This window comes from Leopardus geoffroyi, chromosome D4 (assembly GCF_018350155.1).
Source record: "Leopardus geoffroyi isolate Oge1 chromosome D4, O.geoffroyi_Oge1_pat1.0, whole genome shotgun sequence".
Lineage (NCBI taxonomy): Eukaryota > Metazoa > Chordata > Mammalia > Carnivora > Felidae > Leopardus > Leopardus geoffroyi.
In genome coordinates, this window is record NC_059342.1 from 22,269,648 (window position 1) to 22,341,736 (window position 72,089).

Consider the following 72,089-nt stretch of genomic DNA (forward strand, 5'->3'; position numbering starts at 1 on the left):
GGTGATAAACTAGATTTCCCTCTCAGATCAGGAACATGACAAGGATGTCCCTTCTCACTCCTCCTCTTCAACATATTCTTGAACTCTTAGACAAAGCACTAAGAAAAGAAAAGGAAAGCAAAGGTATACCATTTGGGAAGGACAAAATTAAACTGTCTTTATCTGCAGATGATGTGATTGTCTATACAGAAAATAACAAAGAATCAATGCAAGAGCTCCTGGAATTAATATGTGACTATAATAAGGTTTTAAGATACAAAGTTAACACACAAAATCGATTGTTTTTCTGTATACAAGCAATGAAATATTGGATTTTGCAATTAAAAACACTTTTGCATTAGCACCTCTGAAAATGAAATACTTAAATATAAATCTTACAAAATATGTACAAGCTTGATATGAGGAAAACTAGGAAACTCTGATGAAAGAAATCAAAAGAAGTAGAGAGATATTCCATGTGCATGGATATAAAGACTCAATACTGATTAAATGTCAGGTCTTCCCAACTTGGTCTATTGATTCAATGCAATCAATACTGGAATCATACTCTGTATAATTTCACTTTCTATAGATTGAGCTATTTTTATGGTTAAGAATATAGTCTGTCTTGCTTAATGTTCCATGTATACTTCAAATAAATGTGTATTTTGCTGGTCTTGTGTTCTGGAAATGTCAGTTTGGTCAGCTTGGTTGACAGTTTGTTAACGTTGATAGTTACATTATATGTTAAGGTCTTCCACAATCTCACTGCTTTTTTTTTCTACTTCATTGATTAGTAAAGAGAGGGATTTTAAAGTCTCTAACTAGAATTTACAATTATTTTTAAACAGTGGATTTATCTATTTTTCTTTTCAGTTTTATCAAGTTTTGCTTTGTGAAGAAGTCCTCTTCTTAGGTACAAACTCATTTACTATTGTCATGTTTTTAGTATCAATTATATGACTACTTTTCAGAATTTAATACCTTTCTTCATTCCTGGTAGTATTCCTTGTTATGAATTGTAGTTTGTACTATATTAATATAACCACTACATCTTTCTTTTGATTAATCTTTGCATAGTACATCTTTTATCACATACTTTTAACATATGTATATTTTTATATTTAAAGTAGCTTTCTTTTAGGCATCCCATAGCTGGATCTTACACTTTATCCAATTTGACAAGCTCAGTTTTTTTTAACTGTGTAAATTAAATCATTTATATTTATTGATACAGTTCGATGTACTCCTACCACTTTTTCATTGTTTTCTATTGGTTCTAGCTGCCCTTTGTTTCTTTTGTATCTCTTCTTCGATCTTCTTTTTAAATTAAGCACTTTTTATTATCCCACTTTATGTCTACTCTTGGCTCATTATTTATAGTTATTTAAATCAATAGTTGCTATATGGTTTACAATATACATCATCTGCAGTCTTTCTTCACATCTAGTAAAAAAAATACATCCTTAAAATTCCCAGTTGACCAACTACCATTTCTGATTTAATGTTTTCATATTTTTCTAGAGTGGAGTCATTTCCATTATATCTATTAAGTAGCAAAAACAATAATTAATTTACTAATATTTATTAAACATCTATTATGTGTCAGATAGTTTGCTAACTTACATGGAGCATGCCATTTTATATATATAACTCTACAAGGTAAATATTATTGTTATCTCCATTTGATAGCTCACAGAATTGAGGCATAAAGTGACTTACCCAAAATTATACATCCTTGTGATATTTGAAGTCAGTCAGTCTAACCCAGAGTTTGTGATCTCAATCAATACAATACAGTTGCTGACACACAGTCAATTTATTAATTGTAAAAACTAACAGTATTTTTGGTTTGTTTTCTAAAATTCCCTATGGGAAAAAAATTGTCACAAATGGCAACTTGTTCATTTCCTTCTTACTAACTAACTAATATTTTTGTCTCATATCTTACCACATTTGCCAGTACTCTCAGAAAAATAAAAACAGAGGGCATCTGGGTGGCTCAGTTGGTTAAGTGTCTGACTTCAGCTCAGGTCATGATTTCATGGTTAACGGGTTTGAGCCCCACATCAGGCTCTGTGCTGATAGCTCAGAGTCTGGAACCTGCTTCAGATTCTGTGTGTGTGTGTGTGTGTGTGTGTGTGTCTGCCCCTCCTCCACTCATACTTTGTCTCTCTCTGTCTCTCAAAAATGAATAAAAGTTTTTACCCAAGGGATACAAGAGTGCTGAAGCATAGGGGCCCTTGTACCCCAATGTTTATAGCAGCACTTTCAATAATAGCCAACTTATGGAAAGAGCCTAAATGTCCATCGACTAACAAATGGATAAAAAAGATGTGGTTTATATATACAGTGGAATACTATTTGGCATGAGAAAGAGTGAAATATGGCTTTTTGTAGCAACGTGGATGGAACTGGAGGATATTAAGCTAAGTGAAATAAGTCAGGCAGAGAAAGACAGATACCATATGATTTTACTCGTATGTGTGTGGATCCTGAGAAATTTAATGGAGGACCATGGGGTAGGGGAAGTGGGGGAAAAAGTTACAGAGAGGGAGGGAGGCAAACCATAAGAGACTCTTAAATACTAAGAACAAACTGAGGGTTGATGGGGGGGTGGGGGAGAGAGGAAAGTGGGAGGTGGGCATTGAGGAGGGCACCTGTTGGGATGAGCACTGGGTGTTGTATGGAAACCAATTTGACAATAAATTATATTTAATACAAAAAATGAATAAACTGTAAAAAAAAAAGGAAAATGGTATTAAAAAGAAATGTGTCTTTTATTCTTGGTATTAAAGTGAATGTTTTTATGTTCTTCAGTTTATTAAGATTTTTAATGGTGACAAATGAGTATAAGTTATTGAATGTTTGATAAACTTTTCTTATTTCTCCCTTTTTTCTGTTTTATAAATCTATTACAATCACATTATTAAGTATACTCACAAAAATTTCTAAAGAGAAGGAAAATTATTAGGAACAAGTAAAATAAACATTCTCTAACTGAATGCAAAAAAATATATTCACCTATCAATATAATGGCATGTAACTTGAGCATTCTTTCCAGTAGAGAATTCAATCAATAATAACATTCAATAAATTTTTACTAACTACCTAAATAGGCTAGAGAATTTGCACAGTTCATAATGACTAACATTATCTTCCATATGTCAAGTGCCGAAAAGACAGAATTTTACCCAATGTTCAAATGGTGGCATTATATTGCTGCAATCTGTTCTATAACCAAATCCAAAAGTTGATTTGATAATTTTAGTGAAGTAGAGCTGAGTCCAGAACATAATCTCATGAAACATATTTTAAATTCTTGTTTGTAATGCAGCCATTGTATGTGACGCCTAATACATCAGAAAGGTTAAATGGCAGATTCTTAGAATATTAGTATCTGCAGGTTGCCAGGAGCTCTATGGGTTAGGGATGCTTGGGTGGAACTTCTTACATAGTAAAGGAACTTTTTTGAGAGAGAGAGAGAGAGAGAGACAGAGACAGAGACAGAGACAGAGGGCAGGGGAGGAGCAGAGGGAGAGGGAGAGAGACAATCCCAAGCAAGCTCTATGCCCAGCTGGAGCCTGATGTGGGGCTCGATCTCACAACCCTGGGATTGTGAAATCAACAGTTGGACATTCAACCGACTGAACCAACCAGGTGCCTCTCCATGATCTTGTCTTCTAAATATTTATTCCCATGAGGAGGTCTTTTATATAGCACCAGTAAGAACGAGTGGATGTGAGAATACACTTAGATTAAAAACTAAGCAAATAATAACACTTCATTAATTTCTTCTTCCTCCAACTGACTCAGGGAAGATCAAAAGAATTGGGCATGTTGAACACATATGATTACACAAACATTCTATAACTGTATCATGTGTTCATCTCTCTATCAAGACTGATGGCTCCCTGAAGGTGACACAGATATCTATATCTGTATCTACACACACATACATGCATGCACACACACACACAGATATACTTCTAAGAACACATACGTGTATTTTTTATTTGAATAATTAGATGGTTGAAAATCAATGGTGGAACCCCAGATATACAACAGAGCTACACAGATAGATCCCAAAACAAATTTCTGAGCAAATTTTCCAGTTATCCTCTAACTGGATATCCTGTAACTGGGCTGCATTATCCTTATACTGTAGCTACCAGCCACAAGTGGCCATTTAAATTATACTTCAGTTAGTTAAAATTAAATAAAATGTAAGGGGCACCTGAATGGCTCAGTCAGTTGGGCATCTGACTCCCATTTAGGCTCAGGTCATGATCTCACGGTTCATGAATGCCAGCCCTGCATCAGGCTCTGGGCTGACAGTGCAGCACCTGCTTGGGATTCTCTCTCCTTCTCTCTCTGCCTCTGCCCTGCTTGTTCTGGCTCTCTCTCTCAAAATAAATAAACTTTAATAAATACATACATAAATAAATAAATAAGTAAAATTTAAAATTCATTTCCTTACCCACACTAGCCACATTTCAATTGCTCAACAGCAGACGTAACTAGTAGCCAACGTACTGGGCAGTACAGATACAGAATGCTTCTATCTTCACAGAAAGCTTTATCGGATGGCACTGCCCTAAGGATAACAGATAGTCCTCCTTCAGCACTCAGTGAGAAGAAATCCTACAAAAGTGTTACAACATTTCAAATTCTTCTTCACACAGATTTGACCATGAAGACTCAAGTCTTAACATAGAGGGCTTTCAGCCACAGAACAATTGATTTTTCACAATATTAGCTGGAGAGTGTTAAAGCAATAATGCCCCTGGGCCACTTCTGAATTATGACCATCAAAGGAATGTTTAATGATGCTAAAGTGGAAAATTCATGGTGCTGCAAAAATGGACGATCATTTTTTTTGCTTGCATCTCAAATAGGCAGCAACTCTTCATATGAAAAGGAGTTCAAAGCTCTATACAATTGCCAAAGCAAAGGTAACACATATTAGGCAGAAGTAATGCAGTTGTTGGGGCACCTGTGTGGCTTAGTCTGTTAGGCATCAGACTCTTGATTTCAGGGCAGGTTATGATCTCATGGTTCGTGAGTTCAAGCCCTGCATCGAGCTCTGTGCTGACAGCACAGAGCCTGCTTGGGACTCTCTCTCTCTCTCTCTCTCTCTCTTTCTCTCTGCCTCTCCCCTGCTTGAGTATTCTCTCTCTAAATAAATTAACTTGAAAGGAAGGAAGGAAGGAAGGAAGGAAGGAAGGAAGGAAGGAAGGAAGGAAGAAAAAACAGTTGTTAAAGACAACAAGAGTTGAAACATTACTCAACAATAGCCTGCACATAGAGCTTACTGGAGAAAAGCAAAACCATGCATAAACATAAACTGAGACTCCTTAGTTGAAAACAAGACTTTTAGCAAGTACATAAGCAATACACACATATATATGTACATACATATATACATACACACATGTGATTTAGTAATAGAGCCCTAAAGAAAGACATGACCACAAAAAAGCAGTTTGCATCTCTTGGAACAAACAGTACATAGGATACAATAAAAATATCCAACAGTATTTTTTAAGCTGTGTGGCTTCAGGTTATCATCTTTTCCTTAATGAGCAAAATCAGCAAGTTGATATTAAACACAAATATATATATATGATTTTGTGTACTGGGTTCTGTCATTTTCAAAATACCTCTTTTTTTTTAATCTTCAAACACTTCTTCATTGAAGAACATTTAGTTTTTATTCTAAAAAAAGACTGGATTGAATACAATCTATCTGTTGATAAGAATCAAAATTCTTCTTTCTAGAGGAGAAAAAGCCAACACCTTTCCTCCCTTTATAGAATTCCGGTGAGATTTATTTCTGTGTGTTTGTGTATGTACATGTGTGTATGCACTACAATCACATAGATTTCCCCACATATTGTGAAGACACTACCCATTTTCGCTTTGGTTGAAGTAGGAAGGAGGACAAACTTTCAGGAAGTGACTATAAATATACCGAGGGTTTTTTTTAGCAGCAATGAGAATTACCATTATATATAGGTTCTATCTCAAGATGTAAATCATTAAAAAGTATGTCAGACGATGTCATCCCTTATTATACTCATGAAAACGTTGAGATCCCCTTGCTTACTTCTTGCATGTGATCATGCCACAGTAGAATACAGGTGAGAGAGAACAAAAACATCAAAGAAGGCAAGCCAAATTCACCTCCATTAGCCGAAGAACCATTTGAAATAAGTTTTTTTTTGAATTATGTATGATGATAGAAACATCAATTCCAAAAGAATGGTAACTTCAAGATATAAGTAGAGTAAGAGTTAAATGTTAGGTTTATGAATTTGTAAAATATTTCACTCACACACAACTTTCCGACAGTATAGTGTCATTCAATGTCCTTTCAGATGGGTGAGATTTAATAGCAGTGCAAATTTTATTCCTTCTCGTTCACTACCCTCTGCAGCTGTATTCTTGGCACTGAAGTTCCTTCTTCTGAGGTTGGACAGTATGATTTAAAGCATGGCTCTCTCCTTATTCCCTATATTAATTAGTCTGCCTGGCTCAAGAAAGTTGCTTGCCAAGGAACATTTTAATTGGGCCTGAGTTTCTGTTAACTAACTAAGTCGATGTTGGTGGCCCTAAAGTTTGGTGCTGATATATACAGATGACCCAATATCACAGGACCTAGGTCTGGCTGGAAATTTTAGTTTCCTTCAATGGCTGTTGAATGAACATATTTCTCTATAATGAGAAGCATTATATATTATTGTACAGTTGTTAAAGTCTATACCCAGTGTCCACATAAACCTCCCAGTACTTATGAAAACCTACACAGTGATCCTAGATCCCAGACTCTTGGCTACATTAGGGTTTTACAGAGTATAGTTACCTGCTCGGACAGGGTGTTGGGTTTTTTTTAAACACTGAGCTATTGCACCAGAAGCTTACCAAAGTGAATGGGCCTTTATACGAAGGAATATAATTTATTAATAGTAGCAGCAACACTTTCAAAGCATCTATATACATATATTGTATTAGGTGTCATGAATGTAGGGTATTTGATGTGCAATAATTACAATTAAAAAATTGTAACAATTCACACCCTAAGAAAATATACTGTATGTACTGTTAAGGGAATGCAAATTTTTGTCTACACTCCGCTATACCTGATTCCCTTTTTGAGGTCCTTTTGCATTTAAAACGTCAAAAACAGACTGCAACCTGGAATGTTTGAAAATAGTGGAGAAAATGCATTGACTTTGACGCTAAATAGAAGTAGGTTTCAATTATGGCTCTGCCACTTAGTGACTATATGACACTGAGGAAGTGTTGCAACTTTGCTGAGCCCTTTACCTTATATATAAAATACTGTTATAAAATTCTACATCACATAGTTTGTAAAGACAAAGGAGGCCCTATGTACATCATAACTGAAACAGATTGTGGCTTTGAGTAAACATGCAGCATATGGTTGCCCTGTTATTCTTTTAAAGTTACAATGAACACATACATACAACATACACACATCCTTCTCCAAAAGGTCTGGACACACTACTGAAGTCTTCTGGACACAGCAGCTGGCCACGCTTGTACTGAGTGGTACACACAAAGTGTATTTAACAAATATTTGCAAAGATCTGCTTGCCAACCTAAATATGGATCTCCCTTTTGAAGTAAAAAAGGACTCTTCAGGTGAGCAAGATTAAAAATTACATATTTCGTGGTTATTTTCTACAAGCCTCCCATTTCTGTGCTTACGTTTCATGTAAACAACAGGATCCACAGTATGTGGTAATATATCCTTTTAATGTGGCCTTATCACAGTTACCTAAATCTAGCAGATTCATTATTTTGTAAAGGATACAAAATACACATGCAAGCATGCGCGCGCGCACACACACACACACACACACACACATATTCATGGATCAAACTTCCCAATGGTTTTATCGTTAATTTATGGTAGAGAATTTTGTCCTGCTTTTCTCATTTCTCATTATATACATAAGAGGGCTTGCAAAACAAGGCCTATCTCATTCTTTTAAATGCGTTGAAATTACTATTTGTATTCCTTTGCATTTTTTTTTACATTAGATAAATCCTCCCACATCAGAACTCAGTACAGAGGAATCCTCCTATAATGCATCTGGAATCATATCACATCACAGAATGAATTCAACCTAAGCACAAAGCTCATTTTTCTCTGAACCATCTCCTTTGCAAGCAGAATGGGACCATCGAATGAGATAAGGAATGTTAGTTCGTTATCACTCATGTAACAAATCTCTTAATAATACAGAATAGCACGTTGGTTATTTCTAGTGCCAATATTAGGACGGTAATGAGAAAAGAAAAGCATTATATATTCATTCTCCTGACAGGTATTACAATAAGATTGGGGACAGACAGAAAAATTAATCAATTCCACTTGGCCAAAAGGGAAATAGAAATGGTAAGAACGGGTTTGGAAAGAGGAACATAAAAAAAAAAAAATCCACTGTGCTGGAACAAGTTCAATTCCTGTCCACTTCTGAAGCCTCTTACCAGGCTCTTCTTGGAATCTATTTAAATTCCTGCTCCTTACTCTCAGGGTCTTCTATTGATTGGCACCTCGTTGAAAAGAACCTCTGCTAGTTACCCTTCCCGAGCCAGCCCTGTAGCAGGACCACAGGGCACAGATTCCCTCTACCTCCTGGACCAACTCTTGTACCAGCAGTCCCAGAATGGAAGCAGAGGAAACGGCGGCGTGTGGTGGTGGGAAGGGAAGGATTCTTAAGTGTGGATCCAAAGCCCTGGTGTCGAGAAGTTTACTAACCATCATCACAGGGACTTCATCACATGATGTTTCTAATTACAATGGGAGAAGATATCTTGGTGAATCTGATTACCTTTAGTGGAGACTAGATTTTATCCTTCAGTGTAATGGTGCAGTTATCAAAGAATTAAAAAGTAAAGCTATAGGCTTATGGTTATGTTTATGCTTCAAAAACTGAGCTAGTGGTTTATTTGGGTGGGTTTTAGGAATTCTGAGAGTATTACATTATCCAGACCAACAGAAAGTCTTTCTTTGTGTTTTGAAACTATTCTTTTGAATTTTACAATGTTTAATGTATGTTCCTCTATTTTTTTAAGTTTACTTATTTATTTTGATAGTGTGTGTGTGTGCACGGGGGGAGGGACAGAGAGAGGGAGACAGAGAATCTCAAGCAGTCTGCGTGGAGACAGCAGCAGGGCTTGAACTCCAAAACCATGAGATCACGACTGAGCTGAAAACAAGAGTCATAGGCTTAACTGATTGAGCCACCCAGGCACTCCTTTGTGCCTCTATGTTTAGCATAATTTTTGCTTTTTGTCCTTTTTAACTGGCCTTTGTAAATTCAGGGATAGTGGAAGAGTAACATAATTGAAAAATAATTCCGTGAACATAGCCCAGGACTGTCAGAACTGTTCAAAATTAAACTTATTAAAAAACATTAATGACATCACCAAAAAGAGAGAAAAAGAGAAGAAAGAAAGAAAGAAAGAAGAAAGAAAGAAAGAAAGAAAGAAAGAAAGAAAGAAAGAAAGAAAGAAAGATGTATGGCACATTTCAGCTTGAGAACGCAAGGTCTTTGGCCAGAAACAAAAACAGAAAAAGAATGGAGAGATTTTATTCAGAACCTGCATTTGTCTGGATTGTTTTTTTTTATTGCTATTGTCCACTAAGAGTAAGTTGCTTCTGTGATACCAACTGCCATCAAATCTCCCAGTGCGACTCCGGGTGGTGGTGGTATTTCCTTCTCTTTTGATGCAGACGGTACTGGGTTGAGAAGATACTGACAGGGAAGACCACAGGAACTGGAGGTTATGAAAGGGAGGCCCCAGGGAACTTGTCGGAAATGCTACTGAATCAGAGGCTCTGGGGTGGATCCCAGCAGCCAAGTTGGGCGAGCCCTCTGGCTGATTCTGATGCCTGCCACAGTTTGCGAACCACTGATCTAAACCACTCTCAAACATTCACGACGAGGATCGGGAAAGAGGGAAAATCACGAGTCCCTCACAGCCATGTCAGCTGCACTTCTGAATTCTTGTCTAAATACAGATTGTGACATCATAGAATGACTGCACCATGAGTACTGAGTTTTGTTATTTGTGAAAGAAACCTGAGCCTATCAAAGGAAACAAAAACACGTTAAGTTTGATTATTCAGTAATTGTAATTCACACAGTCTGATGTAAAAATACATAATATTGACAAATGGGTATTGCATGAAAAAAATCACTTAGCAGGTTATTTTTTTTTAATGCTTATAAATTGGGATTCTTCTACCTCGAAGCAAGATATAAAGCTATACAATTGAGTTAGAATTAGTTTTAAAATATGTCTGATGTGTTTAAAATAACATGTCACTATGAGGTCTCGTGACATGCCATCAAAATAGCACATACCACTTCTGTAGTAACCTTGCATACAATTGTCAAGGAGTGAATGAACCGGGCATCCTATCTTTGCACTTTATTCCATAGGAAGGACTCCCTGCTTTCTGGGATAACTGGAAGCATACTGCGGGGCTCAATAAAAGCAATTGTGGACCTGGAGCTTCTCATGGTTAAAGTGAGGATGCTTTCAGAAGTAAGTATCAAAGAGTTCACCTCAAAGTCCACTTCAAAGCCCAGTCATAGTACGTCCCCAAATGCTTAAATAAATAGGGGATGTTGTGGTCCATTGGAACACGGTAAATTCAAAGAGCCATTAGTCTGGGATCTGTACCAAAAAGGGCATAGATAGCATTGTGTCCATGAGTTTCCACTAGTGTTTACAGGAAAAGGTTACATATTTATAACTTTCAAGTATTTACTTTTCAATTGGATAAAACCCAAATGACAGTTATAATCAACACCTGAGTTATTCAGCACAAAATGTAGAGAGGTTTAGAGAAGATACATTTAGAATAACTGTCTCAGTCCCTTCAGGCTACTACAACACAATGTCATGCACAGTGGCTTATAAACAACAGAAGACTATTTATCATGGTTCTGGAAGCTGGGAAGTTCAAGATCATAGCACTGGCAGATTCAGTGCCTGCTGACAGCCTTCCTCCTCAGAGATGGCATGTTCTCCCACGGTGTCCTTACATGGTAGAGGGAGCGAGGGAGCCTCCATGGGACTCTTTCACAAAGGTACTAATTCCATTCGCTAGGGCTCTGTCCTCATGGCCTACTCACCCTCCAAAGGCCACGTTTCTAATACCATCATCTTCAAGGTTAGGATTTCATCACAGAAATTTTGGCGGGGTCGGGGGGGACACAACCATTCAGACCATAGCAATTATGCTTTAGGAAATCTATTGTTTGTGTCATTTTCAGGTGTAACAGTGTTAAAGAATTGATAAGAGTGATAGTATATTGCGTTAAAATAGAGAAGATAGGTTAGATAATACGTATATTACATATATCTTATGATTCATTACCTAAAAGATAAAATTATGTAGTTCTGTATGCCTGGGATTATTTTGTTTGTTATGTTTTACTGGGGAATGGAACACTATCAACTCGATATAACTAGACTAAACATGACAGGGGCAGGAGGAACATGTTTTAGGCTGAAAGGTACTGGGTCACACAGGTGTGACACAGAGGAAGAAAAAATATTGGCACACTTGTAACCATTAGAGAGAATGAGAGACTGCAGGGGAGTTTTAAAACATGTACAGAACACAAGACTGAAGCCATATGGGAAAGCATTTGTGGATAAAAGCATGCAAAATCAACAAGTTCTCAGTTATATTCCTCACCAGTTACATCTTCACCATAAACATATCGTCTGCCTTACAACTGCTCTCTTCATTGCACTCACGTTCCTTTTCAATAGCGGCAAGGTTTGACCCCAGGAGTATAAGATAAGGGGATGGGAGACTCAACCGAGTCATTAGTTTAGATACAGGTGGATATGAAGTCCTTTCTCTCAGGACATTTTCTGAGAAAGAATGCATTCATTAAAATTGAACAGCAAGTAATTTCAGAGCCCCATCTCCACTCAGAAGACTACTCATTTATGAATGGTTTACCAGAACTGCTTTAATTTGCATTACCCTGCTCAATTTCCAGTGGATTGAGAAAATGATGGACATAGTCCAGCAGAGTTTTCCCAAACAATTTTTTTTAAGAATTTTCTAGATGTGTTAAGATGATTGGGAAAAAAGAAAAGTGTAGACTCCTATCTTCTGGGGAAACTAGCAATCGAATGACCAGCAAGACTTGGCAGTCCAAACAGGATGCTGTTCTTTGAAGTTCTATTTGGCAAAGCTTCAAAACTGGTGAGTGGCTAATAGAGAGGTCTACTCTCCTTTACCGAAATCTTGGGGCCAGATGTACTTGAGAATTCAGATAATTTTTCAGATATAAGAAAGTTTATAGCACATTTGCTTTATAGCATATAACTATTCACAGATGGGTCTGAGGGAGCAGTCTGTAATCAAACACATTAACATTTCTGCAAGGATATGTGTGTGTGTGTGTGTGTGTGTGTATAAAGTCACACTAAGTTGTATAAATATAGACTCTTCATGTGGCCTCAAGGTAGGTGTTGCCTCCAAATGAGGTGTCTCAAACTTCTGAAAAAAGATTCAATTTTTAGAGATTTTTGGACTTTGGAAAACAGCTAAGGAATATTCAACCTGAAGAACAAAAAATGATTGTTATTTACTACAAGTACTATTACCACTGTTCATGTCACTACTACCACTGTTTATTATATGACAAATGCTTTCAAAATCCTCACCATAATCTTTTAGATGCATCATAAAACCTCATTTTAAGAAATTAAGAGTCAGATACCCGGTAAGAAGCTGAGTCGAGATGTTATTCTATGAATGTCCAATTCAAAAATCCGTGGGGGCACCTGAGTGGCTCAGTCGGTTAAGGCACCTGAATCTTGATTTCAGCTTAGGTCATGATCTCATGGTTTGTGGGATGGAGCAAGCCCTCGTTTGGCTCAGCCTGCACTCACAGAGCATGCTTGGGAATCTCTTCCTGCCGCTCTCTCTCTCTCTCTCAAAATAAATAAACTTAAATATATATCATATATATATGAGACATATATGATATATATATGTATACATATGATATATATATATATCACTCCCACTATCTATCTTCCCCTTTTTATTGAACACATATTTATTGAATGCCTACTATGTGTCAGGCATTTCTCCTGACACTGGAGAGACAATAGGGAACAAAACAAATGTTCTATCGTCAGGGAGGCTATATTGTAATGAGGGTGGCAGAATTAGACACATAAAAATAGATTTTAAACAACTGCAAAGTAGTGATAAAAATCATGTAGGATAAGGAAATAATTAGTAATGATGAGGAGACATGGACATATTTGCTATAGGGTCCCAAGTAAAGGCCTCCGAAAGCCTGTGAGCTAAGACACGAATGAGCAAAGAAGTGTGGTAACTGGGGAAGAGCATTCCAGGCAGAGGGAAGAGGAAATGCAAATGGTCCGAGGTGTAGAGCAGCCAGATAAAATACCAGTACGTTCCATGTGATGCCAGTGTGTTCCTGTGTGTTGTCAGTGTTCCCCATGTACTATGTAGAACATATTTCTACTGAAAAGTTATTTGCTATTTATCTGAAATGCAAACTTTATCTGTATTTCTAATTTTTCCATCTGGCAACGTCACTGAAGTGAAAATGTGTTTATCCTATTACAGGGATAGCAAAGAGGCTGAGCAAAGAGGTCAAAGCAGCTAGAACAGAGTGACCTGGAAGAAAGAAGTTGAGAAAGATACCGACTGGTATGGAAGTCACCAGCCACATGTGGTCAGTGAGCACTTCAAACGTGGTAGGTCAGCACTGAGATGGGCTTTGAGTCTAAAATGCACCTGAATGCCAAAGACTTGGTCTGAAGTTAAAGAAGAAATACCTCAGTAATAATTCACACTGATTACATGATGAATTGATAATATCTAGGATATACTGGGTTAAAGTACTTTATTGAAATTAACATCACTTTCTTCGGTTTATTATTTAATGTTTCTACTACAAACTTCAAAATGACATATCATTATTGGACAGTGCTAATGAGAAAGGGAATGGCTAGGCAAGGAAGGAGACCATGCTGAACCTTAAAGACCATGGTAAGGACTTTGGAATTTACTTGAGTGGGATGGAAAGGCATTGGGGGGTTTTAAGCAGAGAATGATATGATCTGACATATATTTTTTTAATGTTTATTATTTTTGAGAGAGAGAGAAAGAGAACGGGCAGGGGAGGGACAAAGAGAGAAGGAGACAGAGGATCTGAAGTGGGTTCTGCCCTGACAGCCTGATGTGGGGCTTGAACTCACGAAATGTAAGATCATAAGCCGAAGTTGGGACTCTCAACCGACTGAGCCACCGAGGTGCCCCAATCGGACGTATTTTAAAGGAATTACTGGAATTGCAGTCTTCAGTCCCCTCCAACAACCCCTTAACTAAGGTGTCTTAAATACAAATGCTTCTTCTTAGGCATTGCCTACTGTTACAATCTGCAGAAATCAAGTTTACTCTCACTTTGCCTCCCAGGTCCCAGCTAAGTCATCACATATTGGTTGCAGTCTACCAGCCCAGTGGACATTTGGCCTGGGTTCTAAATCCTGCTTTTCAGAGTCACTGATTCAAAAATATTCTTGGAGAACCTACTTGGGCCAGGCACTACTCTAGATGCTAGAGATAGAGTAGAAAAGGAAAAAAGCAATGAAAATTACGTCTCATGGGGTTTATATTTTAATGGAGACAGTCTGTAAACAAAATAAAAATGAAATAAAAAATGAACAAATATTTACAGTATGTTAGATTTAAAGTGGTATAGTAAAAAGTTAAAACAATGGTTAGGGAGTTCCAGAGTGAGTTATTTTCAGTTTAAATAGAGTAATGAGTTGGAAGGCGGCACATGAAGGAAAGGAGGGAGGCACCCACACGGATACGGGGAGAAAGAGAGTGTCAGGCCTAGAAAGCAACTAGCACCGAGGCTCTGAGACTGGATTGTGCTTGGTGTGTTGGAAAAACAGCAGGGGGGACAGGCTGTCTAGGTGGTGAGCAGGTGGGACAGTAAGAAACACAGTATGCTGTGACAAAACCACCTACTTCACGGTTCCCTCTTGGATGGCAAAGTCTGTTTAAGAAGGTTTGGTACAATTTGAATCAGGACAGGACTTTCGAGACACATATGTTCCCAATGAACGTAGCCTTCATGATTGATCTTTGCAGCTCCAGAATGCCCCTCGGATGCACCACCACAGGAGGTCAGATGTTTCTGTCATCACTGTCCATGTCAGAACTTTTATTTTATTATTTAAGTTTTATTGTATTTATTTTGAGAGGGGGAGAGAGAGATTGTGTGTGAGAGCAAGGCAGGGCAGAGAGAGAGGGAGAGAGAGAGAATCCCAAGCAGGCTCTGCACCATCAGAGCAGAGCCCCATGTGGGGCTTGAACTCACCAACCAAGAGATCATGACCTAAGCTGAAGTCAGATGCTAAATCGACTGAGCCACCCAGGTGCCCCCATATCAGAACTTTTAAAATGAGTGCGCGGTGAGCTTTCCTGACCCTCTGGGAAGATGGGCAAGAAGCAAGCAGGGGGCGTGACTTTTCAGAGAAAGTTCCATTTGAGAGGCAAAATGAGACTGTGATTTTTGTTGAGGGAAGCAGATGGGAAACACAAAGGGAATTTCAAAAAAAATTGCATTCATCAAACAAGAATAGGCTAATAGGAAAAAAGAACCAATTAGAGAATTGAGAAATTATACATGCCATTGTCAAAATAAGAAGTTTGTTAAATAGACTGATTAGGATAGGACATTGCATGGTATGTTTTAGATGCCAGTAAGTGGTAACCAAAAAAGAATAATAGAGCAGGATAAGTGGGATCAGGAGGGCCATGTGTGGGAGGGAAGGGGCAGGAGGGAACAGCTAGACAAAGGCCCTCATGCAGGAACAGGATAAGGAGGCCAATGTGGCTGCAATTTTTCCCTGTACCTAGTATTTCACAATCAAAAAGGTTATAGGGAAGCAGAGGACCTCTGTGGGACCCCTGGGTTATCAAGGACCCCTCAATGTGCATCTGTGTGCAACAGGAGGATGGAACAAGGAATAAGGAGACATTATGCAAAAGAAGAACCATTTAAAAGGGACAGAAGACTGTTTGGGGGAAGAAACATGAAAGCAAAGAAGGTATGTGAACTGTCCCAGTACACGCTGGCCCAATGACCCATCCGATACCCACTAAGTGTCACTGTGGCCTGCTCTCAGGAATTCCCAAGCTAACCCTGCAGAAGGATATGCATGCTGGTGGTGAAAGTGAGACTCCACTGGTGTAGAATCATGGAGATAACTGAAATCAGCAAGTTGCAGATGTGTTCTGGGGACATGTCCCTTTATATGTTTTGTGATAAAATGATCCATTTTATCAGTATTTTCCATTCGGAAAACACTGCCGACTATCCCCCTATCTTAGAAATTCCTAATTCAGGGGCACCTGGGTGGTTCAGTCGGGTAAGCAATTGACTCTTGATTTCAGCTTAGGTCATGCTCTCATGTTTTGTGAGATTGAGCCCCACATCAGGCTCCACGTTGTTAACCAGGGATTCTCTCTTACTCTCCCTCTCTCTCTCTGCCCCTCCTGTTCAAGCTCTCTCTCTCTCTCTCTTTCTTTCTCTGCCCCTCCCTTGCTCTTGTGCTCTCTCTCTCTCTCAAAAATAAATAAATAAACTTAAAAAAAAAATCCTAATTCACATTGGCACATTAAATGTTTTGAAATGTCCCCAAGTAAGAAACCTGTAGAACCTTGTTTAATCCACCATTTCCCAAATTTATTTGGAAAATAAACCCTTGTATTCATGTAACACATGTTCATATGTATCAGAATTAAGGATACGTAGTCTGTGTGAGAGAACAGCCTTTGGGTGGACTTGCCAGGCACAGGGACAGGAGAAGCACCCGTGCGCACTTTCCAGGTACCCCTTCACCCAGCACACTTGGGGTTTTCATAAAGTGTTAGCCCCACCGAAAATAATCTTGAACAAGAGCCCATCCAAACAGAGTGACCCTACCCCAGCCCCATGTATTCCCTTCACCCACTTCTTAACCCTCTTTGCCCTGATGGAGAGGAGAGTGATTAGTGATGTCTCCATCTCTCTCTCTCTCTCTCTCTCTCTCTCAATCCATCCTTGAAAATATTTTACTTTCTCTTTTTTTTCTCCTCTCACTGCCTAATTCTCCTCTATTAACCATTACCAAAAATTACCAAAAATGTAAATAAAATAAACCAGGCTATGACATCATCAGGGACTACCACCAAAGGAAAAATGTAAAATAAATTCTGTGGCAGGTGAGGTCACTGGCTTCACAAAACACAGAGGCCTCACAGAGAAGCTTGAAGAGCTGGTCAAACTAGAACAGACAGAGAACGGGAGTGGGGATTCAGGATGCCGCAGAGAAAACAGGCCATCAGTACCCAATCCTTTTGCTGTTTCCCTGTTAGTAATGATTTCCCCCCATGACTTTAGGTAACAGATTCTGTATTTAATATGCACACATATGTTTTCCACAAACATGTTCATATCTGTCTATTCCATTGCAGATACCTTTTCTACATTAAATGTTCCAACAACAGTAGCATTCTCAGGTTCAGACGTTTAGTTTAGCTGAAGAAATGTCAAAACAGAGAAGAGAGAGTTGTCTATTTCTTCTTAAGGCTTCTGAGTCAACAGGGGGATTGTTTTTTATGAGTAGAAAAAAAAAACACGTTAAAAAAAAATAAAAGAACCTAGCACGAGCTTTTGATGTGTTGTGTCCTGCCACTACCTGGCCTGTGATAGTGACAAATTCTTTTAACCTCTGGGGCTTTGGTTTCCTCTTATGGGAAAAGGAAGCGATGATCTAAACCAGAGGTCGGCAAACAGCAAACAATTTGCCAAATCCAGCCACCGCCTGTTTTTATAAATAACATTTTACTGGAACGGAGCCACGCCCACTCGTTTATGTATTGCCTATGGCTGGTTTCATTCCACAATGACAGAATTGACTAGAACTGAGTAGTTGTGACAGAGACAGCATGGTCTGTAAAGCCTAAAATATTTAGTCTCTGGCCCTGTGATACAGAAAAAAGTTTGCTCAGTAAGTTTCTGCCAGCTCTGACATCCTGTGATACAGCTTATTACCCCACAAGAGGCTTAATTGTTGTCATTGGAATACAGGTGTTAGGAGAGGAGTAAATGGCCTGAGCAAAGCCACCCCAATTTAAATATTTCATGCACCTTTAGCTGACTGCATTTGCCACCCACAGCATTTTGACAATGAACCACACACCAAATTGCTGTAGCCAGTGCCAAGGAAACACATTTGGAAAACAAAGCTTGCTTTCTGGTCCATGCCTTATGAAAATGTATGATGTGAATCGCTCTCAAATAAGGTGTGTGTTGTGCTGTGTCTCCAGCTTTGAATCCCAGAAACCACAACATTCTTCAACTCAGCCTCCTCCACAGAAGAGGGAGAGTTTGCCTTGCCAACCAGATGAACAAACTCTGACATTTTATTTATTTTGCTTTCTGGAAACACTCACTCAAAGGGAAAAGGGTCCCCAAATTTTCTGCAGCTGCTGTCTGGATCTTTACTTTTTATTTTTTATTTTTTAAATATACCCTAGGAAGCTGCCTGGGTGGCCGTGGAGAACAGTTGAATCAGCCTGAATTTCACATATTGGGTGCTTTGCACAGTTTACAGTGATCGGATTATCCACAGGGTCCTGGCCAGGTCTGGCAGCCCATTCACAGTTGCCTACTGCCTAGGATTTGCGACACCAACGGCATTTTCTGGGATGACGTTCTCCCCTTAACATTGAACTCAATACAATGAAAGACAAGCTACTATTCCAGGTTTGACATCAGAGAAGAATTCATTTAGAAAAATGTCAAAAACATAAAAACTCAATCACCAAACGATTACAGACCCTGAGCCTCAGAATCACAGAGAGATTCTAAATTGCCTAAGAGATCATTTTCCCATCATGTACATGTGCTTGAGGTGTGCATGTTCTGTTAAACAAGATACCAATTTCGCCGAAGTGCCAATTTTGGCTAATTAATAATTACACATAAAATGAAAAAAAAAAAAAAGAAAACAAGAATGACAAGAAAAGTCAGTTACACTGGGATTTCACGGCAGTTGAATAGAATATGTTACTGATGGATGCTGAAAGATGTTGATGAGTTCTTTGTGACCCAAAGTTGCCCCATTCATTCTCTTGTTTCATAGAGGGCACTGGACACTGGGACAGACCCTTGCAGGGATTGAAACAGGGTTATTCACATATATACCACATCCCTACCCATTTTCTATATCGGGGTAATAATCTTGGGAGGAAAAAGAAGCATTTTGATAAGAACATAGTTTGGAAGTTTAGGGCAACTTAGCTGACTGGATCATGCCTCTCACCCCAAGAGACTGAGCACTTTGTACATCTGTGACCAGGGAGCCAGTCCCTGCCATTCTGTCCCTAAGAGGAAAAGGAGAGAAGCAATGTGAGGGGGGAAGTCAAGAAAACAGATCCCACACCATCTCCAAACTCTACTTCCCCCAGCAACGTCCCCAGACTCTGAAGTGGCCCTTGCAGTGAGGAGGGGAGCAGGTCAGGGCAGGGCCCCACATTTTCTGCAAGCTGGTGCCTCACCTCCGATGCAGGTGATTGGAAACTGACATCCACTGAGTGCCAACTCCACACCAAGTACTCTGAATACTCTAAATACTGAATATTATTTCATGTAATTATTGTAATGCTGCAAAGTTGGCATTTCTATGTGATGATTATCCCTGTTTCGTGGGTGAGGGGATTTAGATTCAAATGAAGGAAACTGTCTAAAGTAATAGATTTAGTAGTGGCAAAGAAGAGATTTGGACCTAACTCAGTTTGGCTCCAAAATGTTTGCTAGTCCCACTACATTCCTCTGTGGGGAGAAGCCCTCTTCTTTCGGAGCCAGGCTTTCAAGAGAAAACCCTTCCCTTTCTCTGTTTTCCCAGAGGATGAGAGAACTCTCTAATGTGGAGTGGACAGGACCTGGTGTCATCTCCAGAAGTATCTTGGCTTTTGCCTCCAAACCCCCCCAACTCTGACTTAGAAGCTGCTGTGGCCTTGCTGGCCGTGCCCTGGAACCACTCAGTGGATCAAGACCAGAGACAGTTTTAGCAGTTTATGGCATGCCAGTCTATAGTGATTCCTTGGAAGTCTTGCCATGTAGTCTTGCCAACTGCTATGCAGATGTATATGTGTGGTTCTGTGATACAGGCGACGGCTCTGCGGGAGTGTCACTTTGCCCAGGGTGCAGCTACGAGGCCCTGGCCACCCTAAAGAATAAAGAGGGGGTCATCTCTTGATTTTCACTTTCCTGTCTCCCCATAAGGCTATGGTTAACACTCCACTGTTCCCAGGGACGAGCTGTCTCTCCTGCCTCTATCATCGCATGGAGATGATGCTACAGCGGTCAGAAATCTCAGCAAGGCGGACACACAGGAGACAAGGGGAGTCTGTGAGTGAAAAGTTCAAGTTCAGAGAATTATTATTTCAAAGAATATGACACATGCACACACATGTGTATATGTGTATACATGTAGGCAAAGAAAGCAAGAGGAAGGAATTTGCGATCCTTCAGGAGGCCATTTTGATAACAAACTAAGAATGATTAACATAACTTGGTTCTTCTAAAGTGCTTGAGTTGAAAGCAATTTCTTTGCAACAGCAGGTGAGAAATCTGCCCCCCCAACCCACCACCTTTGTTTACACTTGGGTTCTCTTTAGAAAATTTTATATAGAATGTACAAAGTACTTGATCTAAAGTGGTTCATCACGAATATCAAATGTGTGAGACTTGATTAATCAGATATGATAAAGACTAAGGCTTATCCGAGGAAGGGTTTGTCCACAGCCACTACTTCTCCATTCCAAAATTGGTGTCTTAAAGGACTCTCTGATCACCTCAAGCTAGAAAAAATAAATTTTGCAGACATAAATACAAGGATACCTGTGAAAATGGTGAAGCAGTTGTCTCTGTACATAGAAACTGAGGGGACAAGTAGGGTTGGAGGGGGATTTACCTACACACTTCTGTGTCTATTGGGTTTTGAATCAGGTGCCTTGCTTATTCAAGTTAATTGAAATGAAATTTTAAAATTAATATTCAGTGTCACTATTTTTATTTACTGTCTCTTTAAAAGGAAGCCATTTGTCTTATATTTATTCTCCTCATGTATTTGCTATGACCTTCAAGATCTTCAGAGCATCTCATTATTCGTTTCTTATCTCTGTCCACTTCCACTCACCAGCATGCTGCACCTGGAATGTTCTTCAGCACTTTTTACATGTTTATGCCATATGTCTGTATCTGGATCATGGGTCTCCAAGGGAGATTGCCAAGGAAGGTTGTCTGAGTGTTGGTCTGCCTCTTACCAATTGTATACCCTTGTCCAAGTTACTAAAACCCTGTATAGGCTCAGTGGCCTCCTTTGTGAAAAGAAGACAATATAGTAATAAAATACTTTGTTGCATTATCAAAATGTTAAATAATAATATCTTGTTGATCTGTCAAAACATCAAAAATTTCCAGTTCTCCATACATAGTATTGACTCGGTAAATAATAATTAATATGCCTTTGTGTTTAGAACAATATATAATTCTCACACTTTACATTCTTAAATTTTACTAAATCATGTTAGTGTAAAAAAAAAGTCTGTGAATGAAGCAAATAGGAAATATGGAGAAGCATATAGACGGTGATAAGAATTGGAATAGATGGGCAAATGGCAGGTGTCATCTAGAAATCACATTTCTTCTACTGCCTCTCTCAAATCCAGACAAAGTGGGAACCATGCATAAAAACTACAGACGACTGGAGTGCCTGGGTGGCTCAGTTGGTTGAGCACCTGACTTCAGCTCAGGTCACGATCTCACGGTTTGTGAGTTTGAGCCCTGCGTTGGGCTCACTGCTGTCAGCATGGAGCCTGCTTTAGATCTTCTGTCCCCCTCTCTCTCTGATCCTTCCCCACTCACATTCTGTCTTAAAAATAAGTAAACATAAAAAACAAAACAACAACAACAACAACAACAAAAACTACAGAAGACCATCTCCTTCCACCTTGTTTTTTCCTGGGTTGCTTTCTTGGTAAGTTGCCAAGCAGAATATGGAATCCACGTTCTGTCATTTAAGATGCACTTTTCACCCTGGGTTTTCCTCACAGTCCTTCGGTTTTGATCTTTGGATTCCAGTATTCCTAATTACTTGCAAGTGATTCCCAGCCCTAGCAGAGCCCAGCCTCCATCATTAGCCACTTGCCTGTCTGGCAAGACTTGATCCAGAGAGGAAGTGAGTGGAAAGGCGTTCATGGTTGGGGTCAGTAAACTTTATTGGCTATCCAACGCATGCTGAGTAGTGTCCTCAGGCGGTGTGGGGTACACGCCTATGTCCCAGACATAAAAGAAATAATATGTTTGGCTCCATTCCCCTGGAGTCTTGTGCAAAGTCAAAATGAAACACAGAAAGGCAGACTCTAGGTTATACATGGATGCACTCGGTCTTGTGCAAGGTTGGGTTGAAACATACAATCTGGGCTCTGCTTCCTTCTCTCTTTCTCCTGTCCTCAGCAAATGCTTGACCCATCATTTCTAATTAAAATGTATTTTCTGGCAGGAAGATCATCTGGCACACATATTTTAACCAATTTTAAACAAATAAATAAATGGGTCTGTCCCCAAACTCCTGTGTGGACCAGACTGTGGGTGGTCATTCCGAGGTTAGACTCCAGGGCAGGAAACACCCCGGTCACACTTTTCAAAGTACCAGGCAGCCACGTAACTAATTACACTCAGAAATTCTTTTAATCCCAGGTGGCAGGACCATTCAGCATCACCGCATATAGACTATATTCCACACAGATTGGGAAGAGTGTAAAATGGCCATATGTCAGGAACAAAAGAGAATTTAACCATATGCCAGCAACGCAGCATAATTTTGCCTTTTGTCACAGATCCTGACCCTTATATTATATCCAGTTTATAGTCTTAGTAGTAACATTAAATGCAATCAAGACAACGCAAATATGTCACATCCCCCTATAGGAAGCAAAGGGACACCTTCTCTTGTTCCTGACACTTGGCTGTTAAACCCAGCAGTAGAATGTTCACATGTAAACCGTGAAGGAAGAACACCTGGAATCTGGGAGAAAGGCATCATTCGTCACTTTTGTCTTTAAATATGCAGAAATATTTTTCCTATCATCTTATGCCTTTTTATAGGCTGTTAATGATGGGAGAACCTGATCAAATGCAGGCGGACTTTCACACTTAGAATGGATGAGAGGAAGGCAGCAAATGCTCAACACGTGTTGCCCACCACTAGCCAGGGAACAGCTTTGCATTACATTGTATAAACTTTCAGACTGACACAGACTTGGGAGCGCATTCACGTTCCCACAAGCACGCCTTAACTCTACACACCCCTGCTCCCGATCAAGAACAGTGAATGGCTCAACTAAATTCCACTCCTGCCGTTTGTTTCCTTTTTGCTGGAAACTGGGAATTCCTAAGGTCATCATATACAATTTGCAGATATTCAAAGTCCAGATTCCTATTTTTTTTTTTTAATTTTTTTTTTCTTCAACGTTTTTATTTATTTTTGGGACAGAGAGAGACAGAGCATGAACGGGGGAGGGGCAGAGAGAGAGGGAGACACAGAATCGGAAACAGGCTCCAGGCTCTGAGCCATCAGCCCAGAGCCCGACGCGGGGCTCGAACTCACGGACCGTGAGATCGTGACCTGGCTGAAGTCGGACGCTTAACCGACTGCGCCACCCAGGCGCCCCGTCCAGATTCCTATTAAGGAATGCAGGAGGCTTCTAGTTCTGACATGGTCTTCCATGAAGGATGCTTTGAGCGCGCTGGGTTTGACACCGTTTTAGCCAGTCAGGTGTCTGCGCAGTTCCCAACGGAGCACCCAGACATCAAACTCACATTGGTGCTGCAAAATATTTTAAATTTTAAAGGGCGAACCCATCCGTCCAACACTACACAGACCATTATTATTAAGCAGTTTAGACCTAACTAGTTAAAACACAGAATAGATAGGTATTTCTTATGGGTTAGGAGGGCCAAAAAAAAAAAATTACTTTGAAAGCAAAGGAGTCCAGAATCCAGAAAGTTTGGGAATCTCTAACATATTCCCATTTATATGAACCCCAAATTCAAGAACATGAACTTCTACACGGCATCTGACACATTCTATATCCGGGAAAGCATACTATGGAGAATAGAGGAACCCCCACTTATGTAATACTTACGGGGAAAAGCAAACTTGCAGAGCAGTGTCTCAACCGTCTTTTGGTTTCTACTCGATGCTAATGGCTGTTTCCAAAATCCTAAAGACTTCCCCTGGAGGGAATCAATAAACAATTCCCAGCAAGGATGAAACAGGGACCCGAGCTTTGTGCTGTATGCTGTGCAGCAGAGGGGGCTTTGAAAACAGAAGTGAGATGGCATCTGTTGCTTCTCATTCCATCTGTGTTCTCTAATGTAACTCTAGAGGACCTTGAGCAGTCCCTTTGAAACCACTTGGTCTTGTGCAAGAACACAGATGCCAACAGTTTAACAAGGATGATACTCAGTGCAGCCTTTCAGAAGAAATGAGAAGGCTGGTATGAGCTATTAAGCTCTGCAGGAAACTGTGATCTGCTTAAAGAAGCAAGAGATGGGGCGCCTGGGTGGCGCAGTCGGTTAAGCGTCCGACTTCAGCCAGGTCACGATCTCGCGGTCCCTGAGTTCGAGCCCCGCGTCAGGCTCTGGGCTGATGGCTCAGAGCCTGGAGCCTGTTTCCGATTCTGTGTCTCCCTCTCTCTCTGCCCCTCCCCCGTTCATGCTCTGTCTCTCTCTGTCCCCAAAATAAATAAATGTTGAAAAAAAAAAAATTAAAAAAAAAAAAAAAAAAAAAAAAAAGAAGCAAGAGATATTTAGGGTCCAGAAACTTATGGAAGTAAATTTGACCCAAGGTATTGCACGCAGTGACTGAAAGATAAAATACTCTGGCCATAATCCTATAAGGAATCGGAGACTGAATTAGGACGTTACGAAGTACAAAAACGTTGTCAGTTCGGCCATAAAGCCTTGGCAGGGGAAACAAACCTAAAGGCAGAGGCGAGCAAATCTCTTGATTCTACTATGCTGGAGCCATCTGGAGTCAGAAGATTAATCTCTTTTGTTTGACAATGACTACTTAATGATCCATTCATTTCTTTAAAGTCAGCTCTACAACATTTTTGGAAGAAAAAACAAATTGTAACTCACTTCAATCCCAATTGCACGCTTATAGCTCTCTCCTAAAGAAAATAACTGATTAATAACATTGCAACATCCAAACTAAAAGGGAGAGTAATGCCAGAAATTGCCCATGGATCATGAATCTCTTCCTTTGGGTTTTTCTCTACTGAACATCAAACTGTGCCTCAGGCTATGACTCTCTTTGCTCCTAGGACAATTTCTCTCTAGAAACCTCATTCAGTCTCATGGCTTTGAAGGCCACCCATCTGCTGCTAAATCACAAATGTATTTCTCCAACCCAGACCCCGTCCTGGAACTCCAGATTCATATATCCAATCACCTATTTACTGTTGCTACCTGGATACCTAATAGATGTTTCAAACTTAACACGTAAAAATAGACATCTTGGTTTTCAGACCCCAAACCTATCCTCTACCAGTCATTATAAACGGCACTGCCATCCACCCAAGTGCCTCGGCCAGAAACTACTGATTCCTCTCATTCTCCTACGCCCTATTGCCAATCAACCTGCTTTGATTCTACTGCCAAAGGCTGTAATAATTTCTCTGCATCTCTCCATTTCATTTGCCAGCCACTGTCTCTTGCCTTGAAACTCGTCTCTCTCTTCCATTCCTGTCCTTCTCCATCCAATTTTCCACACATAGTCTTTAAAATATAATTAAGATTACTTCATCTGTCTATGGAAACCCTCCACTGGTTTTCAAATGCACTAGATTACAGTTTGAACCCCTTAGTCACATCTGAGGTTCCTACATGATCTATCCTACCAAACTTAACAAAATTCGGGGGTTCCTAATCTCCCCTTCAATCTCTCTGTTCATGCCATACTTCTCTCTTTTCTTTGAAGATACCAAGCTCATTCCCACCTTAAGGTTTTGTAGGACCTGTATTATCTTCCTGGAATCTTCTGTTCTTCACATGCCTGCCTTTTTACCATGCAGGTCTCATTTAATTAATTTATTTATTTATTTATTTATTTATTTATTGCAGGGAAAGTATGAGGGGGGAAGAGAAAATCCTGAGCAGTCCAGTCCATGTCCAGGGTGGAGCCCGTTGCGGGGCTTGATTTCACGACTGCGAGATCATGATCTGAGCCAAAACCAAACACCAGGTGCTTAACCGAATGAGCCACCCAGGCACCCCAATTCAGGTCTCATTTTAAGTGACACCTGTTTGGAGATACATTTTGTGTCCGGTTCCACATGTCTTCCAGTTACTTCCTATTATCTGGCCAGAGCAATAAGCGATATGCAAAAAATTGCATATCTATCTGTTTCCTTACTTGTGTGCATTTCTTATCTCCTACCTCACTGAGATATAAGTTCCAGCAGTGTAGGGAGCTGTCTCCCCATTCAACACTGGATGACCAAGTGCGCACTCAGCACACGTCACGTGCTCGGTATGTGTTCACTAAAAGTCACTGAACTAAAAATGGGTACCTCAGGCTATCTCTTCTGTCCTGCTAGTTATATACATAGATATACATATACGTGTTCTGTGATGGTCATTTGTGGACATCGCTAAAGCTCACTTCTCTTCAGACTTAACAAAGAAGAAAAAAATAAATAATGGAGGATGAGAAAAGGAAATAGGAAATAGTGCTGCAATTCTCATCCTATAATTACATTGATGGCTAGATTATGATATGAAAGAATACCTCCTTTGTATATCTGGAAAATGAATGACAGACATACTCCATTAAAAATGTGTGTTCCTTGAGTTAGGGAACAGCTTCCACATCCTTACAGAAATTTCTCTAAACTAATTTCACAGGCCTTGATATAATATACAGAACTGGTTGTTTATTTTTATGTATATTTTAAAAGATCAGCATAATCACCTTAAATGAATTTAAATAGCTTCAATTATGTTCCCATCCTCAGCGGGGGGTAAATAGTAGCACAGGGTTGTGTTAAGTCAAATTAAACTCCTGCATTTCTCAGAGATTTTAAGGATGCCTATTGGCATGTTTATCCTTCTACTTAAATACAGTTTTATTTAATTTTTTCAGAAAAAAAATCTTAACATTTATTTACTTTTGAGACACAAAGAAAGGCAGAGCATGAGTTTGGAGGGCAGGGGAAGAGAGAGGGAGACACAGAATCTGAAGCAGGCTCCAGGCTCTGAGCTGTCAGCATAGAGCCTGACACGGGGCTCAACCCCACAAACTGTGAAATCATGACCTGAGCCAAAGTCAGACGCTTAACTGACTAAGCCATCCAGGCGTGCCTACTGGTATTTGATTTTTTACAAATTATAGCAGAGCTATTACTAGAGTATGTACCTAAGTTAATATACATACTACATCATAATTTGATGAAACTTTCTTTAGGATGAGCAAGACACTTCCTTCTTGTGAGAATCTCTCATCCTGTGAGAACACGCTGCTTACATGCCATGCTTTCTCTAGGTGTCTTTTCTGTCTGCAACGCAAGTTCTGTTCTGTAGGTGAAGAAGGAAGTGATGTTAAATTTCCCAAAAATAGATGTGAGAAAGTGAAAACCCAAGAATTGAAGGGAAGAGCATTTTTTACCACTAGAAAAATAAAATCAGTACCTCATGCAGACTTCTGAGTGTTGTAATCCACCTCTTTAACCATAGCAAGTTTTCCAACTTTTAAGTATCCTTTCAAACAAGGGGGAAATAAGAGGTTTAAGCATATTATGGAGAGCTTTCAACAGTAGCTGAGATGTAGACTTATTTAACTTTTACTAATTAAAGGAAAATTTGATATGATGAGGATAGTTAGGAGCCTTAAATATTGGAGGTTGTAGGGGGTGTCTGGGTGGTTCAGTCAGTTAAGCCTCTGACTTTGGCTCAGGCCATGATCTCACAGTTCGTGGGTTCAAGCCCCACATCGGGCTCTGGACTGACAGCATGGAGCCTGGAGCCTACTTTGGATTCTGTGTCTCCCTCACTCTCTGCCCCTCCCCCACTCCTCTCTCTCTCTCTCTCTCTCTCTCTCGCTCTCTCTCTTTCTTTAAGAAAGAAATAAACATTAAAAAAATTTTAAAAACATGTCGGAAGTCTAAAAATTAAATCAAGTTACATAAATTTAAGAGACCCATTTTTATTTTGTTATATCACTTAAGCTTAGCATTGTATGTATATCATGGTTCTTATTTTATACACACACACACCCCATACAGTTTTATATAAATAATTATCTATAGTTATAAATTTCCAGAAATTTTGAGAGATCCTTCCCTCAAAAGGTCATTTGAATGCCATGTAATTTGCCACCACATCCAGTCACTTTCCCCCCAGAACCTTCATCTCACACTTCAGCTTCCAGCAGCATTCACAAGCCCCAAATTTCATACAGCTGCAAACACTATTAGGACTAAGTATCATGGGTGACATCACCAAGATGGTGGCATAGGACACCCCAGCCTCTGTTTCCCTATAAGATCAACAATTTGACACTTATCCATGAATAAAAACAGCTCCGGGAGAGGTCAGAATTCCACATAGAAAACTACAGTAACACAGTTGAACAGCAACAATAAAACTTGAGAATAAACAACCTAACATTACACCTCAAGGAGAAAGAAGAACTATCCCAAAGTTAAAGGAGAAAGGAAATAACAAAAATCAGAGCAGAAATAAATGAAATGGGGACCAGAAAAACAACAGAAAAAAAATCAACAAAGAGATGCTTTTTAAAAAAACAAAATTGATATAGGGCACCTGGGTGGCTCAGTCAGTTAAGCATTTGACTTTAGCTCAGGTCGTGATCTCACACTTCGTGGGTTCGAGCCCCAGTTGGGCTCTCTGCTGTCAGCATGGAGCCTGCTTCGGATCCTCTGTCCCCCTCTCTCTCTGCCCCTTCTCTGCTTATGCTCCCTCTCTCTCAAAAATAAACATTTTTTTTAATTGACAAACTTTTACCTAGATTAACTTTAAAAAGGAGAGAGAAGACTTAATACATATAATCAAATCAAATATGACTGATATCAGAGAAATATCAGTTCTGAAGAAACTACTATGAGCAATTATACACTAGCAAATTGAATAACCTAGTAGATATGGATATATTCTTGGAAACGTACAAACTACCAAGACTAAAACATGAGTAAGTAGAAAATATAAAGAGACTAATAATGAGAAGGGAGATTGAATCAGTAATCAAAACTCACCAACAAAGTAGCCCCAGGACCAGATGGTTTCACTGGTGAAATCTACCAAACATTTAAAGTAGAATTAACTCTAATCCTTCTCAAACTTTTCCAAAAAAACTGAATAGGAGGGAATACTCCTATTCAAACTCATTTTACAAGAACAGCATTACCTTGATACAAATGCCAGATAAAGATACCAAAAGAAAATAAAACTATAGGCCAATACCACTGACAAACATATGTGCAAAAATTCCCAACAACATATTAGCAAACCAAGTTAAACAGCACATTTAAAAAAATTATACACCAAGTGGGATTTATTCCTGGAGTGCAAAGATGGTCCAACATATGCAAATCAATAAATGTGATATTCCACATGAATGAAATGAAACATAAAAATCATATGGTCATCTCAACAGATGCAGAATAAGCATTTGATAAAATCCAACATGCTTTCATGATAAACATACTCAACACAATAAAGGCCATATATGACAAGCCCATGGCTAACATCACGCTCAACAGTGAAAGATTGAAAAATTTTCCTCTAAGATCAGAACCTAACGAGGATGGAAAACAATACGGAGTTTCTTCAAAAAATTAAAAATAGAACTACCACATGATCCAGTAATACCACTTATGGATATATCCCGAGGAAATAAAAACAGGATTTCAATGCGATTTCTGCAATCCCATGCCCGCTGTGGCTTTATTCACAATAGTCAAGAAATGAAAACAAGGGATGAATAGATAAAGAAGATGTGGTGTATCTATACAATAGATCCTGCCATCCACAACAACATGGATGGAATTTCAGGTATTATGCTAAGTGAAATAAATCAGACAGAGAAAGACACAACTGAACTCACAGAAACAGAAAGCAGAATAGTGGTTACAGGGGTGATGGGCAAAAAGTACAAACTTCCACTTATAGGATGAATAAGTTCTGGGATGTAACGTACAGCACAGTGATTATCGTTAACAATACTGCATCACATACTTGAAAGTTGCTAAGCGAGCAGTTATTAAATGTTCCCCCCATGCCCCCACAACACACACAAGAAAATAAAATAGTAATGTGACATGATGAAGGTGTTAGCTAACACTATGATGGTAGGCATTTTTCAATATATAAGTATATGAAATCAACATGCTGTACATCTTAAACTTATTCAAAGTTACATATCAATTATATCCCAATAAAGCTGGGGAAAAAACTAATAATCAGTTCTACTTACCAATTCACTTAATATACCTCCAACAACTGTCGCTTTTACGAACTCATTGAGAAAGAGTTTTTCAGAAAATTCTCATGTACCTTTATATTAATTTACTTGGGCTGTCATAATAAAGTATCACAGACTGAATGGCTGAAACAACAGAAATCTATTTTCTCACATTTCAGAGGCTAGAAGTCTGAGATCAAGATCTTGGCAGGGCTGGTTTGTTCTGAGGCCTCTCTGCTTGGTACGCAGATGGCCATCTTCTCCTCATGTCTTCACATGGCCCTTCCTTCTGTGTAATTGTCTGTTATGTATTCCTCTTCTTATATGAAAGCCAATCATATTGGGTTTGGGCCTTTCCTAATAAACTTTACTGTAACTTAATTACCTATGTAAATATCCTATCTCTAAATGCAGTCCAAGGGGTTAGAACTTCATTATCTGAATGCTTGAGGAACACACAATTCAGCCCATAACAATGTTCAGTGAATTTTTTCAAAATATAACTAGAAACAGAAGTCAACAAAATAATCAAGTTTCAAATTAATAAAGAACAGATAATAAAAATATACTTTAAAATATCGGTGAAACACACTAAATTCAGAGTCGTTTTCAACCTTATTTTAAGTTTATTTATTTATTTTGAGAGAGAGAGAGAGAGAGAGAGAGAGCACACAAGTAGGGGAGGGGCAGAGAGAGAGAGAGAGGGAGAGACAAAACCCCAAGCAGGCTCCACATTGTCAGTGCAGGCCCTGATGTGGGGCTCAACCTCACAAACCGTGAGATCATGACCTGAGCCAAAATCGAGAGTCAGACACTTAACTGACTGAGACACCCAAGTGCCCCAAATTTAGAGTAGTTTTATTTGAAGAACATTAGAGCCTGGGTTCTCTACCACCTTGCTGCCTATCATACACATCTGAAGGGAATTATGTACTTCTAACATTCATTCATTAAATGATATGCCCAAATCACATGGCTAATTGATGAGGAAACCAAAATTAGATAAAGACTATATGATTTACTTTTACGAACAACAACATAAAAATATTTTGCCAATATTGAGTTGATCACATCCAGAATACTCTGGATTTGAAATGGTAATATATAAGAATAATTTTAAAGGATTTATTTCCTTAAATGCAATTTGGCACATAAAGGCAGTTAAATACAGAATATAATGAGCTAAAGAATATTGAGGTATACATGTTAATATGTAATTGAAGACTCATTTAAAAAATTAACGAGGTGCCTGGGTGGCTCAGTCGGGTAAGCGTCCGACTTCGGCTCAGGTCATGATCTCACAGTCTGTGAGTTTGAGCCCCGCATTGGGCTCTGTGCTGACAGCTCAGAGCCTGGAGCCTGCTTCAGATTCTGTGTCTCCTTCTCTCTCTGACCCTGCCCCGTTCATGCTCTGTTTCTCTCTGTCTCAAAAATAAATAAGCATTAAAAGAAAATTAAAAAATTAACATGTCTTGAACATAAGGGAAGGGAAACAAAAATAATATAAAAACAGGGAGGGGAACAAAACATAAGAGATTCTTTTTTATTTTTTTTTTTTTCAACGTTTATTTATTTTTGGGACAGAGAGAGAGAGCATTAACGGGGGAGGGGCAGAGAGAGAGGGAGACACAGAATCGGAAACAGGCTCCAGGCTCTGAGCCATCGCCCAGAGCCCGACGCGGGGCTCGAACTCACGGACCGCGAGATCGTGACCTGGCTGAAGTCGGACGCTCAACCGACTGCGCCACCCAGGCGCCCCAAGAGATTCTTAAATATGGAGAACAAACAAAAGGTTACTGGAGGGGTTGTGGGAGGGGGGAATGGGCTAAATGGGTAAGGGGCATTAAGGAATCTACTCCTGAAATCAATGTTGCACTATATGCTAACTAATTTGGATGTAAATTAAAAAATAAATAAATTAAATTAAAAAATAAATAAATAAACAAATAAAATTAACATGTCTTCAAAATTTTTACAAACAATGTATTTCAAGTGCATAACTAAAAGCTTATGAAGTTTTTAGTTTTGTTTATGATAAAGGAACAACATTTGATGATTCCTAGATTCCCAGAAAAAAAGAGCTTATACCAATTAGCTTCAAGGGTCTCAGGCAATCATAAATGCCTCCCTGCTTTCTTTTTACTAGGTATTTGGTGCCTAAATAAGTGATTTTCCAGCCAACTGAAGCCTATTCCTTTAAGTATTGCATTTTATAATTTCACTAATTGGGATATAAAAAATTACGAAATGCTCTAATACTTTCCTTCTGTCTTCACTCTTAAGGAAAGAACATAGATTCCCCATTTTTTGAGTTTTTACAGCTAGGCATTTCCTAGATACTTCCAGCATCTTGCCCAATCTCTTACTCTTCCCTGTGGGTTTGGAATGGGTTATCTGTTTATAGGTGTCAATGCTTTTCTATTGAATTGAGCTAATACTTGAAAAGTACTTAAGAATGAGAAATTTGGCTTTTTCTGTCCTCTCGACTACAAAATAAGGGAAAGTGGTGGTTCTGGGTAACTATATCTGCTACTTCCCATAGGTAGGCTGTAACCATGTATAAATCGAGTAGCAGTTCGAAAAATATCAACTCCACTTACCTATCAGACTTTCCCTGTCCTCCAATATAGCTATATCAGCCATATAAGTGATATTTACATTTCCACCTATTTAACTACTTTGCCAATCTCTCAATTGTTTCTAACTCCAGGCAAGGTAGAGGAGTATTAGTGGTTTGACCCTATCAAAACCCATCACCCAGTTCCTTGGCCAGGAATATTAAGAAACAAACAAGTATGAGAAGCCGGGGAGACAAAATAATGCTCACTGTTTGAGTCTTGTCATGTGATGAAGCTAGGATACATGGCTTTATATCTTGGGCTTTTGCAAGTAGAAACCATGACAGTTTTTGATCTTGGCATCTGGAGTAGTTCATACTGTGCCATGCAGCCAGTCGTTAAGAAGGTGTAGTTAACCATTTAACTGGCATGGTTTGAAAGGACAGCTTAGGATTGGTTTTGCAAGCACTGGTAATATAACTTTTACTTTCATGGAATGCTGTGGCTTATCATGACTTTGTCCACATCAATGGCTGTTTGTGGGCAGAATAAAGGCTACTCTGCTGTAGAACTAGGCTCTTGAGGAAGCATACACTGCTAATGGGCATATATCATTATAGGGGGGAAAAAGTGTAATCTAAAGACCTTAAACATTTTTTAAGTGTTAAAATTTTTTGTGCACCTTACGATGTTTCTCAGCCATTTCTGCAGGGTGGAAGACCAGGAGCTTTAATCTGGAGACAGTTGAGTGCTCTGGTCTTTAGAAGGCACCAGCGATATTGCAGTTTTAATGATCGGATTTCTGGTTTCATTTGCAAACACCTCTAGTTTCAATTCTGAAATACAAAGAGCTTTGAAGTTGTCACTTCCATCTTTACAACAAGAGAAAAAGCTCAACAAGCTGAAAAGTGATGACTTTTCTTGGACCCATTAGAAAATAGTAGATAGAAGTTGCAGGGCCAAGCGTCACAGTGAAATCTGGAGAGATGGGCAAGATGTACAGATAGTCCCAGCCAAGATCCGCTTACCCAGAGTAAAAGCTGCTAAAGCCATAAACTGGTGAGAACACTGAAGTGGTAGTTTTCACGAATTGCTGGGGGCTGAGTGTAGACTGGCACGAGAATGAGAACATTCTGGTGTGGTCTCAGGGGAGCTCTCATACTGTTGTGGGTTTTGCCTCCAGGAACCTCACCAGATTCTCACAGTGAAGGGCCATAAAAAGAATCCCCCTCCCGCCCAGGTCTTATAACAGAGGGGGAAGGTAACACCACAAGCATACTACAGAGGAAAAAAAAAGAAAAAGCCCACTGTATTAACTATGTCTTTATTTTCTATATTCTGATGCTTGGAACCTTGATGATCCTAGAGGGGCCTTCAATTCCTAGAGATAGTAAATAGCTCTCCCGAGAGAACACTTTGCAAATGGAAACCAACCAATCCAGAACCCACACTCAAACCACCTCCTTCATTGGGCTCTCATAATTCTTGGCCAGTACCCACCTGCCCTTATCACCCCAGAGCCAGGTACAAGACAAGGAGGGACAGTCCCATAGCCCATGAAAGCTATTAAAACCAGTCAATCCTGAGACTGTTTGTCATGCTTCAACCATTCCTTCCCAGAGGAACCACAATAAAGACTCTTGCCCACAGTTTCTCCTTCCCCCTCTGCATCATGACAGACCCTGGTGATTCCCCATGTGGCCCAACATGTTGTGGCAAGTCCCTTGCTTTGAAATCTGTGAGTAATAAACTGCCTCTTTGATGGCAATCTCCAGGTTTGTTAGTCTAACTATACCTTAATTTTTTTATTAATGTACTGTATTTCAGGACAGTAATTCTATACAGGAAAGACTTTATTAGAGCCTTATCTCACCCACCTGAAAAAGCAATCACCTGACTCCAGTTCTGTCTAGCCGTCCTGTCCCACATAATGGAGGGGTGAGAGGGGTGCAAAAACTAGGAAACATTTGTGAAGCACATGCCTTGGAAACATTTATTTTTTTTTTTTTTATTGTTTAGGTTTACTATTTATTTTGAGACAGAGACAGAGAGCGCAAGAGGGGGAGGGGCAAAGAGAGAGAATCCCAAGCATTGACGTGGAGCTCAAACTCACAAACCACAAGTTCATGACCTGAGCCAAAACCAAGAGTCAGACGCTTAACTGACTGGGCCACCCAGGCACCCCTATGGAAACATTTCTGAAAGTCACAGCCCTAGAACACAGACGAACTGAAAGACTGAGGTTTAGTCATAAGATAATAAAACATAGTCACATTGGGGGCTATGGCTTTAGTAAATGAATTTTAGGGGGAACACAATTCAGTCCACAGTAGAAGTATAATTTATATGCTAAGGAAAGAAATAAAATGAAATTATAAAGTCCTCGATTAAAACCACAGAAGACAGAAGAGGTAAGATTAAAAAACAAAACAAAGAAACAAAAACAAAAAACAAAACCACAAAGAACAAGTACAATTAATAGAAAAGAGTTGCAACCTTGGTTATATTAATCCAGCTATATCAATAACCACCTTAAATGTGAATGATATAAATACACAAAGACACATTTCATCAGGATGGATAGAAAAAACAAGACCCAATTGCATGTTGTCTACAAGAAAACCATTTAAATATAAAGACTCAGATAGTGTAAAAGTATAGGGATAGAGAAAGATAGTCCATGCTAATAATAATCAAAAGAAAGCTGGAGTAGCTTTATTAATTTTAAACAAAACAGAAGTCATAACAAAGAAGTGATAAAGTGGGACAGAGCAAAATGATTTTTAAAAAAAAGAAGTCAATTCTTGGGGCACCTGGGTGGCTCAGTTGGTTAATCTTGATCTCGGCTCAGGTCATGATCTCACAGTTCCAGGGATTGAGCCCCATGTGGGGCTCTGCCCCTGACAGCATGGAGCCTGCTTGGGCTTTTCTCTCTCCCTCTCTTTCTGATCCTCCTGCACTCATGTGCACGGCTCTTCCTCTCTCAAAATAAATAAATAAACTTAAAAAAAAAAATAAAAAAGAAGTCATTATTCAAGAACATAAACAAGGCTTAATGTGCATGGACCCGGCAACAGAGTATCAAGCTATAGAGGCAAAACTGATAGAACAGCAAGGAGAAACAGAGAAAGGCACTATTCCAATTGTTCCTTTAATACTCCTCTTTCAGTAATTGATACATCAAGCAGTTAGAAAAGTCAGTAAGAATGGAGTTGTAATTCTGTTCTGATTTTTTTTTAATTTTTTTAACGTTTATTCATTTTTTTGATAGAGACAGATCGTGAGTGGGGGAGGGGCAGAGAGAGAGGGAGACACAGAATCTGAAGCAGGCTCCAGGCTCTGAACTGACAGCACAGAGCCCGACGCGGGCTCGAACTCCCGGACCATGAGATCATGACCTGAGCCGAAGTCGGACGCCCAACCGACTGAGCCACCCAGGCACCCCAATTCTGTTCTGATTTGATCCACTTCAGGGCTTTCTTGGGATAAACTGGAAATGCCCACCACTGGACCCAAGAAAATCCCCATAAGGAAAAGCCGTTTGTATTAAGCATCATAAAGGCAAAAGTAGGCGAGACTGCCCTGAGAGACAGCAGCTCCTTGCTGACTGTGGAGTCTGGAAGTAAAACTAAACACTCATCCTCAGTCCGCTCCTCTCCTTCCTTTGGGGACTTCTTTTGTATCCTTGTGAAGAAGGCATATTCTGAACTCTCCCGCAGTGCAAGTGTTACACGTCGAGGCCAGATACTGCCCAACTACCTGGATTCAAGTAGGTAAATCTATGTAATTTGGCGGTACTTATTAGCAATAACATTTTCCTCCAGCCCAAAACCACACCCTCCAACAACAACAAAAAAATGTAATAATGTTAATATTTTGGTTTCTGTATGAATGCCGACTCTCAATTGGTTTCAAATTCAGGGAGTGGTGGTTGTTACTTATTAGCTTCTGAAAACTCCAATAATAGAGAACATAATTTACCATTTTCTGATGATTCCAGGGAAATGATTTTGTGATGCTGATGAGTAATATTTTTTTTGCCCATAAGTAGAGATATGTGACAAGTAGCAAGGATTCAGCAGCTCAAAGATGTGGGGGGTGACGTCTCAGGGATCCACTTGTACCTTCCCTGAAAAGTCTCAAGACGTTACACCAGCTCCAAACATCACAGTCACATTCGAGCATAAAAAATGAAAGAAGGAAGACACAGCATGTATTTCTCTTTATCGGGAATGCAAATTTCTTTCCAGAAATTCCCCCAACAGATCCTTATGTTTCATTAGCTGAACCATGCCACATGGTCACTTCTTGCCATAAGAAGCCTGGGAAAATGAGTAATTAGCTTTTTCAGCCTTTATAGTGGAAGGTGACAAATGTGACAGGGGCTGATAATGCCAGGGTGGACAGCCAACTAGTAGTGTCAACCACAATATGGACAGTGATGCTTTTAGGGGCTTTGGACGGTAAGGTTTTGTGCTTCGTTTGGTGAGGATTTATTGTGGAGGGTGGTTTCCTCCTGTGCTCTTTTTTTTTTTTTTGTTTTGTTTGTGTACTCCCTTGTGTTTTTTATGTACTGCTTTGCTTCCAACAACTATATAGCTCAGAAATAACACTTTCCTGGAGAACAAAAAGTCCATGAGCTTTGTGACAGCTTTCTCTCATTTTGAGGCTACTTTTTTTCTCCTCCCTCTGGTTTCGTATGTGTGTCTAGGGTCATTAATGTTACTAGTTTCTGACTTACAATAAACAGTAGTATTATTTTTAAAGTAAATAAATTCACATTACTTTTCTTACAGTTGCTCGGCTGTGTTTGGGTTTTACAAAAAGAAGATTCTTGGGATGTTCAAGAGTAGTCGATTCTTTAAGTTCTGCTAATACCGATGGAGGTTATCCAAATCAATCGCCTCCATTTTTCTTTGGTGTTAGCCTTGTTGCAACATTGTCTCTGCTTTCTTCTCATGTCTTGAAGCTTCGCCAGGGAGCAGTGGAAGGTACGACGTCTACAAATTTCATTCAAGTGTTTTCCCAAGTTTGAACTTCATTCAGACACCACAGATTCAGCTCCTGCTTTTCATGAGAACTTAAAAGCATATGGGTAAGATCCTTTTTCTCCTTTCAACTTTGAAACATTTTATTCATAGAACAGTATTACATTATGATGTAATGTTTGTTGACTTTGCAGAGATTTTTCTAAAACGTCTCGCTCTGGATGAGAATTGGCAAAACATGTTAAATCTGAGGGGATTTGTTTGTAGTATTAAACTGTTACAAATGTAACTCCACTTTTTGAAAGTTTCCTATTTTGTTTGGTTTAAAAGAAAAGTATAATCTGCCATGTGTGGCATTTAATTAAAAATCGCACACATAAAGACTTTGGGTCAATCTTTCCAGAAAAAGGGGGAATATTTAGAGGAATTGGCCTTTAAATTGAAAGTCAAATAAACCTAGGATAAATAAAGACGTTGCTTTCCAGGTAAGGCAATTTATCACTTCACCGTTCATTTTCGTATTTTCCACATGCTCTTTTCAAATCGGAGCAGGAGCATACCAATAACAAACAGACCTGGACAAAGATGCTCTCCCTCACTCTTGCACAAGCCTGCTGCCAGAGTAATTAGTGCAGAACCCGCCTCTCATTACGGGCATCAGACTGGCCTTTCGCCGTCCGTGTGCGTGTAGTGTCGCCTGCGTCTCAAGGCCAGGCTGGGCGAGCACACAGAACAGAGCCTGCAAATCACACGCAGGCGCGAGCTGTCTCAACTTGCTGCTTGGAACCGAGGCTGCCAGACCACTGCTAAAATTGATTGGCGTTCACACTTCATTTGAGTGGGTTTGCATTTGGACAAGGTCTTCATTTTCGCCTTTCTTGCTATTTCCTGAGGAAAATGAGCAATTCTGTGAAGCTGGTGTGCTTTTCAATTCCAGGATTGTTCAGTTACCTTCCCCCCACCAACCGCCCTTTATAAAAGAAAGGTCTGCATATTTAAGCTTGTAGGTAAAAGGGTGTTATATTCAACTGCACTTTTCAAGTAGATTTCTCTCATGATTTTTTCTTTCTTTACTTGGCCCGGATGCTTCGCTGACTGAGAACATTACATACATAAATTCATCATTTATCTACAGAACAAGGGCAAAATTAAACTGGAGGAAATGACCTTATATCACCTTTTGGGGAGTTTGAAGCAGACTTAAAAGGGTTAAGAGTTGTTGACCTACCTTTCCCCCCTGATACATTCTTTCCACTGCAAGGGAACAATCTGTTTCACAAGGATCTGGCATTGGTCAAGTGGATTTTAGAAATGTTACTCTGTACTCAACTCATTGAAAGCTGTGAAGCATCTTTCAAACATTAACATGAGAGTGCTATTCATTTGATTTTTTAAAAAAGCTAAAACCAATGTTCATAATGCCAGCCTGGATCAGAATTCAGATCCCTCTAAACTAACCTTAAGCAATATAAACAACGTGTGTGTGTGTGTGTGTGTGTGTGTGTGTGTGTGTATCTACACACATATATAATATTTACAGATAATATATTATAATATTTATATATTATAATATTTATATATGTTATGATATATAATATATATACACTTAAATTTATATTTTTCATGGAAAGGACCTGGGGAGAATGAAGCTGAAAAAAAACTTGACCTGAATTTTCCAGATCAATTAACTGTCGGGCACAAACTATCTTAATTCTATACTTTATTTCTGCAACATTTTCCTCTAATATTGTGTCTGATCAAAATATATGGGCAAGCTCAATGGATCATTTCAATTTTGAAATGAAACCAGATCTGTGATTACAGCAAAAGACATACTCTATTGAAATAAACCCCAGATCTCAGGGTTTTTTGCACCCTCTTCTTTCTGCCTGATGACATTTTTCTTTTTCCCATTTGTACCTCCTTTGCTCCCAGGTAGGCTCCAACAAGCCCCTCAAGACTTGACTTAAATGTCTCAGTGATTATTTTTATGACTCTGCCTCTGCTCTTTCATTTTCAAAAGAGTGAATGTATTAAAAGTATATCTGTATTGAGTACCTAAATGCTGTTATGGGCACTGGAATACAAGATATCATCCTTGTTCTAAGAATCATGTCACTAAACTTAACTTTGTCCTTCCCAGTGTACTTGGATCATAGACCTTCTCACTTTTCATATAGTTTCACCTTCGTTTCTATCTTTCTCCAGACCTGCTCAGTCCACTAGGGTAACCACATATGCTTATTCATCGTGTGTGGCTAGTCCGAATTGAGATGAACTATAACCGTAATATACACACCGAACTTTAAAGGCTTAAAACATAAAAACAACATATAAAATATCTAATGTTTTATATTATATTGATGTAGTACAGTGATAATATTTGGATATGTTGAGTAAACTAAATTATTAACATTTATTTTACCTGTTTCTTCCCATTTGTTTAATGTTGCTATTAGAAAATTTTAAAATGACAGGGGTGCCTGGGTGGCTCAGTCGGTTAGCAGCTGACTCTTGGTTTCAGCTCAGGTCATGAGCTCATGGTTTGTGTGAGTTTCAGCCCCACATTGGGCTCTGCTCTGTCAGTGCAGAGCCTGCTTGGGATTCTCTCTCTCCTTCTCTCTGCCCCTCCCCTGTTCATGCATTCTCTCTCTCTCTCTTTCTCTCTCTCTCTCTCTCTCTCTCTCAAAATAAATAAATAAATAAACATTTAAAAAAAACCGAAATTTAAAATGACAAATATGGCTAGTATTATACTTCTATTCAACGGCAGTACCCTACACTATGAGCATGATGAGAATAAGGATCATATTTCACTAATTTCTGTATTTAAATATCAATTACATACAGAATGAAGGTGTTTGATAAACATATGGTAACTGAATGCATATTTGAATAGCTACTGTTACCCTATAAGAATAAGATGCTAGTCTGAGGAGTCAAGAGTTTAGGTTTTGTTTCTTAAGGTATAACAATTTGGAAACAATTCCAATGTCTTCTCCTTACAGATGATTTTATTTAGTTACCCCTACGTCCTGTGTCTTTGTGTCCATTTATCCTTTCTCAGCTATTTGACCTGGCACATTATACAGACATGATTTTCCTCAAATGCTGCCTGACTGTTGAGCAGAGGAGCATATGTTATACCCTGATTCTTTGTTTGGCGGGATCACTAGCTAGAGTTGTAATGAAAAAGATGGCAGGTAATAGCACCACGCTCCAGCAAATCTGTTCATTTACTGCTGGTGTTCCAGTTAGATGTCTGGGAAGCCTCGGGAGATCCACAATCCATTTTTCATGAGTTGCATAAAGGAAAGCAAAATCTCTGGGAAATTCAGTGTTGCTTTGGGAAGTCCAAGATTTAGGTAAGACATTATTTCCTATTAGCTTCTAGAGTCTAAGTTTAGCCTCTTAAGACTTCAGTTGTTTGGGGAGTTTTTTTGTTTTTTGTTTTTTTTTTGGTAAGGGGGTGGGAGGCACAAGGGCTGTTAGAGTCTTATTTGCTATTGTCCCCAAATAAGTGACAGATAGAGTAAAACCTACTAAAGAGACATGTCAACTAAATGCAGCATGTAATCCTAGGTTTAGATCCTGGACCAAAAAAGGAGTATTTATGGAACAATTGACAAGATTTAAACAAAGTATATAAAATAATAATATCACATTAATGTTAATTTCCTAATTTTGATCATTGCATTGTGGTTATGTATGTTCACTAGGTTTCATATTACTCACTTCCTTTTTTTAAATGTTTTTTTATTTTTGAGAGAGAGAAAGCAAGTAGGGGAGGGGCAGAGCGAGTGGGAGACAGGTTCTAAAGCAGGCTCTGCTCTGACTGCAGAGAGCCCAATGTGTGGCTCCAACTCACAAACCATGAGACCATGACCTGAGCTGTAGTTAGATGCTTCCCTGACTGAGCCACTCAGGCACTCCATATTACTAAATTTTTTAAAGTGATTTTTCATATTTTATAAAATTCTGCAGACTGGACCACTTGAAGAAGTTTTCCCATTTTTTAAAGTCTGTAATTATAAATACAACTATACAGTATTTATAATATACTCATATTGAATTTTCTGAATAACATAGACTTCTTCTGGTGAGCAAATAATATTCTCTGTCAATTACTTCAGATAATTAAAATATATTTAATCTGTTGGATAAAGTTATTAGTATATAATCAGATGAAATTAAACCAAATATGTATGGATTTTTTCATTATGTTTGCTCTGCATATCGACTTAAAATATGCATGTTCAGCCTAAATTACCTCTTTAAATCTGCTTTAAAAAAATCCACCTTACTCTCAGAATTTTCAGGGGATCTCACATTGCATGTTGTATGAATTGACTTTTATTCCTGACTTGGGTACTGGAAGTTATTCACTGGTAAGGAACAAAAGTGAGATAATCCAACTGAAGTTTTAGAAAGATATCTGTGGTGACCCTTTAAAACAGAGATGGCAAAGAGGAGAGACTGGGAGTATTTCAAATGTATCTGCCATGACAGGGCCTGTAACTAGAGCAGGGGTAATAAGAATACAACAGAGGGTCCAGTTCTAAGAGGCATTTCAGAGGCACCATCACAGCACTGGAATGCCCATATGCAGGCAGGAAGAACTCATGCTTACACCAGAGTTACCAAGATGGGTGACCCAGCAGGGGATAAACCTGAAAGAGGGTGCCCCACAAAGAGTAGGTACAGAAGATATTTTTGCATTGCTTTGGCATTGCTCATCATTGGGAAAGTCCTTTTCTGTACTATATTCTGAAGATATGTTTTCCATAAAACTTCAGGTATGAGTCTATTATTGCCAAGGTCTGGGGAATCTGCTTGAAGAAATCTGTGAATCAATTAAGAGGGTCCTTCCCAATGTACTTGGATCATAGACCTTCGCACTTGTCATGTAGTTTCACCTTCATTTCTATTTTTCTCCAGACCTGAGCTGTCCACTAGGGTAGCCACACGTGCTTATTCATCGTGTATGGCTAGTCCAAACTGTAACGGCTAGACTCACCCATGTAGATCTGCAAGACTGAAAATGCTTTACAGAGACAGGACTCAGCATGGGCCACTGTGTTCTTTAAACTTTCAGATTTTCCACGGGAAGTATATACTCAGCGTTAGAACATTGGGCACCGGGCACCTGATATTTTCCCAACCGGTCATAATTTATTTTCCCCTAATTAAGGTATTACATGGTAGGAAAATCTCTTGAGAGAGAAAAGATTTTTTTAAAAAAGGAAGAAACAAAGAATCATCTATTCCAATATAGGCCACATGTAAAACAACCCAGAAAATAACTGATTGAGTCAAAGGCAGATGTGCGAGCTTAAAATGCTAGTCACAATCAAAAATCTTCTTTTCATCAAAAGCTGACGGCAACTGGCCAACACCTTCACTAAGTGATGTGCTAAAGAATCTCCAGCCAAGAGGCAGAAATGAATAAAGTGAAAATTACTGCTATTACCCTGAGCTGAAGATGACCAATCAGGCCAAGCCGACCTTGAGGATTGAAAGTCAGTAAAGCTGAAAGTCATGCCACAGACCTGGCCCGCTCTGATTCCCAGGGATCCTACCTCACCCATCAGCAATAATCATTGCTAACGGCCTGTCATCGCCCACTTTGCACCACTGCAAAGAGCAGCCCCGCGAGTGCCACAGCCACACAGTGTCATACCTTCCTTCGTCAGGACTTGAAATCTGCTATCATCCTTTCAAATCTGTTCCTTAAAGAGGTTGGTTTTCTTCAGTTTCCAAATTCCCTTCACTATGTGTTTCTTTTTACTTTGGTTCTATTTTATTTTATTTTTTAATAGGAAATTTATTGTCAAGTTGGTTTCCATACAATACCCAGCACTCATCCCAACAGGTGCCCTCCTCAGTGCCCATCACCCACTTTCCGCTCCCTCCCCCTGCCCCATCAACCCTCAGATTGTTCTCAGTTTTTAAGAGTGTTTTATGGTTTGGCTCACTCCCTCTCTAACTTCTTTTTCCTTCCCCTCCCCCATGGTCTTCTGTTAAGTTTCTCAGGATCCACAAAAGAGTGAAAACATATGGTATCTCTCTTTCTCTATATGACTTATTTCACTTAGCATAACACTCTCCAGTCCCATCCATGTTGCTACAAAAGGCCATATTTCATTCTTTCTCATTGCCAAGTAGTATTCCATATGTGTTTCTAATCTCCAACAACAACAACAACAACAAAAATCCTTGACTCTGAATTAGCTAATTTATCTAAGTATTGCTTAAATGTACCCTTAATCTAAATTATCTTTAAACACCATGTGATAATCTCTCAATAGCTTAATTTTGCCACACTCCTATTTGGTTTTTAACTGATGGTGGTACAGTGGTTTTGTTGTTTGTATCCACTAAGCAGTTTGCTATTTTCCCAAGAATCATCCACCCCTTCATCACCTCCCTCAACACACACACACACACACACACACACACACACGTAATCTAAATGGAAACATTTTGCCATATCTTCTACAATGAGTAAGTTTTCTTTGGCAAATACATGTTTAGCAAAAACCCTACTAGAGGGGGTTTGAAGTAGTTGGTGCTGAGGATAATGCCAAGGATTCAAGGACTAGTAATTAACAGGGTGGTTTAATTCTTTGAAAATGCATCCATTCTTGTTATGTGCTCTGCCACGATTCTGCCCCGCAAACGGTAACTGACTCAGGCACTGGCTGGCTCTCTTGTGCTACCACATCACATTCTCCATTAATCCTCCAGATAAAAAGAGTTGCCGAACAAGCTCTAGGTCCAAATATGCCTCTCCCTGCCAGCTCCTGTCCTGCCCAGATGCAAGTGCCAAAGTTCTGCCATTAAGAGGCCTATCCTGGTTAGGTCCTACACCCATGAGAATCCAGCTTGGCAGTGGGTGAGTGCATCTGACCCACAAACATTCTACACCTAGAAGCAATTTCCTGTCTCTAGGGTGCATTTAGTCCTCTGAGCCTCTCATGGCAGCTTACAGGCCTGCCACTATACCCACTACCCATGTGTGTGGCTGGTCTGTCTGATGAGCCCCATGCCTGGGGCTTTAAGTCCAGATTCCCAATATGGATCCCTCAAACTGAAGCCTAACTTTGATGAAACTTGATGACCTTGAGTGCTTCTGCCAACAGGATTAGATCCTGCTCTTCAAATCAATCCAAACTCTTGACACTGAGAATTTCCACCAAATCCTTTAGCGTTGGCCACCCTGGAGTAGTGGCTCTTAACCCTGGGTATACATCAGAGTCAGCTTGGAGTTCAATTTCATCCCCTGGGAATGACAGATATTGCCTTGGATATCAAGGCCAGCCTGGGCTGATATGGCAACAAACATATACATGATTCTAGTTGGAATCTGCTTCAAACTATTTTAGAAGTGGTCATGCTATAAATCATAAAGTAATTCTAAAAATCACAGTATGGAAATGATTGCTGTGATAATTATTGACATGTTAATCATGGCATGATAAAATCACTGCCTCAACAGTTTCTTCCCATTAGAGAATCTTCCTCCAACTCTCCTGTGAGTCATCCCCCCTTACTCTCATGCTATCTGGTACCTTCCAGTTCCCCTGACCCATCAGGTCTCTAGTCCTAGCAACCTGTTGCCACCATCCAAGGGCAAACATCCCAAACCACTTGTCCTACATCATTTCACAACATAGCCCCTGCTTTCTTTCTGCCCTCTCTGGCTTTTGACTTCAGGGTTCAAGAGGACTCATTACCACTTATGGTCAGCACTACTCTGCAGCTTAAGGCAGACACAGTTCTTTCCTTCATCATGGGTCCAACCTCCTCTCCAGGTCAAAGATTTTCAGCTGCCCTTATCAAACTGTCCACTTGGGTATGTACAAGTTTATTTCTGGTTGTAGAGTTCTTGGAATTATTTCTTGTTTTTACATTTCTGTATATAAAAATATGTTGATAATATCTCCTTAATGAAAGGGGGGGAAAAAAGAGTAACTTCCATTTTGATAAAAAGGAAGCTAAACAATATAATCCATCTAATCATCCTGCTCCCTGGAATAATATCACCAGTTTTTGACAAGCAGAACCCTCACCAAATTCCCCAGGACCTTCTCCACTAAATTCCCATTATTTCTCAAACCCTTCTGTGCACCGCCCACTGTTGCTAAATTTAGGATGCTCTCAATGTCAGATCCGTCTCATGGTACAACTTTTCTATGTGGATTGAATGTGTCACTCTCCTAATCCAAAAGATTCGCCGATCTCATATTTTCTAGAGAATTGACCTTTAATTGGTGGGGCATATCACACTAGAAGCGACTGATTATTGGGGGGATATATGCCCCCAAATCAGTTTCAATATTATAATTCCAAACCATATTTGGAAAACTTTAACAACCATGTTTTGTTTCCATAATGAAACCTGTAAAACGGGCAGTTCAGGCACCTGGGTGGCTCAGTCAGTTAAGCGTCCGACTTCAGCTCACGTCATGAACTCACAATTCGTGAGTTTAAGCCCCATGTCGGGCTCTGTGCTGACAGCTCAGAGCCTGGAGCCTGCTTGGGACTCTGTGTCTCCCTCTCTCTCTGTTCCTCCCCTACTTGCATTCTCTCTCTCGCTCTCTCTCTCTCTCTCTCTCAAAAAAATAAAGACAAAAAAATGGGCAGTTCGTTTGCTCATTCATTTAACAACCATTTGTCATATACACACAATGTAGCAGGCACTATTCTAGTCATTCTAGCTGCAGAACAAAATTTTACTGGCATGGTAAGAAGCTGCAGACAAGCTGGGAAGGAGTAGTACTGAAACGAAATGGCCAAATTAAAATCTCAGAAGGGCCCACGAAGTGGAAAACTGTAGCTGTACTTCATGAAGCTCCAACTTTGTTGTCTCTACCCAAGCCATCATAGAAGGTTGAATGATGTCTGCCCCCTAAAGATATGTCCATGCCCTAACTCCTGGAACTTACGAATGATATTCCATTTGGATAAAGGATCTTGGAGAATAATTAAGGATCTAAAGATGAGATCATTTCCAGGTTTATCCTGGTGGGACTTAAATACTTATGAGAGTCACAGAAGCGAGACAGCCAGGGAGAAGAGGAGTATGCCATGTGAAGACAGAGGCAGAGATTGGAAAGGTGCAGGCACAAGCCAAGGAGCACCAAGAGCCGCCGGAAGATGAGGAGGCAAAGAAGGATTCCCAGAGGGAGCATGGCCATGATGACACATGCTAATTTCTGACTCCTGCCTCCAGAACTGTGAGAGAATATACATTTCTGTGTTTTAAGCCGCCAAATTTGTGGTGATTTGTTACAGCAACCACAGGAAGCTAACAAAGCCATATACTCTAATTTGCAGTAAGGTTTCCTCACCCCAAAGCAACAGAGGGTGTGCATACTCGATATATAATAAATCCTAATGAACTCCAGACCACTTTATATGGTTTAAGGACTAGCTCTGGGGTAGGGGAGAGGTCAAGGGCAACCCAGGTTGATTTAAGATCATTATTCTCCGCGTACAATATTTGTAATCTTACTCTAGGAAAGTTACAGTACATTTTTTCCCTTGTCTACCATGAGCCATATCAACCAACCATCACAAAAAATTCCTGATGTTTTTTCAAACACAATATGCTTGAATTTCAAGGGAATTGTTCTCCAAATAATTCCAGAAACGTTTTAATTATATTTTACACAGGATGTACACTGATTGGACCCTTTTTTAAAAATTATTTTCAGGTCTGAGACATCAATTAATCTCTTCTCTTTAGCTACTGATAAACTAAGTAACTTATAATGAATTTTCACTTTGCAAGAGTGGATTTGGAAATCCAGCATTTATTCTGAAATCATTCAGAGTTCTAATGTTGTTACAGAGCAGCCATAAAGTAAACCACTGCCCAACACCGCACCACACTCAATGCTAAATGTAAAGAATTTTCACATTCACGTGAAAGACATTTTAAATAAGAACTAAGCCTAAGACAGCACAGAAAGTAGTATAACGTTTGTACAAAAATTAAAATGAAATGTGAAAAGAAGAGAAAAAGTTATCAGTGATTTTTCTGTGCACTTGATCTGAGCTACCTAAACATAGCTTGGGCCGTTAATTAAACATTAAGAAAAGATAAATGATGGGGGAAGGAAGGGAGAATAAATAAAACCCTGAGTGAGAAATTTCTGACAAATGTGCCTTACTGGTTAATTTTCACGTCCAGAGCTGAACAACATCTGCACGGCTTGCATTTCCTTTCATTACCGGGACACCAATCACTTGCTCATTTATCATTCCTGTACATTTGGTATTATTGAAATGTGATGATTCATCGCTTTCCATTGATCAAATAACATCCAGAATTACCTTCCAAATGCTTTGCATACAGAGGTGACCAAATAACTAAGAATCTGTGAGACTTCCCTTTAATAACACATTCGGGGAAAGATTTGGTAAGCCTGATTTCTTATAATTTCTCCCATTAGCATGGAGACCATGCTCTGTGCTGGCTCCATGGGCCTGTTCGCCACTCTCCCTCCATGCCTGTTCATTCCACTTGCTTTCATGTGTAAATGGACAAAAATTGCTGTCAATTGAGAACATTTGGGAGCCATTTGCTTGGCCTTCTCTTAAGTAAAAATACAAAAAGAACTAGGAGCAAAGAGATGTGACCCTTATATAAGGGGACGCTTCAGTCTATTCCTTGGGTAGCCAGTCTCAGGGAACACACCGTCTTACAAGTGAGCTGCTCGGACTTTGGAGACTGTGATCCTTCCAGAAAGTGGTTGCTTCCACAGGTGTGGGTGTGAGGACTGAGTGGGGAAAATACCATCTATATATGAGTCGTTTTGTAACCCTCTCTGAGCCTAGCAATGTGTCCATTGCAAATGTGTTCAGAAGGTGTTTACTGACTGTCATGGATATGTGGATTCTCCTTCTCCAGGCCACAGAGCCTCATTTAGAGATGTGGGTACACATCTAAATCTAGTTTTGAGCAAACAGCTGAAGGCAGCTAGCTATCCCTACGTTTCCCTCTACAGGTAAGTACAGCTTAAAGAAGTCGAATTCAGTGGGAGAATATGGACAGCTGTGAAAGAACATGATCTCTTCAAAACTGAATCTGAAATATCTCTTAGGACTCACATTAGACTCTCTCTTTCCTTCCATCTCCTTCTTTCTCTGGTAGGCAGAAAAGGGAAAATTGGTGTGTGTAGAAAACCTACCATGTGCTAGGTAACCTCTGTGCTAGGGGCTTTATCTCAGTTAATTCAATTACAAGAACGACATGGTCCTTGGAGAAACCTGAACCCAGCCCACTGCCGAGTGTGGTAGAAGGATGTACAGCCAGAGAGCCAACACCCATGTCAATCATCTCTCTCCTACACCCTGGCCCCCTCCAGCAAAAAGGCTCCAAAAAGTCAATTAGTCATTCGGAAAAGCTTAGAGCTGAGGCAACAGTTAAGCAGACTTCATGGGAAAGTATCCTTTAAATCAAAAATCAGTGGGTAAATATAAGGAAATAGTATATTTATCCTTCTAGGAAGGAGCACCCTTGAGTGCAGACGCACAGACACAGGCTGTGCTGGCTAAAGGGGTAAGACTACAGTCTGCGGTCTTGGCCACAGACAAGAATAAAATTGGGATGTCGGGTAGAAAGGAAGATAGGGCATGATCTGGAATCAAAGAAAGACAGAGACAAAGAGAAGCATACGTGATGCCCGACAGGCCAAGGCTCAGAGAGGGAGGGCCTCAGGCGCATTGCCAAGAGAGTTCTTGGCTTTTTGCAATACAGAATTCTAGAGCAAACCATTTAGAGAAAAGGATAAAGGTTTATGAAGTATAGAAGTAAGAAAGGAGCTACTTCACAAAGTAGCGGTCTCTCCTTCCAGATGAGGAAGAGGACCTCCCTTTGCCTCTAGTGAAGGGTTTTGCAATTTTTTTTTTTTTTTTTTTTAATTAGCTAACCCTATAGGGAGGGGCTTACTCTTTAACTTCGGGTTTATCACTTACCTTAATTAGGCAGTTAGTTTTTTCATTGTCTTAGCATTGTGATTAGGGTTGTAAAATTATCCACAGGGAGCAATTTTAAGAATGCGCAGCCTCTGTGTCTTTTACTGCTGGAGGGAGCCGGGTCTTGTGGTCTGCCATGAGTCGGATCTTGTGACTCTTTTATGACCTGCTGACTTTTAGGTTAAGGGTCAGCCTAAACCCAAAATGCCTTTACTTTGGTGAGCTTGTCTCCCTGGCCTCCCCTCCTCCTGCCTTATAGTCATCAAATCAGATGCAAGTGCAACTGATAACTCCATGGGAATTAATAGTTTCAGTCAGTATTTGAAGCAAGTAAAAGACTTTAGCCAGATGCACCCCAGTCTGACTTTGCTTCTATACCATCTCTATTCTTAAAGATCTAGGACAATTTAAAATAAGCCTAAATCCTAATTCTAGAACCTATGTCCCTCAGGAGGCAAGAAGGTGCTGTACCCTTTCCAGATACAAGTCACAATAGTAGAGTTTTTGAAAACCCCCTTGTGGCAAAAAAAAGCCAAGTCTTGGTTTGCCTTCATTGAATACTGATACTTTTTTAAAAATGTTTTATTTATTTTTGAGAGAGAGGGAGAGAGAGAGAGTGAGAGCGGGTGAGGGGCAGAGAGAGAGAGACAGACACAGAATCTGAAGCAGGCTCCAGGCTCTGAGCTGTCAGCACAGAGCCTGATGAGGGGCTCGAACTCGTGAACCGTGAGATCATGACCTGAGCCGAAGTTGGACACCCAACCGACTGGGCCACCCAGGCACCCCTCCTGATACTTTTATATTCCATGGATTTGAAAAATTAATTTTAAGAGACAGGGACTTATCAGAAATATTCCAATTTGTATAGAATGAATGTTTGCATCTTCAACCATATTTTCCATGAACAACTAATACAAATATGAAACTGTATCCTGAAATGAAAAAGAAAGGATGTTGCCACAACAAAAATGGCATTTAAGATTCTAAACATTCACTTGGTATATCGTTTGAGGCACTTCGGGTGTCTCTCAAATAACTCGAATGAAAATTAGCTAAATGAACAATAGTCACAATGCTGTAGTGATTTCAAAACACTTATGTTCTGTCATTTCTATTAATATATTTTAGCAAATATATAATGATTTATATACATTAATATAGATCATGAATCTATATAATTATATATATTTTTTTTATTTTTTTAACGTTCATTTATTTTTGAGAGAGAGAGAGAGACAGAGTGTGAGTGTGGAGGGTCAGACAGAGAGGGAGACACAGAATCCAAAGCAGACTCCAGGCTCTGAGCTGTCAGCACAGAGCCCAACTCGGGGCTTAAACCCACAAACCATGAGATCATGACCTGAGCCGAAGTCGAACACTTAACTGACTGAGCCACCCAGGCGCTGCTATATATATATATATATATAGCATATATATATATATATATATATATGCTATATATATATATATAGCATATATATATATATAGCATATATATATATATATATATAGCATATATATATATATATAGCATATATATATATATATACACACACACACACGCACACCTACATACAGTGTGTGTGTGCGTGCATGTATGATATACAAATCCAATATAGCCAAATAGTAAGTAACCATTGTTAAATCTAGAGGATGAGTTTCTAGTTGTTCATTTTACTCTTTTCTCTACTTTTGTGTATCTTTGAAATTTTTCATGATCAAACATCACACACATAGGTGTTCAAGCAAATAAGGGCAGTGGCTCCCATCTGGATGGGGATCCCCACCACCCATGGCAGCTGCATGTGAAATGCCTACCTCATTCATTTACTCACCGGGCTTTTCCATGACTTTGGGCATCTCACGCATCTCCTTATTAAGAAGAAACACTTAAAGATGCTAATCTAATTGTGTTCAGACCATGTAAATGACCTTCTTTATCCAAGTCTAACTTCCAGTCTCTGTAGTAACATTTCAGTAGCTATCAATCAATGTATGTTGATACCAGGCCCTGACTAATTGCTAATAAAAAGAATCTAACACCTCTGATCTGATAAATATTGAAGTAGTGCTGATGAAGGCAAAAAAGAATAAAAGAGTTTTCCACAGAAGCTTTTGGAGACAAAAGCTCCAGCGTTAGAGAAGTTTCAGATATGCAAAATAAAAGGCCTTGTCAAGTGCAAATGTAAGCCCACACTGAAAGGAACATCCAGAGGTTAAGGACAGGCCTGAACAGCACAGCACTGGCTGCCTTATTCTCCACCTGGCCTCTCTACCTCCATTTAACTTGGTAGATGATAAATCTTTTGGATTTGGACATCTTGGTGAAGGAAAAGGGCATTAAGGATGAGTCGGTATATTCTGTCTCCACAATCTTCGGAGCTATGCTTCTAAACATGTTTGTTACAGATAAATTTGCTGTTGGGAGTCATTTAAGAATTTATGGGGTAAACATGGGTTAGAGAGGCATGGAGTCACAAGCGCACCTATGAAAATTTTTAAAACATTGTTTATATAAACAATAATAACAACAAAACCAGGAAGAAAAGCCAATGACAGCACATAAGTAAAGAAAAATATCGATGACTTTTTACATATTTGGAATTTGTAGTAAGTGGTTATGAAACAATATCTTTCCTTGGTCTATCCCTAGCTCACTAAAAAAACTTGAGAATAGGCTGTCCCTGCAGTGAGGGTCATGAATTTGTTTTGCTTTGATGCAGTACTATCATAGACAAAGGCATGAAACCTGTTTCATTCTCCAATCTGTTAATTTTGTTTTGTTTTGTTTTGATTTTGTTTTTGTTTTACTGGTCAGAGTAAACTGCAACTTCTTTATGTTAGACCCCAAACTGTCATGAATGTAAGAAATGGTATCAGTTTGAGTTTGGGAGTGTTAAATTAATTAAACAAAGAGGTCCTTAGACTGAGATGGTTGTAATGGCTTAGTAGCCTGCAGGAGCAAACCAAAACCTAAGCCACTAATGCCTCAGGGTCAAGAAATCAAAACCTAAGGACAGTGAACCACAAACAGCCAACTAACTAGGTCTTCCCAAATAAGGCAACCACCTAAATTGTAGCCAATCAAATCATTTCTCTGCTTGGCTTCCACATCTTCTCTATAAAGTCTTTCCCCGAGCTCCTATCAGTGGAGTGCACCTCACCATTCATGAGTCTAATCAATTTTTGATCAAATGAATCTTGAACTGTTTTATATGCCTCAGTTTATCTTCTAACAGGAGAAGTAACTGAATTCTCATTAATAAAAGTATTGATTTCTGGTGGCAAACCTGACCAGTGGGAAATCGGGTATAAAACCTCCTAATTCTCATGATTATAATCAATCCATTAAACAGATTGTACCTGAATTGTAAAATTAAAATAACTTTGTTAGCAAAAAGCCTAGGAATATACAATTGCTTAAAGATAAAAGCTCATTTTAATTTCTTGTCTATTTTTTGTTTAAATTTATTTCCTGGCAATCTCAAGCCATAATTAATAATTTACTATGTAGGAGTCTTGTTTCTTAATCTCTACTGAATACTTTTTCCTCGTCCCACACTAGCTATCAAGGCCTTTGAGTCTCTGTCTCTGTCTCTCTCTCTCTGTCTCTGTCTCTGTCTCTCTCTCTAAATATATATAACTCACAGATTATTTCTGAAGAATGTCACTTTAGTTCCTAGATTTGATCGGTAAGTTTACCAAGGTACCTACAGTGAAAAATGGCACAAAAGACAGAGAATACAGTTTTCTGTCTTTGGTATTTCACATTAAGTGGGGAAGTAGGGTTTTTTCCTTCTGTTTTTCCCCAGATGGTTCACAGCTCAATCCCAAGCAACTCTCTCCACCACCACTTCTGATTCATAAGCAAATCATAAGAACTGGAAAGAAATATAAGCCCTGATGACTCGGCTTCTCTGGGCACTGCTGAAGCAACACTGTTATCTCCTCCAGGCTGGGAGACCAAGTGTTGCTGGGTATTTTTCTGCATTTGAGTGAACCTGTCTCGGGCACCCTGTTTGTCAGAGCATCTTCCCCACCGGTCAGCAGAAAAAGAAACTCACATGAAATTAAATCTCATTCTACAGGAAATATGATTTAGGTCTTGATTTTCAGGGACATAAGTCCCGTAAGCCATTAGCCTTGGGCCAGAGGCACTAATGATAAAGGCGCCATTTCATAAAGTAAACATCCACACAAAAAGAAACGATAGAAAATCAGTAGTGAAATTAGTCAGTGTTCTTGTATTGTCTTTCTGAGAAATGAGATGCATTTAAAATAGCACCTTACACTTTAGGATGGGAACCATGATTAATGACCACGCTTCACCTTATCCAGCAAGAAACAGAATTGTACATCAAAACAGACACAGATGCCTTAAAAATTGTAGGTGGGGTGCGAATTGTATTGTCTATTATTTTTTTTAAAAAAAGAAATAGGCAAGTAATTGCTGCCTCCTTTCAAAGGGTTAAACGTTTCTGATTAGGTTTGGGTCACGCATCACATTTTGAGCGCCTAAGCTTAAAGACACACTTCATTGAACCCCATCTAGCAAGCTTCATGCTTATGAAGGTGTTCCTCTTGATTGCTTCTCATCTGGGCTACAAAACGATTGGGTTGGAGACTGACATTGATTAAGTGCAAGAGAACCATGTTTTACTGTGACAGCTGCTAGGCCTCTGTCAACAAATCAATGTTGTTTTTTTTTTTTTTTTCCTTTTCGTCTTAACTCTCCCATTAGCATCCTGCTGTTACTAGAGATGAAAAACATCTCTATAACTGTCTGCTGATTGACCACTTTCTGATTTGCCAATCACATAAAATGTTTTTATGACGGAAAAGGCTAACCCTTCATTCCAAGCAGCTTTTTGCGCACAAGTAGTGCAATTTTCTGGAATCCTCCAGGGCGTGGCTGCTGTTCCTATAATTTAGAATCACGATAAAGAGTAAGTCGTGTTTTGCAGAAAAATGTCGCTTTAAATGGCACAATGCTCTGGATTTGATCAGTAAGTTTACAAATGCACCCTGTGCATCCAGTGAATTTAGCAACGGTCCCAGCCACTGATCCGCTGTCTTGATAAGATAGTCACCCTTAATAGCTTTTTGTGCACACAATACCCTTGGTTATTTATAATAGGGTGAGGCTGTTAAAAGCTGGCTCCTAGCTCCTAGCATCATGCCGTGCACCAACACAAGATGTGATTGGGAGACAGCAAATACAGAGATCCTTAATGCAACATTGGGTCAAAATAGAACTTTTACAGAGGTAGTGCTAAAACAGCAGACTAACCTTCCTGCTTTCTACCTCTGGCTGTGTGGTTTGGAATTGAGCCCTGACCCTGGCTGACTATAGGACAAGCCTATATGGAATGAGTAAATTACTGCCTAGTAATTAGAGTATTCTGGGACTTCTGAATGAAAAGTGTATTTTCACATGCTTTCTTATGTGATTTTATTTCATAACCAAATGAGTAGCCCTAAACCAAGATTTCCACTGTGCCAAGTTTGGACGACATGGTTTATTTAGCTCAGTCAGTTTCTCCCTGAGCCTTAGGGGATACACTCAAAAGACACAACGAATTTCACTGAAAACTTGTTACATCTTCAACAGGCCAAGATGGCAATAGGATTTGAGCACTGGAAGGAGCTCCTTGATGTCCGGAGATGAATAGAGCCATGACTTGCCCTTAACTTTCTGCCAGCTTGATCAGCAAGCCACTGGAAATGAGGAAAGAAAACTCGTATCTTCTGTGTAATGTAGAAAAATAACCACTAGCTCAGATCAAGGAAAGTATCACTAACTATTTCAACGGACACAAAGAAATAGAGCAGTTAATAGGCCAGTTTCCCAAGCAATCCAGCACTGAACATGAATTCTGGTTGTAGACTGATGATTCTCTAAACTTGTTCCTCCCAGATGCCCTCAAGCCCCATGCTAAACAAAACACTGCACAAAAAAAACGTAGCTATGGTAACAGCTTCTCCTTTTTTCACCTGGAAAAGAAGAAATAGAGTTAATATGGAGAAGTAATAGGGCCAAAGGAGAAAAGAGGAAGGGGTAAAATGAGCTAATTTAGTCGTAAGGAAAATAGGTGTTGGGAGAGGATACCAGAAGACTTCCTGCTCTGTGTCCTCTGGCCCCAGGCTCCAGGGTTTTTTTGTTGTTGTTGCTGTTTATTTGGTGTGTGTGTGTGTTTGTGTGTGTGTGTGTGTGTTTATATCACTAAGGAGTTAGCCACTCCTACATAGAATAGCTTTATGATCCATGTAGAGGGGTAACTGCAATTTTCAAAAGTTCTGAAGCTCACAGTAAAATTGAGAAATAGAGTTAAGAATAGTAAGTAGGTCTGCTTTTGCTCTAAATGACCAAAATTAAAAAAAAAATTAATTGGAGTGAGGATAATGACCAAAATTGAAAGACCCCGTTTTTGCATTTGATGTCTTGGACAACCTAAGAGGCTCTAACAATGCAATTTGTCATGCATCCCAGAATATTTACTCATATTCAAACATATGAGTTGAAATTCTACTCTAATTTCCTATGACTTAAAAACCTAAAAGCTTGAATAACAGATACTGTTGCATCTGTCATGAAATATCCACATAGAAAAATGTTATATCAAAGCATTTTAAAACTTATTTGTATGTGTTATATACATACTCCCCTTTTTAGGGACAGAATTTGCTTTTGTTTTTCCCTCTTCTCTCTTACCTTATGGTTAAGAAAACTTTCCATTCCAGAAGAAGTAAAAGTTAAATTTGAGCAAACAAATGATTTGATTATATTTGCCCCCAGACCATTTATGAGGAGAGGGGATTTATTCTATTACCAGAAAGTTGAAATCAGTTGTTTTGTTTTGTTAATATGCTCTGGACATTTTTCTTTCTTTCTGTCCTATGTTTTTAATTTATTTTTCCTATATTTATATTTTTACCTGTCTCATGTCTCACCTGTGAAAGAAGGCTTCCAGATGCTTGGGGTTTATGTAATTTTCCATCATCTGTGGGAATCAGAGAGCCTTATGTAAACACACTCCTCTCTCAATTATCCTAGCATATTGCTGCAGAGGGAAGCACGTCATCATGAAGTCCTCAAGCCCCAGCTTTATCCCCTGTCTATGTGAATACACGCTCAATGGAACAGGAAAGGACTTGAACTTTGTTTTCACCAATCCCAGGTTGAAGGCTATCACAGATGATCTCATCTGAGATGGTTCAAGGCTCATATTGAAACTACTGTCTTTGGTGACACAGGGAATGACACCGTGAAAGGTGAAATGAACTGGAGTCACTTACGTCAGGGGGTTTTCAATGGAGTGGGAGGCCATTAAGGAGATGGACCTTATTATGCATGTCCTCACTGGGTGGAACCATGAACTTTTCAACTGGGCCAAACTGCACATAGTCAGAGTCTCTACAAGAACATCTGCAACTTGCTACAGTAACAGACTTTTGCTTAGTGATAGCCTTGGCAACAAATTATGTTTGGGCAAAATTAGTTTTCTGCTGCCAACACCAATCAAAATTCTGCATAAGCATATACGAGCATTCCTCTTTGCCTTGTTAAAACCCCTTGACTTTTGTTTCCCAGTGAGAAATGATCTGTGTTGCTACCTGAATCTGTGCTCCCAGAATTGCAATCCTAAGACCCCAAATAAATGCTTGTGCTTTACTTTAGCTCTGCTTCTTTTCTCAGTGGACAGCACATATACATGGACGCTTGAGAATTCAAGAAAGAGCATGAAGTCCATTTGCAGATATACACTGTTTAGGTGAATAAACAGGTACATGTGATGACATTGTTCTCTGGCAACAGGCACTGAGATGGAGAACTGAATGCAGAAGGTTAACCAGGGAGGACTCCTGAGAGCTGCAACTGTAAGGAAGGAAACTAGTAGAACGGACACTGGGAGAAGCTGGCTTGCAATGTATGGAATGGCGCATAAGAATTGTGCCAAATGAGGCAAGGGTTTTGGCCTTTATCCCCCTAGCAACCAATTAGGGGCCTTGTGCAGCTTCCTATAAGGGGGCATAACCTTGGTTGAATCAGCCAAGGGCAGTGGCCCAATGAAGGAGGGAGCTGTGAGCTGTTAGCAGCAGACATTCGGAGCAACTAGGGGGTAAGTACATCAGCCAGAAGGGCAAAGCCAGGGAGTTTCCACTGGGGAAAATACATTGTTTATGACACAGACATTTTTGCCTTTGGCGTAAAAATTCAGTATTTTATTTATGGTGGCTCATTTTCACAGAGAAAATGTATTCTAGGTTTGATGCTTTGTTTTGTTGTTTATGTGTGTCATGTTGTGTGTGTGTGTGTGTGTGTATCAGGCCCCATTTATATCTAATTTAAAATGAACTCCTCTTACAACCATAAAGGAGAACATAGAAAAAAACTGGCCCAATATGCTCATTTTGCTAATAAAGGAACTGCTTCCATGTCAAAAGGGTAGGTAGTGATAAAGCCATATCAAGAGAAAAGTTTAAATCTAATTTTCTTTCAGGTCACCATTATGCTTAATTTTAAAATCTCTGACTTTCCATTACATTCCTACCTGTAATGGAAACACTGGGGGTATATAAGAAAAACCCACAGATCCCACCTCCGTGTAGCTTACAATATGGAGATCATCTATACTAAAATGTGCTCCATTGTTACTGAAAATGTTATTCTAAGAATAAGCCTTCACAACATTTGTATTAGCTGTTTTCATGACAGTCTAATGTGAAACCCCAACCTCTTTTTCCCTGTAGAAATGTGCCGATCTTCCCATATTTTAATTAGAAAGCAAGTTTCAGTAATGGTCTCCTCTCTGGTTATCACCTGAGTCTATCTCAAATAACCATGCCCCATGAGCGAGAGATATGTGCTTCTTCAGAATTAATCATACCCAATTCGGGCTCAAGTACACTCTCCCCATTCTTTGAACCTTCCTCTGTCCCTACTTAATATATTTTCATGCTGATATTTCATTTCTCCTTGCATTGCCAAATCATTTGTTGTACTGCCATAAATTGCTCTTTTTAGAGATCATTTCTGTCAACATTGCATGGGTCCTCCTGTTCCCTCAGCCCCACTGGAGAAAACTGCAAGCATCTAATCGTGGGAGGCAAACACCGCAGCTGCCAATCCTAGGGAAAGTGACCGAGAGAGCAGAGTATCCTACCCACTGTGCTGGAACATTCTGATGTAGCACAGCGAGCTTCGGCCACTGAAGCTGCCCCTGTCCATATGGTATTTCTCTGTCTACTTCTTTCTCTCAACTGGTTTTCATGATTTATGACAAAGGTGACAAAGACAGTGACAATGATGATAACCCTATCTATCAAGCACTGACTGTGTCAAATATTTGTACAAATACCACTTTATTTTGATTTTGATCTACAAAAGGGGCATAATATATTTCTTAGTGTTGCAAACATGGCCAGCTACATATCATATCATTTTTTTTTACATGATCCCAGTCTCTGGAACATAACTGTCTACCCACACTAGTCCTCAGTCTAATGCCTCTGTGGAATCTTCAAAAGATATCACTGTGTTCCTGCTGGAAATGTTATACAACTCCCACATTTATTTTCTTACAATTGTTCCACAATTTTTGGATTTTTTCTAATATATAAAATTTTATAGAACTGTCTCCTTCTTTATAGCATATAAAGATAGTAAAAAATGGCTAAAATCCAGCATAAAACACCCTCAATACAAATGCATGTCTGTCTCTTCCTCCAGTTCCCCATGAAAGCACCCATACAGAACCCCAATGGAAAAGCCAATCCTCACACTGTTCTGCTCTGCCCTCCAAGCCTGTCTCAGCACGCCCCAGCACAGAAACTATCCGATGCAAACCTAACCCCAGAGCATTAAATGGGTGACACACATTCTGGTTTCTTTGTTGTTTTCATGAAGAGATGGCAGAAAAAAAAATAATGGCTTCTGTCTTTAAAAAATCTAAAATTCCTTTTAGTCATCTTTAGCTTATCCTCAAGTTTCCCTTCCTCTAAGAACTTTTTCCCCTTTTTCCTCATAGTTGTTTCTAATAAAATTGATCCTTTCTCTTCTTTCTCGCTAATCTTTCCACACTGTCCCCTAAATCCTCTCATCCTGTTGAACCACTTCATAAAATAAAACAAACAAACCTAGTAGTTTCAGGAAGAAAAGGAAAAGAGGGACACCTGGGTGGCTCAGTTGGTTAAGCATCTGATTCTTGATTTTGGCTCAAGTCATGATCTCATGATTTGGGAGTTCAAGCCCCTGCATAGGGCTCCAGGCTAACAGTGTGGAGCCTGCTTGGGATTCTCTCTCTCCCTGTCTCTCTGCCCTTCCTGTGCTGGCTCCCTCTCTCAAAATAAATAAACTTAAAAAAATATTGCTTTGGGGCACCTGGGTGGCTCAGTGGGTTAAGCGTCCAACTTCAGGTCATGATCTCACAGTTAATGAGTTCTAGGCCCCCCTCCCCACCCCACGGGCTCTGTGTTGACAGCTCAGAGCCTGGAACCTACTTTGGATTCTGTGTCTCCCTCTCTCTCTCTCTCTCTCTCTGCACCTCCCCCACTCGCACTCTGTCTCTCTCAAAAATAAACATTAAAAATGTTTTTTAATTTATTTAAAAAAATATTGCCTTAATACTTCATCATCCCTTATCTGTATTTCTACAACAGCTGTTTAATTTCAGCTTCTCACCATCAAAAACCACTTCCTTCTTCCTTTCTCTATGATTAGGAACGTTCTTTTTTCTTTTTACTTTTTATTATGTAAATTTTCAAACCTATAGAAAGGTAATGAAAACAATAAAATAATCTCGTGTCCATTAGCCAGTTTCAACTGTTCACAACTCATGACCAATTTATTTTCATCTATTTCCCATCCCTGATTATATTGAAACAAATCCCAAGCATTATAGCATTTCCATTCTAAAAGACACAAGAAAGGAACTCTTTAAAAAAAAAAAAAAAACTAGGGTGCCTGGCTGGCTCAGTCAGTTGAGTGTCCTACTTCAGCTCAGGTCATGATCCCATGGTTTGTGGGTTCAAGCCCTGAGTTGGGCTCTGTGCTGACAGCTCAGAGCCTGGAGCCTGCTTCGGATTCTGTGTGTGTGTGTCTCTCTCGAACCCTCTCCCCGGCTCACACTCTGTCTCTCTCTCTCTCTTAAAAATAAGTAAACATTAAAAATATTTTTAAAAACCTAATTATGAAACATTGTCACACTTAAAAACTAACTATAATTTCTTAATAGCAACAAATCAAACAGTGTTCATAATTCCCTGATTGTCATGTGCATTTTTATTTGACAATTTGAATAGGGTCTAAATAGGGACCAGAAATTACTATTGTTTCTATGTCTTTTAAGCCTCTTTTACTCTATGGTTGTCCACTCTTCCTTTCCTTTCTTTCATTGTTATTATAGTAGTTGTTGAAGAAAATGGGGTGTCTGTTCTGTCTAGGTTTTTTTATTACATTTCCAGGATATTATTTCACATGTTTGTTTGTTTGTTTGCTATGCATTTCCTATAAATTGGTGGTCAGATCTAGTGGTGTGATGTGTTTTGGATTCTATATTTTAGGCAAGAAAATCCCATAGGTTGCCTCAGATACTTGTGTCAAGAGGTACCTAAGAATGACTCATCTCTTTTTTATGTTACCAGCCGTTAGCAAGATCAATGAGGTATTACAAGCAAAATGGTGATATTTTACCATTTCTTCTTGACTTATTAGCTAGAAATTGTCTATAAAGGAGAAATTTTCCTCATTAATTACTTGGTTACCCTAAACCGTGATTTTACGCTCTGTACTGAAAGTCCTTCACAATCCAGCTCTGACCTATCTTGTCAGCTTCAACCTCTCCTCCCCACCACACATGTAGTTTCCCCAACAGTCTGATGGTTTACAAGAAATGTGTTTCAAGATCATTATTTTACCTCGCCAGCATTGAATAACTGGTGGCATATATTAGGCAATTAAGAAATGTTTGCTGAATGGGGGAGTGAATGAAAATTTCCTGTATAAGTAACTGATCATGTAATACTTGTATTTATACATGATTTCAAACACATTCAGACTTTCAGATGCTCATACTTAATGTCAGAAAGAATTCTTTTCAATGTGAATACAATAATGCACTGACAAGTCATATTAACTTCTAATACAACATTAGCGGTGAATTAAATGAAGACATCTTAAATTATACCATTCAAGAGATAAATGTTATTCTAGAATAGATCTGGCACCATGCACTCTTAGCAATATAAAGTCATCCGTTCTCAAGGATTTTATTTCCTATCACCTGCAGTAAGTAGACCATCACTCTAAGCAGTCAGGTAACATTAGCATTTCAAAGAGAACACTAAGCAAACCTTCTTCAAATATATAATGAGAAGACTTCATTCTGAGGAATACCATTTATCACTCTGTGTTCTCAAAACACTCTCCCCTTGCCTTAGAAGACATCATACCCATAGGTTCTCTCCTACAAATGTCACTTTCACTCTGTGTCTACCTGCTCAGCCTCTCTGTGTGGTCTTTAAGGAAGAGTTCCTCGAGGTTCAAAACCAAACTTGCTTTAGTTCCGTATTTACACCCTAGGCAATGCCATCTGACTATCCAACAATTTCTTATTTCTTGTCCACATCTTTCTTCTGAATTTTAGATGAAGTATGGAACTGCCTACATCACTCCTTAGAAGTCCCAAAGGCAGCTCACACTGAACATCATCATCTTCCTCCTGCAGCCTGCTGTCCTTCCACTATTCAGAATCTCAAAGAAGAGTGCCACCACCACGCAGTTAGAGAAACCATAGACCAGCCATGACTTCTCCATCTTCCCACTGCTCATAGCCAATCAAGCACCAGTTTTTGTTTTTGTTTTTTTCTGTTCTACATCCTAAATACTCCTCGAATGAAACCAGGTTTCTCTATGTCCCCATTGACCATACTAGTCCAGGGCATTAGGGAGTTTTTCCTGCTCTGTAGTCAGTGTGTCCCAATGGCCTCCCTGCATATACTCCTTCCCTGAGTCCATCTAGAATGATCTTTTAAAAATTCTTTCACTCCCTTGCTTACCTTCCTTTGGAGGTTTTCTGTTCTTTGGGGATAAAGAAGAAAAATGGTTAACCTTTCCTAAAAGCTTTGCCTGATCCGGATACAGTTTTTTCTACTCCACCATTTCACTCTACTAACAACACTCGGTTTCATTTAAGAAGTACAACTGTATTTGTTAAGGAAGGGATAAGTCTTTGGGCACAAGGGTTGTTCTCTCAATCTAGGGTACATGGCCATCCCCTTCTACTTCATCTAAGTTGTGATCAGGGCGTGGTTCAGACATATGGTCTTCAAGAAACACTCTGTGACACATACTCCACACTCCCTATCACTACCACCAATGCTAGGTTGGGATCTGTACCTATAAGAGCCTATACAACCCTATACTCCTTTATAGCCCTTATCACAATCACAATTAAGTAATTAATCTTGTTTTAAGTTGAGAGAGCTTTTTTAAAAAAATATTTGTCTCCTAAGCTAACATGTGAACTTGACGAAAGCTAGAGGGCTAGAGTGTTGTCAGTCTTAGTCACTGATACATTGGTCCTTGATACATAATGCACAATAAATAAATATTTGTTGAATAAAGAAAGGGATAAATCAAGAAAAATGGCACAGGGGACTTTCACTTTGCAATTTGCCTCCTAGGGCTTCAGGAACTTTCATGTCTGGGCCAAAGTGAGGTCTTCTGCTAAGGCATACACACACATCTTTGTAAACAACAAACACAGTGCCTGCATTCTTGATTTTGTCCAATACCATTTTATTCAACTACATTTATAAAGTATCCTTTAATGAGTAGGAGTGTATTCAATCAATATACTTTTACTGTGAGTCAGTTAGGAATACTCTGCTAAAAGCTGTACACTCCTTTAAAATTCTGAATGGCTATTAGAGATTATTTATCTCTCTGGTGCTCACTGGCATAGTACCTGCCACATAGAGGTTGCTACTATATTTTTAATCTTATTACATTTAGAAGTGATGACATTACTTTGGGAGATACTAGTAGGTAAGACTGGGGAGATTATAATAAGCTTTGTGCCCAAACCAGCATGGAAAAGGAGCCTTGCCTCACAGCATGGAGAAGAAGCCTCATTATAGAAGTCAGTTGCCATAATACCTGCAGTTTGCGTTACACTGAAATTCTATTGATGGAAAATTACCATCAAGGTACTTGACTGTGGATGGCTACAGACTAAAATATGGCTTAAAATGGAGCCTAATATTGTCCTTTGCAGGAGACTACTGTGAAATATTCAATAGATCTCTTTGAGAACATATTAGCATAGTTATTTGTAAATCTAGGGTCTTTGATAAAGAAATTGCATAAACAAGGGAACCTCACAATTGGAGAAAATTCTGATTCTCAGTAGCACATCTTAGCTTTGTTGATAGAGCTACTATTAAACCTTCTTAGCTGATGTACTTATATAGGACTTAAAGTTTGCCAGTAATCCTAAATTCAAATCTTTTGTCTTTAATGATTTTGTTTTTGTTTGCTTGTCCTATCAGTTATGAGGGTTGTGTTAGAAATCTATTGTGGATTTATCTATTTCTCCTCGTATTTTTGTCAGACTTTGCTTTGTATATTGATACTGATATTAGATGCATATAATTTATTCTTATTATTTCTTCCTGACAAATTCATTCAATATTATGACATACATGCCTGTTTTTGTTTTTACTGTTATCTCTTCATTAAGGTTTACTTTGACTAATATTGTAGCTTCACCAACTCTTTTTGGTTAGTGTATATAAGGTATATCTTTTTAATATTCTCTTGCTTTCAAATTTTATGTATCTTGGTTATGTAAGGTGAATCTCTTATAAGCAGCATATAGTTGGATTTTGCTGTTCAGCCCAATCTAACAATATTTGTCTTTTAATTATAGTATTGATCTGTTTACATTTACCATAATTACTAACATATATGAACTTATATCTACAATTGTATTTGTTTTTTTCTCTCATCTGCATCTTTTTTCCCTTCTTTTCCCTTCTTAACTTTTTCTTAAGCAATCAACCTTTTTATTATTTTGTTTTCCCTTCCATTTTTTACACATTCTTTACCTTGGCAATTAAAACCTATATTCCAGATTCGTGTCATCTTCAATTCACCTTAACTCCATTTATCTCCCTTCTTCCTTCTATACTCTTCTCAAAAATTATAATTCTCCATACACTAGAAAACCCACAACACATTATTATTGTTTTAAGAAGTTCCTACTTAGGTAGCAGATGTATCCACATTGGTATCCTCATTGGTGCTTTTCAGTCATTCCTGCATTAAGTCAATTCAATCTGAGATAATATTCCATTTTACTATAAAAATAGGCTAATATAGAGCAAAGTGAAAGAATTTTACACCTACCACCTAAATTTCACAGTTAACAGCTTACCAAGCTTGTTTCATCACATTTTATTATTTGATATATGTATAAGTAAGTTGGAGCTCTTACTATGCTGCTTGCTAAAACCTCAGGGTGCACACTATTACCTAGAGTTCAATATTTAGTCACAGTTATTTTATTTTGAGGTTCCTCCTACCTACAAAGGACTGTGTAAGTCTTGAGAGTGTCATTCAATGAGGTCTGCTGGGTGTCCAATGGTATCTCACTGTGATGTTGAACACTTTTCCACGTGCTAATTTGTGTATCTTCTTTTGTAAAGCATCTGCTAAAATATTTTGCAGGCATTTAATTGGATTGTTTACCTTGCATTTAATTGGATTGTTTACCTTTTTATTTGAGTTGTAGAAGTTCTTTTTATATCCTGAGTACAAGTCCTTTGTCACATATCTGTGTTGGACATATTTTTTCCCAGTCTGTAGATTTCTAATTTGTTATCTTAATGATATCTTTTGACAAGTACTTGAAATTTTGATGAAGCCTAATTTATCATTTTTTCCCCTTATGTTACTGCTTTCTCTATCCTGTCCAAGAAAACTTTATCTCTATTCCCAAAGATATTCACCTGTATTTTCTATCAGAAGTTTTATATTTGAGCTTTTCCATTTAGATCTATGAGCCATCTCAAATTAATTTTGGTATGATCTTAGGCACTGTTTTAGATTCATTTCTTCCCAAATGGACACCCTGTTGTGGCAACATCATTTATTCAAAAGATATCCATTTATGCATTTAATGTCTTTGAATCTTTGATTGAAACTCAAATGTCAGTCTATTTCTGGGTTCTTTATTCTGTTCCACTGATCTACTTGTTAATACTAATTCAAATTACATCCTGTCTTGATTACTGTAGATTTCAGAAGACCTGAAATCAAATAGTGTGGGTTCTTCAACTTCATTTTTCCTTTTCAAGATTCCTTTTGATATTCTAGGATCTGTATCAACTTTAGAATCAGTTCGTCAATTCCTAAAAGAAGAAGCCTAGTGACATTATAAGGTTTTGTTCCCTCACTCTGTGTCCATCATCAATTCTCCTTGTTAAAGTTATCTATCATACTCGACTTCAAATTCCTCTGCGCTCTGTTTTCAGAGCAATGTTCAGCACTAGTTCAATTCCTAAAATCCAATGTGGATATACAAAGTCTTATCAAAAAGTCTTCAAGCACTCCATAGCCTTAATAGGCAATTTAGTATGAATCTTTTAGTTTCTTGTCCAAATATTTAATAGTTCATCCCTCCTTCACACCATCACCCATTCCCCATAATTTGGTTAATATCTTTATGCAAGCCATACTGATTTACCCATGTGGAATTTAGGAATTTATTTCTAAAAGATCATGTCATCATGCAAGTAGTTGAACTTCTTTTCCAATTTGGCTACCTATATTTCTTTTTCTTGCCTAATTGTGCTAGCCAAGATTTCTAATACTATATTGATTAGAAATGTTAAGAATGGGCATCACTGTCTTATATTCCTACTTTAGTAGAAAGGCTTTCAGCTTTTTATCACTCAGTTGGCTGTGGGCTTGTCATATATAGCCTTTATTATGTTGAGTTACATTCCTTCTGTACCTAATTTGTTAGAATTTTTGTTATAAAAGGATATTGAAATGTTGCCAAATGCTTTTTCTGCATCTATTTTTATCCTTTATTCTTCATGCTCATTTTCTTCATTATTTCATAAGTATACACATATGTCAAAATCTAGCAATTTTGATGCTTTCAATTGTAAAGTTTATTGTATTTAAATTGTACCTTGAGGCGCCTGGGTAGCGCAGTCTTAAGCGTCCGACTTCAGCCAGGTCACGATCTCGCCGTCCGTGAGTTCGAGCCCTGCGTCAGGCTCTGGGCTGATGGCTCAGAGCCTGGAGCCTGTTTCCGATTCTGTGTCTCCCTCTCTCTCTGCCCCTCCCCCGTTCATGCTCTGTCTCTCTCTGTTCCAAAAATAAATAAACGTTGAAAAAAAAATTTTTTTTTAAATAAATAAATAAATTGTACCTCAATAACTTTGCTAAAAAGTAAAAAAAAAAAAAACCAGAAATAATAAATTATGACAATAGATTTGGTCATATTAAGAAGTTTTGAAAGCTTGGGCTGAATTGATAGACCACTAAGTAAGGAAAATATGAAGCAATGACTCACTGAAGATAAAACATTTGATCAAGAAAGGAAATGTAATTCTGGTATATGCTGCATGACTCTGTTATGAGTCATATTTATGTAATCTTAATAAGGTTTTAACAATAAATATTGATTTATCAAATTATCAGATAACTATATTGAGAGAATGGGGAAATAGGAGTTTATGAGGATGGTGATATAAATGGGATAAATTATACTCTTGCACAATAAATACAAACTTCATAAATCAAGAAATAACAGTACAGCCATGATATTTACATAGATGGAGATAAATGCCAGAAAAGATAGCCCAAATATTTATAGGTAGTTATGTCTGGGTTTGGAGATAAGAGTCTACTTTTTATCATAAAATTTGAGATGCTATTTGAATTTTCTAACCTATGTACTAGCTTGTATTTTTATCAAAATAAAACTGAATTATTTAACCCCCTGAGAAAGTTAATATTTCATTATAGAAAAAAATTTAAACCAACACGATTGAAATTAAAATGTTTGGAAGGGGCGCCTGGGTGGCGCAGTCGGTTAAGCGTCCGACTTCAGCCAGGTCACGATCTCGCGGTCCGTGAGTTCGAGCCCCGCGTCGGGCTCTGGGCTGATGGCTCAGAGCCTGGAGCCTGTTTCCGATTCTGTGTCTCCCTCTCTCTCTGCCCCTCCCCCGTTCATGCTCTGTCTCTCTCTGTCTCAAAAATAAATAAAACGTTAAAAAAAAAAAAAATGTTTGGTGCCTAGAGAGAGAAAACTTTCAGAAAAAGAGCTACATTGAATAATTCAATCCCTACATGTTCTGGATAACTGAAATTTTACTGCATTGTTTTAATTTTGCTCTTAATAGATTTTAACACTTCAAAAGACTGTTCTGAAATTTCTAATTCATTACAGAAGGTTTATAGAGTACTGAAGATCTTCAAAGCACTAAAGAAATACAAAATAATGTCTTTCTATTCATGCTACTGTACAAAGTTTCTCTAGTGATGGTAGGAAAAATAGGATATTTGAAAATTGGTGAGTTGGTATAGCACTATCTACTGAAATACATCTGAGTTCAACTTTTTAGATCTCTTATTGATATCACAGATATGTGATTCCTATACTTTATGTTAAACATGTATTTCATGTCAATATCAATTTTTCTACATTTTAAGATTATTTTTTTCTAACTGTATCATACAAGGAAAATAGGAGAAAGAATGGAAATGATAATATCTAGGAAAGAAAACAGAACCAATACAACTCAATACATAATATGGAACTGAGAAATCTGACTTTTAAAAGCAAATAAGTTTTTAAAATATAACAAACTTATTGATCTATTCTCAATACAATAGCACAGCTGAGGGCTTGGATATTTATTATGAGAACATTTCACAGACAGAACATTTTAACTAAGAACTTAGCAAAGGTGTACAATGTAATCAAGTAGAAATTCTAATAAATTAAGCAACAAATTAGCTCATGTAATGACAAACATACGCTTCTTCTAAATTAATCCTCTGTGCTAAATTTTTATTTGTGGACACTTTCAACTTCTTTTTCCCATTGCCCATGGCATCTCGGTTTGAGTCCAGTCTTATTTACACAATATTAGTTATAATTTGTCTAATACAATGTTTTTTCCAACTCTTCTCAAAGGTCAGCAAACATTAATTACTTAGTAAATAAAAAAATTTAGCAGCATTCCAAGTGTTCCCAAAGTAAATATATTAGTTTTGTTATGGATTTTAGGCTTAAATTTTATTTTTGGAACTTGCATTGAATGGCATGAGCAAAAAAAAAAAAAAAAAAAAAAAGACTATAGATAACTGTTTAGCCTCAAATTGCCGATTTCCTAGAGCTACATGTTGCTCTGGCTATTGACCATCCAGATATATCCTGAGAATATTTGTTCGAATCCAATTTATTGATTTCTTAGGCTGAGCTCTTTGCTGAGATGACTGCACCAACTCAAACAATTTCATAGAGTTTGAGGGCTTGAAGGGAACTTGAAGGTCATTGAGAACAACTGCTATCAAAATAATATCACATTGCTTCAGAATATTAATACATAAGAACAAATCCCTCTCTTTGTTGCTAAACTCAACATGTACTTTTCCGTATTTGACTTGCTTAAATACTCAGTACAGCCATTTTGTCCTTCCCACTCCTCCTCCTTCTCCTGCTTTTCCTTCTGTTTTCTGACCTGTTTTCTTTCCAGGGCTTCCTACATTGTACCTACTACATTTTACCACTTACCCATCATACCTCTCTGAAAGCCATTTTATTTTGCAAACTATTTCAATCTTCTACTCCTCAAGGGTTGTCTTATACCCTCTATTCCTATCTCTACTTATTCTCCCATCTGTTCCTCTAGCCTCACCGTTGGTATACACTGAAACACATATTTAACCTAGAGTTCTGCCCTGTATTATAGATTGCATATCCAACTACTTTTTGTACATCTTCAATTGAATGTCCCAAACTCACCATAGCTAAACTAAACTCATTGCTTTTCTCCCACATATCTGCTTCTTCTTCTGTATTCTCCATAACTGTGAATAGAATATTATCTACCCAGCCATTCAAGCAAGGAAACAGAACATCACCCAATTCTATCTCTTAAGTAACTCAAATCCATCAACTGCCCCCCTCCTCCATGTCAATTCTCTAGCTCAGGAAGTGGATTTCTCCTTTCTGTTACATAATACTATGAAAGTCTCCTAACTACAACACCTGTGTCCAGTCTTACTTTTTTCCCACTATGCTTTCAGTCATTTTTCTAAAATATGAGTCCGATTTCCCTTTCTCTCATTTAAAACATTTCAATTGCTACACATTATACTTAGCATAGAGCCAAAGAATGAAAATGGCCTTCAAGACCTTTGGCTACTTCTCTAATTTCATCTTTTCCTACTAAGTCACCTTTTTGACTCTAGAAAAAAATGAATGCATCTTGCTCAAGCATGACTTCAAAGTGTTCCCTCTTGCTTGAACTCAAGCTATTGTAGATGGGTTTCCCTGACTCTAAGATGAAGGTTAGTGTGCATAAAACTTACTAAAGAGTTCTCTCAGGATGAATACCTGGGAAAGGGAAGGGTAAAGGAGGATGGGGAAGGGAAGGGAAGGGAAGGGAAGGGAAGGGAAGGGAAGGGACAAAATTAGGTAGCAGAAGCCAGGTTCCTATTCAATTTCTACAAAGGTCTCCGCTAACCCATGGGGAATTTTAAAACTAGGGTGGCCCTTTCAAGTTGTCCCCACTGTAAAGAGGGGAATAGGCCTTTATACTCCCACATAGCTCAGTCACTGAGTGAATGCTATACCAGGGAAAGGAACATGATGTTGGACATGGAATCTCTCTCTAAATGAGGGAAATTTCTTGACAGGAATAATGACTAATGGCTGTCAGCTAAAAGAACTCCCAGTCAATCCATAAATCTAGAAGATAGGATCTACTGATTCATCCAAATTTCTACTAAAGTCCACCCCTTTTCTTCCTTAGATATTCCTTCACATAAAATCCTCATAGGCCTCTTTTACTAGAGATAACTTAAAATGTTAGTAGGGTGAAATACAGGGCTCTGCCCCAGCCAAGCCAACTCATCCATGAACCAAATTTGGTTTCTGTCTTTCTCAGTCAGCTGGGCACAAGGGACCTCCTATGGGGTTACACATAGGTGTGATCTAAGGAGAGGTGTAGGTACAAGAGGAGGATAATATCAGAGTCTGAATCATGAACTGTTCAGCTTACTTGTGGTCCCTACCCTTTTTCATGCCCATTTGTGAACACACAGCTTCCATTTCACAATGAATTGTTGCTAGGCTTGCCAGACCTTATTACCTGATGAGTATGACAGAACCCATTTTATGATGGGCACTTGTGATTCATGCACCCGATGACCCATAGTCAGGTCATCCATATTTACCAGAACCCATTATCAATGTGAGAACTATTTTTCAAAGTATGTTGATTCTCCACTGCCAATGGTAAAGTCTTGCACCAAAATCCTAAAAGTGTGCATGGTGGTTCTCCCGTTAGGGCTTGCCATAACTCCATACAGCATCTTTTCTCACCACAAATACTACCAATGTTACATTTTCTTGATCATATGGCCCAAATATCAAGCCTCTTGAACTGCAACCTGAAATGCTACAGAATACTTTCCTGCTCTTGTCCCTAGTCAAAGATGGCAGCTCTTCAAGTCACTCTGTATATGGGAGGTATTATAAACCTCAGAGGTAGATCATCTGCCTCTGTGACCCAAAGAGGCCCACTGCACATTGGGCTTCCTTCTGCATGGAAGGAGTTGTGACATGCAATGATTTGTCCTTACATTGGATAGGATGTCATGAAATAT